Source organism: Squalius cephalus (assembly GCF_949319135.1).
Source record: "Squalius cephalus genome assembly, chromosome: 17".
Classification (NCBI taxonomy): domain Eukaryota; kingdom Metazoa; phylum Chordata; class Actinopteri; order Cypriniformes; family Leuciscidae; genus Squalius; species Squalius cephalus.
The window spans coordinates 34,631,741-34,689,967 of NC_137138.1; the positions used below are offsets into that span (position 1 = coordinate 34,631,741).

The window sequence follows — 58,227 nt, forward strand, 5'->3', positions numbered from 1 at the left end:
ACAGTAAATGTATGTGTGAGAAAATAAGGAAAAATATATAGCTCCAGACGTATGGGAAATGCACATACAGTTATCATCTTCTTCATCCTCATCATCTTCATCATCATCATCCACTGAAACAGCTCAACTCAGTCAGGAACGAGAGAGCTCAGATTGTCCCTGAGAAACTCAACATGAACACTAATAATACAGGAGAGATGCTGGAAATGCTCTTCATGAACGTTGTTGTTTATTTGTTGGCTGACTGTAGATCTTTGAACATTGTCAGACTGTTAAGCCAGAATTAAAGCACATCAACCTCATTTATACAGGACACTCAGATCTGCTGTAACTGCTCAATCTTTTCATATCTTTTCATCATGTCTTTATGTTTTGGGCCAAATTATGGAGAGTATCATGGATTAAATCATTATTAAACTATAACAATGAATCATGATGAGACTTACTTTTTCAAAAAGAAATTTAATCATTGGTTACCCTCTTCATTCACTGATTATATTGTTTAATTTATGAATTGATGTGTTCAGTTTTCTGTACTCATGACTTGGAAATACTGTACATGGTTAAAGAATCTGTAATGTTCAAATGGCTGTGTAACACTGAATAAATGCTGATTAATAAACGAATGCGGTGTGTTTTTGGACATAAAAACAATACAATTCCCTATAACGCTAGCATTAGAGGGTTTATTTTTTACAGCAGAGAATAAAATCCTAAATTCAATCTGTTCATCATATAAAGCAATCGAGTCTCTTCAGGAGATTTGAACTAAACCGCTCGATTTAAATGGATTATAGTTTAACAATCTCTTTAACTCTGTTGCATCTAACTTCTGTCAGACTTCATTTTAAATATCTTCATTTGTGTTCCAAAGACGATCGAAAGTCTCACGCGTTTGGACCGACATGAGTGATTAAATGATGACTTTTTTGTTTTAAATGTGTTCGCGGCGATCGATCTCGCGCCCCAGAGCAGCCGCTGACGTCACAGGCATCGCGAGCTCCATATGACGTCACAGGCAGAGTTGTTCAGGCTAGTGCAGCGATTACCAGACTCAGAGTTATTAGTCAAACAGTGTAGAAATTCAGAGTCAGAGTTAGTCAAACAGTGATAAAGTCTAGGATCTGCAGAGAGCACGATGTCTGAACACTTCCCAGTGGATGAGGAGATCTGCAGTGCAGTGTTGGAGGAGCCGCTGAGTGGCGCTGTTGAGGAGAGAAACACAGCAGAGGAGTGTGGAGCTCCTGCTCCCCCTAGAGTCGCGTGGGGGAACAACACCTCAGGTGCTTTCACACACACACACACACACACACTCCAGGGCTGCCAACTGACACGCAATTGACACTTTTCACACGCTCTCACGCCACACATCCAGACAAGACAGAGCTGGTAACTTTTGATATGAAACAAATATGAACCTCTCAAATTCTGTCAATTTTATTGAGAAATTCACACAATAAATACTGTTTTGGCGCTTGTAAAAGTGAGGTGACAGATCGCTGGCGCACGTGAACCGATCATCTCTTACTCTTACTACTAGGCTACTAGTTAATAGTAAATAAACACGAATGAACGATTGGTATGTTGAAAGATACAGTAGGCTACAACTTACCGAGATGTTTATGCCTCATACAGAATATCGATCATTCAGTGTTTTTCACCCGTGGAAATGGTCAATAAAACAGCTGGAGAATACGTTTACCCCAGGAAAGCCATTTAATGACCATTGCACGTTAACATTGCTATAGAGAGGAGTATTTTCTGTGACTATGTACATTTCTGAAATGCATAACTTAGACCGTTTCCTCTAATAACAGATTACTCTAAATTGTAATATGGACTGCAAATATGCAAATTAGATACAGTGTATTGATACATTTTACTGAATGGGAATGACATTTATGGCCATTTTACCCTCATATTGCATTAAGTAAATGGCATATCAATTCATTCCGTTATATCTTCCATAACATAGTTGAGAATCATCTTTATACAAAGTTTGGTAAAAAATAAAATACTGAAACCTAAAAATTTATTGGTGCATGAAAAATAAATGAATCCTAAAAAAAATCATTCCTGGCGTCCACTACAGAGGACTTAGCATAACATGAATAAAACATTCACAAATGTTTTCCCCCATTTGTTTTGAACTAGCAACATAAAGCAGCTGTACATGAGGACAATCATTCAGCTGTAATCTGTGCTAATAAAACTAATCAATGTTTCTAATCAATATTGTTGTTTGCAGAAAAGCAATCAAGATGGATGAGTTTCCGTGCTGGCGTCTTGAGAGAGTGGAATGCTGGGAAACGGCTCTTCCAAACCAAAGAAACCCAAGTGTGTGCTTTTGTGCCGTCGCAGGAGCTTCCACACACACCCAGTGTCGAGCCGACAGACCCGCTCGAGTCCAGGCCGACAGACCCGCTCGAGTCCAGGCCGACAGACCCGCTCGTGACCAGGCCGACAGACCCGCTCGAGACCAGGCCGACAGACCCGCTCGAGACCAGGCCGACAGACCCGCTCGAGTCCAGGGCGACAGACCCACTCGAGACCAGGCCGACAGACCCGCCCCACTCGAGTCCAGGCCGACAGACCCGCTCGAGTCCAGGCCGACAGACCCCCTCGAGTCCAAGGCGACAGACCCGCTCGAGACCAGGCCGACAGACCCGCTCGAGACCAGGCCGACAGACCCGCTCGAAACCAGGCCGACAGACCCGCTCGAGACCAGGCCGACAGACCCGCCCCACTCGAGTCCAGGCCAACAGACCCGCTCGAGACCAGGCCGACAGACCCGCTCGAGTCCAGGGCGACAGACCCACTCGAGACCAGGCCGACAGACCCGCTCGAGTCCAGGCCGACAGACCCGCTCGAGTCCAGGCCGACAGACCCCCTCGAGTCCAGGGCGACAGACCCGCTCGAGTCCAGGCCGACAGACCCGCTCGAGACCAGGCCGACAGACCCGCTCGAGTACAGGCCGACAGACCCGCTCGAGTCCAGGCCGACAGACCCGCTCGAGACCAGGCCGACAGACCCGCTCGAGTCCAGGCCGACAGACCCCCTCGAGACCAGGCCGACAGACCCGCTCGAGTCCAGGCCGACAGACCCGCTCGAGTACAGGCCGACAGACCCGCTCGAGTCCAGGCCGACAGACCCGCTCGAGTCCAGGCCGACAGACCCACTCGAGACCAGGCCGACAGACCCGCCCCGCTCGAGACCAGGCCGACAGACCCGCTCGAGTCCAGGCCGACAGACCCGCTCGAGTCCAGGCCGACAGACCCGCCCCGCTCGAGTCCAGGTCGACAGACCCCCCCCGCTCGAGTCCTAGTCCAGGCCGACAGATCCATAGTCCCGCTCGACTTCATACGGAGAGACAGTGAGTGTTTATTATCACTCTGATTCATCTCCATTTCAGCCTGATGCTTCTGGCTTTAGTTTAATCTCTACTCCTGTCGGTTCCTCACCTGATCTCAGGTGTGTTTGCTGCTGGAGTTCAGTCTCATGCTGTATATTAACATGCTAACGTGTGTTTTTCAGTATATTTTAAAGCTCTTTATGAAGTGGGACGGAAACTGAAATCCAGAGGCGATCGCTGGGATTATATGGGATTTCGAATCTCGGATGACAAACGAGTATGTTGCTCAAACTTTTCCCCTCTTGTTTCCTTCTATCTTTAGTCTTTCAGTCCTGACATAAACATCAGTGTTTACAGTTTTGATCAGAAATGTAAAGATTGTAGATTACCATGCACACAAACAAAAATGGATCAGATTACTTACGTTTGCAACAATTTTCTTCATTTTTTAGATGATCATCCGTTGTATTAAGAAGAGGCTGCCTAAGAAGCTGGTGGAATTGGTAAGTTGACAACTTTATTCTTCATGAAATTCTCCAAGAACCGTTTTATTAAATTGTAATTTGGTAATTGATACACCTGTATGTACAGTATAAGATATAGTTGAAAGCCTAGAAACATCAGTTGTAAAGTACATTGCTTTCATTTTTAATTAACTCTTTAAGCCCAAAGTATGTTGTTTAGCCCCCCCCCCCCCCCCCATTCCCAAATATATTTAAGTAATTAAATTAATATAAACATGCGATTAATCAACTAATGGCTTGAATGAATGACTACTCTTTAGTCAGGGCAGCCCAAGAGTTTACTTTGAAAAGCTCACAAGATGGAAAATGAAGTATCCTGGGCCTTTAGTCAACTAAACTTCTGACAATCTCTTTTCTTTAGCCTGAGTGTCCCTTTCCTATGAGTCGAGAGGCAGCTGCAATGTTGATGCTACAAAAGTCTCCAACTAGCACACATATCATACAGTTATATGGCATGTATATTCTGAAAGATGAAGACGTCCTGGTTCTGGAAGATCCATATCACAGAATGACCTTGTATGAGTTCTACCAACAAAACCGAGGTTCCCTGACGGAACACGCAGTGAAATACATCGTTCGGCAGCTCGTTGTGGCGCTGCAGCACTGCCTGGATCATGGTGTTTATCACAAAACACACATGATGAACGTTCTCATCAACCCAAACACCCTGAAAGTCAAGCTGACGAACTTCGGAGGCACACTGTTCTTCGAAGAAAGACGTGAGTCAGCTTCTCGACACCGTTCACTGTTGATGTGTTTGATGATGTTTTACTAAACACTGGAAATGTATTCTTACAGGTGATGATGAACCCATACTCTACACAGCGATCAGAGAGTACGCTAAGTGGGTCCCGTTTGACGACACACGCATACTGTTTGATCACCTGGTCACAAGAATAGGCCATTGGTTTTGGCAAAGGTCACGTCTGTCCAAAGGTGAGACCAACAACAAGAACGAAATGGAAATAGCATTGCTTAAAAAACATATAGAGCTCAGTAAAATTATTAGTGTCAATGATGAGCAAAGTGTAAAACACAGCGGACTGACAATGAATGTTTAGCAATGAATAAATGTTCATGGGCATCCAGAGAATATCATAGTAACAGCAATAAATGCTGTGTATTTAATGGTAACATGACCTTACATGAACTACATTTCTCAAAATCTGTTTATGAGTGTCTATAAGGACAAACGTGACTAATCAACTGTCTTTTGAAAACTTTGACAGAATGCCTGGATCTTCTTGAGAAAGTTAATGAAAAAAAGTCACGGATCACCTTAGATAACATTTTACACCATGACTGGTTTAAAAACCCTTCAAAGAGATGAAGATGTTGTCCTTCCACGTTTTCCAGCGTCCCCTGATGGATTGCCGTGATTAAAGCTTCTGCCTGCCCGATTGCCTCCGTACTAATTTGTCTCTGAAAATTTCTATATCTCAAAGGCCTTGGGCCATTCTGTGTGATTGTGTTTGTGGATGTTCTGCAAAGCCTCTTCTATCAGGGTTTCATAGAAATCTATCAGGGGTTCGATTGCTCCTGTCTGATCGATTGCTCCTATCTGCCTCATTGCTGCTGCTGAGTTGGCTTGCGTCTGTAAGCTTCGTATATCTTTCTGTTTTGAATCATTATTTACTATCATTCCTTGTTGTTTATACTGCTAAATATAGCTTACTCAACATCACACTGAAAACTCAACAAGCTACTGAAGGAGATGCTTCCAGAGGTCATAGATCCTCTTCTTAATATCATTAATTCATCTTTGTCATTAGGATACGTACCAAAAACTGGCTATGATTAAACCGCTTGTTAAAAAAACGCAACTTGATCGTACAGAATTAGTCAATTTGTAACGATGAGGTAGGAACAGGGCAGAGAGAGAATCCACATGCAACACTGACTTTAATAAAACAAACAGGTAATCCAGGGCAAATAACAGAACAACGGAACTCAGGACAGGAACAGGAAACAGTTACAACGACCGACAAACAACAACTGAAGCACAGAGGTTTAAATACAAAGGCAAACAAGCTAGACAAGATATAAAGGGGGCATGGTAAATAAGAAACACCTGGGAAGACTAATCAACATAACGGGGAACTGCTAAACATGATAAGACAGGGGAACATAGACATGAATCGTGACATAGCCCCCCCTTTAAGGAGCGGATTCCAGACGCTCAGGAAAACAGTCCAGGAGGGTGGTGGAGCAGAGGCGGACACGGGGGCGGGATGGGGGGCCAGGCCCATGGAGTGGAAGAGGAGCAGGCAGTGCAGGCGGCCAGGGAGGAGACGACCCTTCAGGCGGCCATGGCACAGGAACAGACATCGGCTCAGGAACAGGAACAGACACCGGCTCAGGAACAAGAACAGACGCCGGCTCAGGAACAGGAACAGACACCGGCTCAGGAACAGGAGCAGACACCGGCTCAGGAACAGACACCGTGGCAGCGGCCATCTTTGCTGAGGGCTCAGGTTCAGGCGTGTCGGCGGCCATCTCTGCTGAGGGCTCAGGCGACGTGGTGGTGGTCATCTTGTCCGGAGACACTGGCTCGGCAGACGTGACGTGAACAGTCTCTGGCTCGGCAGACGTGACGTGAACAGTCTCTGGCTCGGCAGACGTGACGTGAACAGTCTCTGGCTCGGCAGACGTGACGGGACGAGGCTGTGGAATGAGGGCTTATGTGGGAGTACCACGTTTCTCCTCTGTGATCCCCACAGCATAGACAGAACCACTCAGTTGCAGGGCCAAGTAAATATAAAATCCTAAAGTCCAATGGGGATTGTGCAGTGGCATGGCTGACCCGAGTGGCTCTGATAGTCCCCCTCTAAAAAAAATCATGAGGCACAGAGAGTCCATAGAAGTTACATTTGCCAGATCGATAAAGTCTCTTACGTATTCCTCGATGGGTCGATGTCCTTGACGGAGACACATAATCTGTGCTGCTGGATTCATGGTTGGTCGGTCGTTCTGTAACGATGACGTAGGAACAAGGCAGAGAGAGAATTCACATGCAACACTGACTTTAATAAAACAAACAGGTAATCCAGGGCAAATAACAGAACAACGGAACTCAGGACAGGAACAGGAAACAGCTACAACGACCGACAAACAACAACTGAAGCACTGAGGTTTAAATACAAAGGCAAACAAGCTAGACAAGATAACAAGGGGGCGTGGTAAATAAGAAACACCTGGGAAGACTAATCAACATAACGGGGAACTGCTAAACATGATAAGACAGGGGAACATAGACATGAATCGTGACACAATTACAGGCCGATCTCGAATCTACCTTTTCTGTCAAAGATACTAGAAAAGGCGGTATCCTCACAACTATGTTTCTTTTAAGAAAGAAGTGATATCTGCGAGGATTTCCAGTCAGGATTTAGACCGTACCATAGTACTGAGACTGCTCTCATTAGAGTTACAAATTATTTGCTCCTATCATCTGATCGTGGTTGTATCTCGCTATTAGTGTTACTCGATCTTAGTGCTGCATTTGACACTATTGACCACAACATTCTTTTAAATAGACCCGAAAATTATGTTGGCATTAGTGGAATTGCATTAGCATGGTTTAAATCATACTTATCTGACCGTTATCAGTTTGTAGCAGTAAACGAAGAGATGTCTTATCGATCACAAGTTCAGTATGGCGTACCACAAGGCTCAGTACTAGGACCGTTGCTGTTCACTCTGTACATTAGGAAGCATGGCATTAGTTTTCACTGTTATGCCGATGATACTCAGCTCTATATTTCTTCACGCCCTAACGAAACTTACCAATTCACAAAATTAACGGAATGCATAGCTGATATAAAAAATTGGACTAGTAATTTCCTACAACTTAATTCTGAAAAAACAGAGATTCTAATTATTGGACAAAAAACTACCTCACGTAATAACCTAGAATACTGTCCAACACTTGATGGCTGCTGTGTCAAGTCTTTGTCGTCGGTTAGGAACCTGGGTGTACTCTTTGATACCATCCTTTCATTTGAAAGTCACGTGTCTAGTATCTGTAAAACCACATTTTTCCATCTTGAAAATATATCTAAATTACATTACATCATATGCTCTCATTGACAAATGCGGAACAATTAGTTCATGTGTTCATAACATCAAGACTAGATTATTGTAATGCTCTAATGCAGTGGTTCTCAATCCTGGTCCTAGGGACCCACAGCTCTGCACATTTTATGTGTCTCCTTTATCTGACACACCCAGTTCAGTTCATAGAGCTCTTTCCTAACGAGATGATGATCTGAATCAGGTGTGTTAAATGAGGGAGACATACAAACTATGCAGAGCTGTGGGTCCCCAGGACCAGGATTGGGAACCACTGCTCTAGTGGGTGGTTGCCCTGCACGCTTAATAAACAAACTACAGCTGGACCAAAACGCAGCATCTCGAGTTCTTACCAGAACCAGGAAGTATAACCATATTAGCCCGGTTCTGTCAACAGTGCATTGGCTCCCTATTAAACATTGTATACATTTTAAAATATTGCTGATTACTTACAAAGCACTAAATGGTTTAGCTCTGCAGTACTTGAGCGAGCTCTTAACGCATTATAGTCCTTCACGTCTATTGCGATCTCAAAATTTCGGCCAGTTAATAATACCTAGAATATCAAAATCGACTGCTGGTGGTAGATCCTTTTCCTATTTAGCACCAAAACTTTGGAACAGTCTTCCTACCATTGTCCGGGAAGCAGACACACTCTGTCAGTTCAAAGCTAGACTAAAAACACATCTCTTTGACCTAGCATACACATAAAACATTATTAGACTTCTATAATTCCATATTAGGCTGCATAGATTAGGTCAGCCGGAACCGGGAACACTTCCCATAAATCCTGATGTACTCGTTACATCATAAGAAGAATGGCGTCTATGCTAATATTAGTCTCTCTGTTTATACCGAGGTTTACCGCAGTCTGCCGGATCCAGGCCGTATCCAGATCAGATGTAGGACCTGCGCCTGGACGCGACGACAACGCAGTCCTGAAGTGTCAACTAGTCTCTCCTCTTCCGCCGGATCCAGGCCGTATCCAGATCCGATGAAGGACCTGCGCCTGGACTCGACGACAGCGCAGTACTGAAGTGTCAACCAGTCTCTCCGTTTACTGAAGTGAGGTGGACCCCGACCGTATCCAGATCAGATGGTGGATCTGCATCTGGACCCAACCATGACCTATCCCTGAAGTGCCAGCCTCATCAGCCCGGTGAAGGCCTCATCGACACGACCAATCTGACTTCTGACCTGTAACGCTGCCTGGATCATAATCATACACTGTTCACTCGTTGGCCAGAGGAGAACTGGCCCCTGACTGAGCCTGGGTTCTCCCAAGGTTTTTTTCTCCATTCTGTCACTGATGGAGTTTTGGTTCCTTGCCACTGTTGCCTTGGCTTTTGGCTTGCTTAGTTGGGGACATTTAATATTCAACAATATTATTGATCTGCCTTATTTAGGGTGGACGATGATGCAATTTTCTTCTAGAAACAAACTTTGTTGTATTATTTTCATGTTATCAATGTGAAGCTGCTTTGATACAATCTGTATTGTAAAAAGCGCTATATAAATAAAGGTGACCTGACTTGACTTGACTATTTGATTGTCCTCACTCAATGGCTGGTTGTTAAGTGGTGTCCGCAAAATAATATAGAATTCATAGACAATTGGAAAAGTTTTTGGGGCAGACCTGACCTGTTAAAAAGAGATGGTATTCATCCCTCCTGGGATGGTGCTGCTCTTCTCTCTAGTAATATGGCACATAGTCTTAGACCTCAAACATGAATTGGGGCTCAGGTCAGGAAGCAGACAGACTGGCTAAACCGACCGTCTGCCAGCCGTCTCACGTCACCAAGGTCAGATAAATCCCATCACATAGAGCCTCTTTCACCTAGATATCATCATATAGAGACTGTGTCTGTTCCAAGAATTAGAGTCACAAATGATTTGCTCTTATCATCCAATCGTGGTTGTATCTCACTATTAGTGTTACTCGATCTTAGTGCTGCATTTGACACTATTGACCACAACATTCTTTTAAATAGACTCGAAAATGTTGGCATTAGTGGAATTGCATTAGCATGGTTTAAATCATACTTATCTGACCGTTAATCAGTTTGTAGCAGTAAATGAAGAGATGTCTCATCGATCACAAGTTCAGTATGGCGTACCACAAGGCTCAGTACTAGGACCGTTGCTGTTCACTCTGTACATGCTACCATTAGGAGATATCATTAGGAAGCATGGCATTAGCTTTCACTGTTATGCCGACGATACTCAGCTCTATATTTCCTCATGCCCTAACGAAACTTACCAATTCACAAAATTAACGGAATGCATAGGTGATATAAAAAAACTGGATGACTAGTAATTTCCTACTACTTAATTCTGAAAAAACAGAGATTCTAATTATTGGACAAAAAACTTCCTCACGTAATAACTTAGAATACTGTCTAACACTTGATGGCTGCTGTGTCAAGTCTTTGTCGTCGGTTAGGAACCTGGGTGTGCTCTTTGATACCAATCTTTCATTTGAAAATTACGTGTCTAGTATCTGTAAAACCGCATTTTTCCATCTTAAAAACATATCTAAATTACGTCATATGCTCTCATTGACAAATGTGGAACAATTAGTTCATGCGTTCATGACCTCAAGGCTAGATTATTGTAATGCTATTATGGGTGGTTGCCCTGCACGCTTAATAAACAAATTACAGCTGGTTCAAAACACAGCAGCTCGAGTTCTTACCAGAACCAGGAAGTATGACCATATTAGCCCAGTTCTGTCAACACTGCATTGGCTCCCTATTAAACATTGTATAAATTTTAAAATATTGCTGATTACTTACAAAGCACTAAATGGTTTAGCTCTGCATTACTTGAGCGAGCTCTTAACGCATTATAGTCCTTCACGTCTGTCACCACTAGGGCCGAGGACAACCACCACTCCGGAGGAGCTACACCAAGACACACCAAAAGCCAGACAACAACGTTATGTAAAAACTTGATTCTTTTTATTGAATATAAAAACACTTTAAAGGAATGTCACTGCCCCAGAACTCTTCATAAGGGCCACTCATCGGAACGGGGCTTCAGTGGAGGAAGGCTCAGGTCAGCCGCCAGTTGATCATCTCCTTGCACGGATTGGTACAGGGGGAAGGGGAAGGGACAAGGGACGGATGCCTTCGATTAAGCAACAGCAGGGACTGAGAAACTCTGCTCACAGGACCACAATAGAAGAGGGAGGGGAAAAAGGGACGAGGGACAGATTGGTCCAAAGGCCAGGACCTTCAGATGGCAGACAGCAGGCCAACGTAAGTAATGAGTAGGACACAGGAGGCTACAGGTAAGGATCGACAGACGGTGAATTTTCTCTTCTCACAGGACAGCATCAGATAACAGTGTCAGCTCTCTTTCACAGGACAACAGGGATTGGACGGAGGACCAGGACCTTTTTGGTGGGGAGCAACGAGCAGTATATAATAGGCAGAAGGCAATAACCGTCCGATCAAATGCAGTAGTCAGCAGTAGGTGACGGGCAGGGTACAAGGGACTACAGGTGGGTGGCAACAGACAGTGGGCTTTCTCTTTTCACAGGACAGCATCAGCTAACTGGGTGTCACCTTCCTTTCACAGGCCAGTGGCAGTTGGAGTGCAGCGACGGATAATAGGATCCCTCACAGGACAGCGATGGCAGCATGCGATGGCGGATAGCAGTTTCTCTATGTTCACAGAACAGCAGTGGTGAGTACAGAATCCAGCAGTTAACAACTGAGTCTTCTTACCACAGGACAGCGATGGCATCATGCAGCGGCGGATAGCAGTTTCTCTATGTTCACAGAACAGCAGTGGTGAGTACAGAATCCAGCAGTTAACAACTGAGTCTTCTTACCACAGGACAGCGATGGCAGCATGCAGCGGCGGATAGCAGTTTCTCTATGTTCACAGAACAGCAGTGGTGAGTACAGAATCCAGCAGTTAACAACTGAGTCTTCTTACCACAGGACAGCGATGGCAGCATGCAGCGGCGGATAGCAGTTTCTCTATGTTCACAGGACAACAGTGGTGAGTACAGAATCCAGCAGTTAACAACTGAGTCTTCTTACCACAGGACAGCGATGGCAGCATGCAGCGGCGGATAGCAGTTTCTCTATGTTCACAGGACAACAGTGGTGAGTACAGAATCCAGCAGTTAACAACTGAGTCTTCTTACCACAGGACAGCGATGGCAGCATGCAGCGGCGGATAGCAGTTTCTCTATGTTCACAGAACAACAGTGGTGAGTACAGAATCCAGCAGTTAACAACTGAGTCTTCTTACCACAGGACAGCGATGGCAGCATGCAGCGGCGGATAGCAGTTTCTCTATGTTCACAGAACAACAGTGGTGAGTACAGAATCCAGCAGTTAACAACTGAGTCTTCTTACCACAGGGCAACGATGGCAGCATGCAGTGACGGACAACAGTTTCTCTATGTTCACAGAACAACAATGGTGAGTACAGAATCCAGCAGTTAACAACTGAGTCTTCTTACCACAGGACAGCGATGGCAGCATGCAGCGGCGGATAGCAGTTTCTCTATGTTCACAGAACAGCAGTGGTGAGTACAGAATCCAGCAGTTAACAACTGAGTCTTCTTACCACAGGACAGCGATGGCAGCATGCAGCGGCGGATAGCAGTTTCTCTATGTTCACAGGACAACAGTGGTGAGTACAGAATCCAGCAGTTAACAACTGAGTCTTCTTACCACAGGGCAACGATGGCAGCATGCAGTGACGGACAACAGGTTCTATATGTTCACAGAACAACAGTGGTGAGTACAGAATCCAGCAGTTAACCTCTCTTCAAACCGCCACGCACGCTCACTCGTTCCCAACACACGCTCAAATAGTCACTTGATTATCCACCGCAGCTGTTGCTCATCAACATGACAGGCCGCCGGAACCGGCCTGGTGTTACACCGGAACTGTTTCCCCAAGGGAACTCGTTCCGTTCATCGTAGTTCCTATTCGTCACCCGGTGACACGTCTATTGCAATCTTAAAATTCCGGCCAGTTGATAATACCTAGAATATCAAAATCGACTGCTGGCGGTAGATCCTTTTCCTATTTAGCACCAAAACTTTGGAACAGTCTTCCTAACATTGTCCGGGAAACAGACACACTCTGTCAGTTCAATGCTAGACTAAAGACACATCTCTTTGACCTAGCTTTCACATAATACATTATAGACTTCTATAATTCAATGTTAGGCTGCATAGATTAGGTCCGCCGGAACCGGGAACACTAACGGGTACTCGTTACATCATAAGAAGAATGGTGTCTATGCTAATACTAGTCTCTCTGTTTATCCCGAGGTATACCGCAGTCCGCCGGATCCAGGCCGTATCCAGATCTGATGAAGGACCTGCGCCTGTCGCGACGACAACCCAGTCCTGAAGTGTCAACTAGTCTCTCCCCTGTGAAGGCCTCCCTCCCCTCCCTTTACCTCTCTACAGATAAAGCGTTGTCGGGATAATTCCGGTTCGCGTGGCTACGCGGAAGCGATAATAATTCTGTATTATAAATTTTAAGGCCAGACAAGTAGTTTGTTGAGGGTTGGTTTGTAGGGAAGGACTACACGCCTGCGCACATTTATTCAAATGCGCATACCTATAGATTGAACTCGTAATACGCATGTGCACGCCATCAGCGTTCTCGCGGGTTCGCGTTTTTGAAGTTTACGCAGAAAGAACTTTTCCTGTTAAACAGTTTTCTGTTAAAACGTGTTAGTGGCCCCTAAGTTAATAACTAATGATCGTTGCGACGAAAGTAAATTAATCAAAACTAACTTTAGCTGGACAATAACTTTATTCTAGAGCTGCTATAGACCTTATGTAGCCCCGGCCCTTTTCAGCGCTCCGCTCGTTGTCTTTTGACTTCCGGTCTGTATTTTCACAGCGATTTTCACAGCGATGGTCGACTGACATTTGTTAAGTCATCTGCTTTAAACATCACAGTCCTCATGATAACTTTCGTTAACTTTAAGTAAATCCACTTCAAAAGCTAATTACTCCTGGACAGCAATGCCATAGAAATATACAGAGCAACTGCACAAACGGAAGTTAAAAGACAATATTCTAAAGATGGCGGCGCCCCCGTTTCTCTGGCGCATAAGGTCTATAAAGCCAAAACAATCTCTGTTACTTTAATTTCCTATTATCAATGTAAAGCTGCTTTGGAACAATCTACATTGTTAAAAGCACTATATAAATGAAGATGACTTGACTTGATATACATTATTGTCCATGAGGCAGATTCTGTCCATTATGGCTGGCATTAGCAAACATCCCTATTTAACAAATTAATGGAGGACAGAACCCATATTAATCACATCTAGAGTGCATTCACCTCTAGCAACTACTGTAGGAAGGATGAATAAGAACCTGGAGGTCACTGTAAAGGACTGTAAATTGCTCCTGTCTGCCTCGTTGCTTCTGCTGCTGTTGCGTCGGTTTGCGTCTGTAAGCTTCGTATATCTTTCTTTTTTGAATCATTATTTACTAATATCATTCCTTGTTGTTTATACTGCTAATGCTAAATATAATTTACTCAACATCTCACATTAACCTGACATCGCTAGCTTCAATCTAAATCGTTATTGTTAGCACAACAGGCTTGTAATTCGCTAGCCTGTTAGCGTGCCATCCGTCCGCTCTTTATTTTTTTTATTTTATTTTTTTTCTCGCGCGCACTCGCACCTTTTACGAGTTCATCAAACATCTTAGGTGAGTAGGATCAGTCAACAAACACGGTGAGTCATGTCATCTTCTCCTCTTATTGTTACTTGCACCTCATGTAACATGTTTAGCATAGCCTTTTCTGTCAGCACAGGATTTACATGTGATAAATGCAGGGAGATAGTCAAGCTGATGGGGAAGATTTCAGAACTAGAGACACGCATCCAAACTTTAATCAAGGATAGTAATCATGCAAGGGCTTTAGATACTGCTTTGGATGCGACTAGCTTAGTGAACTCTGTACATTGTACGGTTCCGGCTGAAGTAGAGCCCATACAGCAGGGCAGTTGGGTGACGGTGAGGTGCTGTAGTCACAGGACAAAACACCGCTCTTCCATTCCGTTTACAACTTCAAATAGATTCTCCCCACTCAGTGAAACACCCACTGAGAATCCTGTTGAATGTGCCCTAGTTATTGGCGATTCTATTACACGGAACGTGAAAATAGAGACACCAGCCACCATAGTCACATGTTTGCCGGGAGCCAGAGCGCCTGACATCAAAGCAAATTTAAAAGTGCTGGCTAATGCTAATCGTAAATTCTCTACGATTATTATTCACGTCGGCACTAATGGTGTTCGACTCTGCCAGTCTGAGATCACAAAAATTAATGATAAAGAGGTGTGTGAACTCGCAAGTACGATGTCAGGCACTGTAATTTGCTCTGGTCCCCTTCCTGTTTGCAGGAGTGATGAAATACTTAGTGTCAGGTTTAGAGATGAGTCAGACAGGTGAGTAGAATAAACAGTAGTTTTATTTGGAACAGAAGCACGGAACCATCAGATGAGTTGATAAATGAACTTAGCTGGAGAAATAACAGAATGCTTTTGCAGATGAAGGTAGACCAGGCTGGTAAACGGAGGATGAAGGAGATCAGCGGTGATAACAGATAGTAAACAGGTACACAGACTGAAGATGAGTATCACAGGTAAGTTGAACAGGTAAGTCCTGAGAGTGAGTCTTGCATGTCTTGGTATAGATGAGACCAGAGAGTGAACTGAAGGTGAAGTGGTGTTATATAGGATACTGATGATGATGAGGTGTAGGTGAGGTGAATCAGTAATCAGGGGAGAGTGAACGAGTGGATGGAGTGTGCAGATCTGGTGAAACCCTGACACTTAGTAGATTGTCCTCACTCAATGGCTGACTGTCTAAGTGGTGTCCGCAAAATAACATAGAAATCATAGACAATTGGAAAAGTTTTTGGGGCAGACCTGAAATGTTGAAAAGAGATGGTATTCATCCCTCCTGGGATGGTGCTGCTCTTCTCTCTAGTAATATGGCACACTATGGCAGCTGCGGACGGTGAGATAATATATACATGCTATCTTCCTAACTTCTAAGTTTTCTAACTTCCTAAGAAAACAAATAAAATATTGCATAAGTGGCTCACATGCGTGTTTATGTTTTGTGTGCTAGAATCGTCATCCCAGAGTGCTTTATTTGACTCAGAAGTGGAGCAGGGACCGTCTACTACACTTCCACTGCTAACGTCGACACCCGGTATGCAAAAAAATATACAAAATACACCACAGAAGTATTAAATATTTTGTTAGTTTCTTGTCAGTATGTAATTATGTCTTAATATATGTTTATTACAGAGAGACATGACGGCCCTGGAGATCTGACCATAATAAGAGGAGGATCACATCACATTCCACAAAGGACTAGACCAGGTATTTTTGCGTTTAATGTACCTGCTAAATATATGTAACAAACTTTACAGTTTGGCATACTGTATGTGCTATACCACAATCTATAATCTATCAGAAGACATCCCAAATATCCTGCTTATTTTTGTGTCTGCTTTTACAGAGAGTCGCAAACGCAAAGCTGCAAATTTGGCATCAAGGGAGTGTATGCGGGACATAACACAGCAACAGATGGAAGAAGAGCGGGAGCTGAGAAGAGAAGAAATGAAGAAAGAAATGATGATGAGACGAGAGGAATTGGACTATGATGCACAACTCAGATGGGAGGAGATGTCACAAAAGACAGAAAGAATCTGAGTCTTTTGCATCAGTCTTCAGTAATTTGACCGCAGCCCTTCTCCAGAGGAAGTAGATGGACAAAACATCCATCTTTCTGTTTGCCTTAATGCCTTAAAAGTTTTTTGTGTAAATAGTAGGCTACTTCTTAAAATCACCTGCCGTTTCGTTTGTGTGCACATTTGTAATAGTACTTCTCAAAAGCACCTGTTTTTGTTTCATGTGTATGTATGCACATTGTATAAGCACCTTTGTATTTTTGCACTCTGATGTGAACTTAATATATAAATAAAGTAATAGCTGTGCTATTTTCATGCTTATTAAGGGGCACATTATCAAGAGCAAAATACACATTATTATAGTAAAATATTATACACATATATTATAAGACATATATGTAAAATGAATGTTACTTAAATACATTATTAGTAATTCATTGTTGGTTCATGTTAGTTCACACTGCATATATTTTATCAAAAAAAAAAACTTTAGATTTAAATAATTAGTAATGTTTGGCATTTACATTAACTAAGATTAATACATGCTGTGGAATAAATGTTCACTTTTTGTTCATATTATATAATGTATTTAAAATGACAACACAACAATCTCTGCTAGGTATCACTTACATGAGTGTGAGTGATGTCTATTTTGATAGACATGACATGGAAAAGCTTAGTAAATACAAATCTTTATTAAATCCATACAAACATACCAAAAAATATTGAACAAATAACATAAAAAATCGGAAAGTTTTTCGAGAGCATGTGAGAAGGACAGTTGTGACAAGGATCAAGTTGCATATAAGAGCACTGCACTTTTCTGTAGGTTTTATGACAGAGCTGGAGTGAGTGTGTGCGCGTCTGAAAGTATCAAGCAGTCTCCCAGCTTGGAGGCCGTACCATGAAGGTAGATGAACAAACTCGGGGTTACAGGATTCGTTTTGAGTTGACAAAACCAAACCGATGCAATCAGGCTTTATTGGTTGGTACCATGATGCAGCTCATCAACTTTCTCTGTCAACTCAGGCTTTTATCCTTAAAGCTACACTGTGTGATTTTTCCCCCATCTAGCGGTGAAATTGTATATGACTACCCAGTGAATATTAGTTTCTGTTCCTTTCAATTCCGAGGGCGTTTTAACTCCTACGGTGGCCGTATTATTCCAAGATTAACATGGCTTCCAGTTATCGACTTCGTCCATGACAATAAACAATAATATGTCTAAAATGAATAAAACTACAGGACAGATCGTCAGGAGGTAAACTTCACCCTTGGAATCGGCTATCCCAGCATAATCAGTTTAGGCTAACGTTACAATGTGTACAAAGTAAAAGCAATTAAAAATAACTCAAATTTACAGTGTCCTTTTTTTATATAGCTTAAATTGCGCCTTTAAAACTATTCATCACCTGTGATCCGTCGCAGCACAGATTTATGTACCTGTCGAGAAGAAAGCAGGCAACTTCGGCGTCCGTTTTAAAATCTTTGCTCCTCATGAGCTCTTTCCATCTGGGAAAAGTTACTCCAATATCGACTTTTGGTCTTGCTGATTGGCCTGTCGCGTTGACGTTTTAATTCTCTCTTTCAAATGTGAGTGAACACGCACACACACACACCACACTATCTTTCAAATCTGCCGGCAGTCCAGCAGTCGCGACTCGCGAGTAATCTCCCCCTTGCATTCGTCATGGTGTCACTGAGTGAAAAACGCAAAAGGCGAAGCTTGAATTTACAGATATGTCCCTCTTTGGCTAATGTAGTTTCAAGATGGAGGGGCAACATGGCGACCGGCATTCGAACCCCTCACCCGTATGTACTGTCAATGGCAGATTTTAAACTTACGAGAATACTTTATTACTTGAAAGAAGTAAATATACATTAATGAGCACATATATTTTTGAAAGAACTAAGTGTTTTTTGCTAAGAATCAACTAAAAAAATTACACAGTGTAGCTTTAAGCTATGATTAGCCTACTCCACGAGTGCGTACACATAACAAAGTGACGTTGGCACCGAACAACCAATCGCGTTCGATATGGATGGAGCAAGAGCGATATATTTTTCCATGGAGGAGCAAGGGATAATCATTCAGAACTACGAAGAATTTAAACATGTATTTTAAGCTCGAAGCAATACGGTCTCTGCTGCCAAAGCAAGAGAAGACTGTTGGAGAAAGACTTCGTTAATGTGTAATTTAAAGTGTAACTAAACCCTAAACCAACTTTTTTTAGTTAATGATCTGTAAGAATGGGGCTTTATTAATGCTGTTCATTGATTCGAGTAACTTTTTTGACAAATGGGTATAAAGTGTTTTAATTCTACAATATATTGTGTAAAAACATCTGAGTGCTGCCCTCTTCAGGTTGAACGGTGGCTACTGCAGTTGAAATTTCCTATTGGATGTTTGCGGTACTGCGTGACGTAAGCAGGTTCCAGCTCACCACGCCCTTGGTACGAGCTACCACGCATAGTATAGAGCTGGTAAGTCTCGCCCATCCGTAAAACCCCAAGTGGACCTCTAGGTTGAAAAATCGTCAATGCAAGTGAATGGGAGAAACTAATTATTTTCTGGTCCCGTTTGAATTGTGCCATGAATGTGAACATATGTTGTCTGTGAATTTTTTATATAATTTTTTCATGTTACGAGTTTGACAGTATATTGTACGATTCTTTGGCTAGCAGTTGTGGAAAAGACATAACGAGAAAGACTACATGTCGCCTATGTGACGTCACCCCATAACACATTTCCCTCCACTTGTCAAATCACGGTGCTAATGCTGCGATAATATATGGAGACAGATCGAGATGCCTGTGTGTTTTGTACCCAAATGTCACCATTCAAACCAAATCGGCTGTTCTTTCTTCAGATTCGCGTCGAAAGCAGCGAAGAGTTGTAGTCCACAAAGTGCTCTCACACAAAGTCTAACCGTATCAAACTTCTACCCGCTAAATTGTAGCATTCTTTACACGAAAAATTATATAAAAAATTCACAGACAACATATGTTCACATTCATGGCAAAATTCAAACGGGACCAGAAAATAATTATTTTCTCCCATTCACTTGCATTGACGATTTTTCAACCTAGAGGTCCAGTGGGGTTAGCGGAAGGGGCGGAAGAAATACAAACAAGGGCAATGTGCCAAATCATACCCAGGCCACCGGGATTTCACTTTTCCCGGCTGCTCCCGATGGCCGGTCCGAGACTGCCTTATAATTTAGCACAGACTATTAATAATAAAAATGATGGCACTTCGGGTGAAAAATGTCGTCCTGTGTTCCGTCTTTTAAACTTCTCCTCAAACGTGCATGCAGTGTAAATGAAGCAGTTAGCCTACATCAATGAAATGATAGTAAAGTTAGTCCACGGCCACACCCCCGTGCTAATGGTACCGCCCCCGGCACAAATTACAAGACGAAAAATGGAAAAATAGAACATCGGTTAGATTTCATTTATTCGAATGTTTGTTTCTGAAGTCACAATTTAGCAAAAGTAAAATTGAAAAAGGGGAGAAAAAGGCAAATATCCATTGATAATGTAACTGGAAAAACAAGAAAAATGAATGTCTGGTTTCAATTTTTCATTTTTGCATTTGCAATGTATGGTCTGAAAACTGAATTGTGAAGCGTTACACGGACCTTACGGTTTCGAATGATGTCATATTATCTGTATGACTATAAATAACAGAGTATTAAGTTATTTCCCAGCAGTGGAACAAATCCAAGTGATGGCGCTGGCGCATCGCGCGCTCTCACACAACATAGTATCAGTTCTGGCGTTGCTTCATATCACAGACTGCTCATTATCAAAATAAAACACAGTCAACCAAACATATAAAAAGTTATTCTGACTAATTTAATTGGTCTGTTGTACAATATAAAGGGAAAGCTGTGCCGCACACAGTCCTACTTGTTATTCCAAACATTTCCCTTGCTGTGAAGATGCTGATTTAAATAGCCTACGTGTATATTGGTACTCGACTGAAGTATGAAGCCTTTTTATTTGTATTATAATATAATATATTAAAATACATAATCTTCTGAGTTTTATGATGTAGGCCTTACGTGTTTTATTTTAATTAAAATGTATTATAATTTACATCTCAAAAGGATGCGCTTTGTGCATTCTCTGACATTACATTTATTTATTTAATTAATATTGAGTATCAATTGATGTCAAACAAAACTGTGTGTTATTTTCTCTGGCAACTAAACTTCCAAAATAAATAATAATAATAAAAAAATAATAATAAAAAAAAAAAACTTCCCAAGCAAAGCCATTGTGCGTTCTCTCCGCGCTCCGCAGCTTTTCCACACAGATTTTGAGAACTGGCCAGCTAAAAAAAATAGGCCAAAGAAGTAGACTAACGGCTAGTGTCCGGGAAATGCGAGGTACATTCATATATGAAATAAACATAACTGATTTTGTCTACACCTAAATACATTTCCAAGGATCCCCTAATAATAACAGTGATTAAGCCCAAATGTGGGTGGGGGTAATGAACACAATATGTTTGTTTGTTTTTTTGCCCAAATGGTCTCCACTCTATGCATTTTGTAATAATACAGCAACATTTTTTAACTGACTGTATTTGCCAGAAAATAAGTCGCATGCACCTGAGTGCAAGTCACACCGGATCATGTTGAGAGAGAAACGCGCGCACGTCACATCGACATTAAAAAAAAAAAAAACACATTTTAATATTATAGCCTATTCAGCAATAGTGTATAAGACCTGTAAATAAAATACAACATTTACATGATAAACACTATTAACATGTAGGCTATGTGTTGCCTATTTTACTTTCCCTTACTGTATGACAAATCCTTAAATGAATGCAGAAAACAACAAGAATGAAAAATAAGTAGCCATGTATAATAAAATAATATACAGTATAGGCAACATAGCCTATAAAAATAGCCCATATTGTGCCCTTTATTACAAACAACATTTAGCCTATAAACACTAAGCCTAAACAAATTTATTTAAATCGAAACGGTCGCGCATCTCTCATTCAGTCAAAAGTTTTCATATTTACAATGTGGATGCTAACTATTAATATAAAGAAGGCTTCAAATCAGTCGAGTCCCAAAATACACATATAGGCTAAATCAGCGTCTTCACAGCAAGGGAAATGTTTGGAATAACAAGTAGGACTGTGTGCGGCACAGCTTGCCCTTTATATTGTACAACAGACCAATTAAATTAGGCAGAATAACTTTATATGTTTGGTTGACTGTGTTTCATTTTGATAATGAGCAGTCTGCGATGCGCGAAAACTACTGCAGTGCAGCCAAAATGCTCTGTTCGACTTATCTGAGATCCTTTACTCTTCCCTGTGGATGACCTGTGACCTACTTTCTGTAAGATCTGAATTTTTGAGACTGAATTTTAGAAAACTGAATTTGAAGTTCCGAATTTCTTCATCTTGAAAACTTGAATCTGTATTTTTTTAAACTGAATATTTGCAGTATAAGAATTCAGAACAATAAAACTAGCTGTTTGAAAATACATGTCTATAAAATTCAGCCATAAAAACATTTCAATTTGTTAAATTTCAAATGTTCAATATTCGTTTAAAAAAAATAAAATTCAGACCTATTTAAACTACCACCTAAATTAAATTTTATTAGATTTCACTTGTAAATAATTCAAATTTACACAATTCAAATTCAAATCAAATTGTCATATTTTAAGCTCCATACCGTCACAGGCAGCGCGAGCTCCATATGACGTCACAGGCCGAGTTGTTCAGGTCAGTGCAGCGATTACCAGACTCAGAGTTATTAGTCAAACAGTGTAGAAATTCAGACTCAGAGTACAGTGATACAGTCCAGGATCTGCAGAGAGCACGATGTCTGAACACTTCCCAGTGGATGAGGAGATCTGCAGTGCAGTGTTGGAGGAGCCGCTGAGTGGCGCTGTTGAGGAGAGAAACACAGCAGAGGAGTGTGGAGCTCCTGCTCCCCCTAGAGTCGCGTGGGGGAACAACACCTCAGGTGCTTTCACACACACACACACACACACACACACACACACCAGGGCCCGGTTTTTCAAAAGGTTTAATCCGGATAAAATTGATCCGGATTTAGTAATCCTTTTTTTTGCGATCCGTGATCACGTAATCCAGCTTACTTTTGAGCCAGTTTTTCAAAGCAACATCGGATTGGATCAATCTGATCCGGATAGGAACTTTTCAGGATCACCAAATCCTGTTTACTAGAGCCTTAAATGGAACCAACAGTGTAGCCTACTGGCTTAGCAAAGAACAACAGTTGGCAAAACCGGTGGCCACAAATAACCATTGTTTATTTTAATTTTAAGAAACAGAAACACTGTAATAAACAGAAACATTTTACTTTCCTTATTTTGTTATAATGTTAAATTGTAGATTTTGTTGTTTTACCATATCTCATTAGATGTGACATGCTTCATATATGCTTCAAATATGAGGAAATGTATATATCATCAGTAAACATTGATTTTGTGATCATTCACTTAAAAAAAAAAACTCTCTGGTTTTATTTGGTTCGAAAAATCACAACTGAATCCACCCTTCTGATGGGATCAGGATAATCCTGTTTTTTTGGATCAAATAGATCCCAAACCGAGTTCAAAGTTCTGAAAAACCCAAAGGGCAGGTTTGATCCAGATCAAATTTAAGATCGGATTACATGATCTGATCTTAGTTCAGAATCCCTCTTTTGCTTTTGAAAAACCCATTTCCAAGATTTGATCCAATCCGTGATCCAAAATCCCACTGGATTACTTTTGAAAAACTGGGCCCAGGGGTCTCATTTATAAAGCGTGCGTACGCACAAAACGGGGCTGGAAACGTACGTACGCCAGTTCCCACGCAAAGGTTGTGATCTATAAAAAACAAACTTGACGGGAGAATGGCCCTCATTTATCAAAAGTGCGTACACCAAATTTCCAGCGTACACCTGGCGTACACCCAAAACCACGGTGACTTTGAGATTTATCAATATGGACGTTGGCGTACGGCACGCTCAAATCCTACACCAGCTCAGGAGGTGGTGTACGCACGTTTTGAGTGCGGGAATGCGCAGAAAAACAATTCCTAACACCACAAAACGCACTGACAAACTAAAAGATATAATATATTATGACCCACTGTAAAAAAAACAACAACATAGTAATTATAAACTTAAGTGTTTATTTTTGTGCAACATGGACTTCAATGTTTAATTTGTGTGAATTTACCAAAGCATTTGATTTGTAGGCATATGTATTCCTTAAGTTGCGAGCCTGTGCGCTTTACCTGAAGTTTCAAGCCTTGTTTATACTTTCGCCTGGCTCCGCAGCGCGAGTCTCCGCAGACTGCGCGCGCACCTCCCCAAACGGACGAGGTGTTTATACTCGACGCGCTCGCCGTTACTATTCTTTGAAACGATGGTTAGGCCAGGGTTAGGCCCGGCAGGTGTGCACGGACTGGGTTTAGTAATGAAAGGCTTTCAATGACCAAAAAAATAATTCAGACTGACAAAATAATAAAAATGTCATTCTTCTTATTTTAAATAATAATAATAATAATAATACAAATAATAATAATAACGACATTCTTCTTCTAAATAACAATAAGCGTCATTAATAATAAAAATCTAGAAATCAATTTTGTTTCTTTCCACTTCCCTTTCGCTTTCTCTTTCTCAAAGAAGTTTCTCTTCTTTGCCGTCTTCCGTGTGTCCATGGCGTAAAATGAGGGCGTGGGGGAAGCGGAGACTTGAATATATAGGGGCGTGTTATTCTAATGACGATCGATTTCAGCCGCGGCATTTATCAAGGGCAGGTATTGCGTACACCAGAATTTCAAAGGTACGCACAGCTTCATAAATCAGGCGATGAGAGGAGTGTAAGCATAATCTTACGCCAATATATACGCCCGTTTCTACGCAAGAATGATAAATGAGGGCCAATGTGCGCACCTTTAAGCAAACTTTGAGCCGTGCGTACGCACATTCTGGAGACAAAGGGAATTGGCGACACCGATGGTGAGCTGGAGTTAAGTGTCTTTTTGGTCACTTTTAGACAGAAAATCTAAAGAAAATTAAACATATACAGAAAGATAATACAAATATATAATACAAATATAATTTCACTCACCAAGCCTGTCACTTGAAGCAAATATCCATCCCTTCTTAAATGTCCGCGCCAGCGAGCGCGTTGGGCCGTTTAGTGAAACTGACGCAAATAACAGTTTAAATAAATAAAATAATGATTTAAACTATGTTTTACTTCTGATATAAACATTTAGATTAAATATGCCATTCAAATTAATGGAGTTAAGCACTTAAACATGAAATCATTACTGAGAAGTTACACCATTTTTATATTCAAATTCAGTCAATAGAAATATTTGTTGTGGATGCGATGTTTTTGAACATTTTTCCTCTGGCATGCTGTGTTTTAATGTTTTAACCACAGAGATAATTGCTTATCATGATAATACCAGATTGTCTGAGAAAATAGTTTCGTGCAAATAATGCCCAAGGCCTATCTGTTTCCATTAAAAATATAAATCAATTAAAAATACAATTCGGCCAGTGGAAAAGATTGAGAAAAACTTTCTCTGAAATGTATTTTACACTATTTGATTAAACAAGGCAAGGATAGGCAACTACTTGATTTTTATTAATGGAATGTGTCTTGTACCGTTAAACGTTATCACGTGGATGAATAATCATATGCAAATGATGATCTGCATAGTAAAACTAGGCGTTGTAAGCTCCATATATGGTTAATTCGGGGAGGAGACACATGTGCACACAATCTTCCGCTGACTGGGATTTATAAAGTGAATTCTGCGCAGGTTCTGGCGTACGAACGGTTTTATAAATCTGAATATTTTTTTGCGTACGCCATTTTTGGCTTTCGGGCGCACGTACACTTTTAGTAAGGTTCCTACGCACAGTTTTATAAATGAGACCCCAGGGCTGCCAACTGACACGCAATTGACACTTTTCACACGCTCTCACGCCACACATCCATCTTCTCACTTTTGATATGAAACAAATATGAACCGCTCATATTCTGACAGTTTTATTGAGAAATTCACACAATAAATACTGTTTTGGCGCTTGTAAATGTGACGTGACAGATCGCTGGCGCACGTGAACCGATCATCTCTTACTCTTACTACTACTAGTTAATAGTAAATAAACACGAATGAACGATAGGTATGTTGAAAGATACAGTAGGCTACAACTTACCGGAATGTTTACAATGTTTACAAAATCATTACATGTTGCCCTAATTTGCCAAACCAGATTCCTCAGCAAATATGAAGATCCTGTCAGACCATTGGCATGCTCAGTTTAATGAGTTCGAGAGATTACCATCCGGTCTGAGATTTTGGATGACAGTATTTATTTATTTTTTAATTCGGGGGGAAATAAATCCATGGGATAATAAAAGTCAACAAGAACACATAAATATGCAAATTAGATACAGTATATTGATACATTTTATTGAATGGGAATGACATTTATGGTCATTTTACCCGAATATGAATAAAATATCCTTTTTCAAAAAAAAAATTCCCCCATTTGTTTTGAACTAGTGTAACCTCTGCGTAATGTCTTCTGCCTGAAATAATCTCTCGGATCCCGTCAGGTTTGTGGTAACAGCAGGTTTATTCCACATCTGCATTAATGACAAAGGACAACATTGTAGAATAGTCATCTCATGTGGACAAACAGCGCATACTCTGTCTCATGGAAAATCCTCCGTTGCTTTTAGGATTACTGTATGTACTTTACTTTTGTGTAGAGTAGTACATACAGTAATCCTAAAAGCAACGGAGGATTTTCCATGAGACAGAGTATGCGCTGTTTGTCCACATGAGATGACTATTCTACAATGTTGTCCTTTGTCATTAATGCAGATGTGGAATAAACCTGCTGTTACCACAAACCTGACGGGATCCGAGAGATTATTTCAGGCAGAAGACATTACGCAGAGGTTACATTGGTGCCGTGACCCGGATTCGAGACCCGCACGGAGCAGGGTGTGAAGGACCCGGTGAGAGGGGTTACATTGGTGCCGTGACCTGGATGGGAGTTAGGTTTAGGGGGGTGAGTGTAACGGAGGCCAGCTAGTAGTCGCTGTGCGAGTAAACCTCACTCCTCTGATCTCAATAGGTGCTCTAGCGACAGACGCTAGAGGCTGCAGTCTTTAGCCTCCTTGTTAGAGCGCCTGACTCTCATGCCGGAGACCGGGGTTCGAGACCCGCACGGAGCGGGGTGTGAAGGACCCGGTGAGAGGGGTTACACTAGCAACATAAAACATGTAATCTGTGCTAATAAAAAACGTTTCTAATCAATTTTGTTGTTTGCAGAAAACCACTCAAAATGGATGATTTTCCATGCTGATGTCTTGAGAGTGTGGAAGGCTGGGAAACGGCTCTTCCAAACCAACGAAACCCAAGTGTGTGCTTTTGTGCCGTCGCAGGAGCTTCCACACACACCCAGTGTCGAGCCGACAGACCCGTTCGAGTCCAGGCCGACAGACCCACTCGAGACCAGGCCGACAGACCCGCTCGAGTCCAGGCCGACAGACCCGCTCGAGACCAGGCCGACAGACCCGCCCCACTCGAGTCCAGGCCGACAGACCCACTCGAGTCCAGGGCGACGGACCCGCTCGAGACCAGGCCGACGGACCCGCTCGTGTCCAGGCCGACAGACCCGCTCGTGTCCAGGCCGACAGACCCGCCCCGCTCGAACCCAGGCCTCTCTCAAGTCCAGGCCGACAGACAGTGAGTGTTTATTATTATCACTCTGATTCATCTCCATTTCAGCCTGATGCTTCTGGCTTTAGTTTAATCTCTACTCCTGTCGGTTCCTCACCTGATCTCAGGTGTGTTTGCTGCTGGAGTTCAGTCTCATGCTGTATATTAACATGCTAACGTGTGTTTTTCAGGATCGGTTGAACCTCTTTATGAAGTGGTAAAGAAACTGAAATCCAGAGGCGATCGCAGTGATTATTTGGGATTTCGAAACCCGGATATCAAACGAGTATGTTGCTCAAACTTTTCTCCTCTTGTTTTCTTCTATCTTTAGTCTTTCAGTCCTGACATTAACATCAGTGTACAGTTGTCATGTAAAGAAATGTAAAGATTGTAGATTACCATGCACACAAACAAAAATGGATCAGATTACTTACGTTTGCAACAATTTTCTTCATTTTTTAGGTGATCATCAGTTATATTAAGAAGAGGCTGCCTGAGAAGCTGGTGGAATTGGTAAGTTGACAACTTTATTCTTCTTGAAATTCTCCAAGAATCGTTTTATTAAATTCTAATTTGGTAATTGATACACCTGTATGTAGACAGTATAAGAAATAGTTGAAAGCCTAGAAACATCAGTTGTAAAGTACATTGCTTTCATTTTTAATTAACTCCATTGCTTTCATTTTTAATTAACTCTTTAAGCCCAAAGTATGTGGTTTAGCACCCCCCATCCCCAAATATATTTAAGTAATTAAATTAACTAGTGCAAAATGCCCGTGCAAAATCAGTTTTTGTGTGTGTTTTTAGTAATTGTTGGCTTGGTGTGTTTGAGTGCTCATTGTTACAATTACACAGCAAAAGTTCAGTGACATTTTTATTTGTGCATGGTAGAAAGCACACAGTGAACTCTGAGAAAACGCTACGCTTGAGCAAACAGTTTGTGAATAGGCTACTACAAATGATGCCCGTGAAAGAGACTGTGAACGCATTGAATATGATATGTTTAGTTGGTGAATAGCATAGGCTACTATTACACAGTTAGCGATAACGTGAAGCGCACCAGAATGAAATATAATATTCAGAAATAAACAGTGTAGCTGACTTACAGATTCAGTTAACATCCACAAATTAATAAGCGACGATTCAGGGGGCAGGCTACACAGTGAACTCAGAGAAAATGCTACGCTTGAGCAAACAGTTTGTGAATAGGTTACTACAAATGATGGCAGTGAATAAAATATAATATTCAGAAGTAAACAGTGTAGCTGACTTAATGACAGAGTGTTTATGTCAAAATGTTTATTTTTAAACCACAACCTTCTTGGGGCTTCTTTTACCGATATATTTAACGATATCTTTTGCATTTCTAATCCAAACAACGTCAAACTTGGCACTGCACTTTCTCCTGCCCGTAGTGAGACACCTGTCAAGTTTGAAATCCATCGGATTTACGGTTCGAGATATATGTGAATAAGTCAGACAGACAGACAGACAGACGTTTCTGTAATTTATAGATAGATATAAACATGCAATTAATCAACTAATGGCTTGAATGAATGACTACTCTTTAGTCAGGGCAGCCCAAGAGTTTACTTTGAAAGGCTCACGAGATGGAAAATGAAGTATCCCGGGCCTTTAGTTAGGAGATTAGAGATTAGTTAGGAGTCAACTAACCTTCTGTCAATCTCTTTTCTTTAGCCTGAGTGTCCCTTTCCTATGAGTCGAGAGGCAGCTGCAATGTTGATGCTACAAAAGCATCCAACTAGCACACATATCATACAGTTATATGACATATTTTTCATGGAAGATCAAGACGTACTGGTTCTGGAATATCCACATCACAGAATGACCTTGTTTGAGTTCGTCCAACAAAACCGAGGTTCCCTGACGGAACACGCAGTGAAACACATCGTTCAGCAGCTCGTTGTGGCGCTGCAGCACTGCCTGGATCATGGTGTTTATCATGACACACACATGATGAACGTTCTCATCAACCCAAACACCCTGAAAGTCAAGCTGACAGACTTCGGAGACGCACTGATTCTTGGAGAAATACGTGAGTCAGCTTCTCGACACCATTCACTGTTGATGTGTTTGATGATGTTTTACTAAACACTGGAAATGTATTCTTACAGGTGCTGATGAACCCATATTAAACTCAGCGGTCAGAGAGTACGCTGAGCGGGCCGTGACTGACATACGCAAACTGCTGGATGCACTGGTCCCAAGAAAAGGCCATTGGTTTTGGCAAAGGTCACATCTGTCCAAAGGTGAGACCAACAACAAGAACGAAATGAAAATAACATTGCTTGAAAAACATATAGAGCTCAGTAAAATGATTAGTGTCAATGATGAGCAAAGTGTAAAACACAAGCGGATTGACAATAGGCACGTTTCCATTACAGATTTGCGCAAAACTTTTGTGATTTTTTTTTTCTCTAAATGTCGACAAAAAACTATTGCGAAATGACGGCGTTTCCATTAACCAATGTTATGTAACTTCATTTTTTCCTCTCGCGATGAGTAAAATCATTTCAAAAACCAAGGCAACGGACGTTGGTAGGTTTATGTACTATATCCCAGCCACTGCACTGGACATTATTATTAATAGAAGGAGATGTATGTGTGTTTTCCAAGAATTAAAGCTACACTGTGTAATTTTTTAAGTTGATTCTTAGCAAAAAACACTTTGTTCTTTCAAAATGAGCTCATTATGTGCTCATTAATGTGTAATTACTTCTACCAACTAATCAAGTATTCTCGTAAGCGTAGAATCTGCCATTTAGAATACATATGAGCGAGTCGCTCGAATGGCGGCAGCCATGTTGCGCCTCCATCTTGAAAATACATCAGCCAAAGAGGGACATACCTGGAAATTCAAGCTTCGCCTTTCGCGTTTTGACACTCAGTGGCGCCGTGACGAATGCGAGGGGGAGATTACTCGCGACTGCCGGCAGATCTGAAATAATACGGCCACCGTAGGAGTTAAAACGCCCTTGGAATGGGAGGGGCTAGAAACTAATATTCAGTTGGTAGTCATAAACAATTTCACCACTAGATGGGAGAAAATCCTACACAGTGTAGCTTTAATGGTAAGGAACGACCCTTATTATACTTGTGAGCGGCACATATGAGGTGTTTCTGGGTGTTTCTCCCTCAGATCTGCTTCGAGGTCTTTGATTGTGGCATTTATTTGAGGTTTAGAATCCATTATTCCTGTAATTATTTTGTCTTATATTAATTTAATAAAGAACTCTGTCTCGTATTCTGTCCAAACACACCCCGTCATCTACGTCAGCTGACCTGTTAATGCGCAAAAAACGCTTCCATTGCAGTTTTGCGAAATATTTATTTTTCGAATTGCCTGAAAAACCCCCTCATGTGAGCGTAAAACTTTTTTGCGATAAATGGGAAATTGACGTGAAATTCCATTGGTCGTATTTTCAATTTGCAATTTTAATTTGCGCAATTAGAAGTGTAATGGAAACGCGGCTAATGAATGTTTAGCAATGAATAAATGTTCATGGGCATCTAGAGAATATCATAGTAACAGGAAAAAATGCTGTGTATTTCATGGTAACACATGACCTTACATGAACTACATTTCTCAAAATCTGTTTATGAGTGTCTATAAGGACAAACGTGACTAATCAACTGTCTTCTGAAAACTCTGACAGAATGCCTGCATCTTCTTGAGAAACTTAATGACAGTGGGTCACGGATTACCTTAGATGCCATTTTACACCATGACTGGTTTAAAACCCCTTCAAAGAGATGAAGATGTTGTCCTTCCACGTTTTCCAGCGTCCCTGATGGATTGCCGTGATTAAAGCTTCTGCCTGCTCGATTGCCTCCGTACTAATTTGTCTCTGAAAATTTCTATATCTCAAAGGCCTTGGGCCATTCTGTGTGATTGTGTTTGTGGATGTTCTGCAAAGCCTCTTCTATCAGGGTTTCATAGAAATCTATCAGGGGTTCGATTGCTCCTGTCTGATCGATTGCTCCTATCTGCCTCATTGCTGCTGCTGAGTTGGCTTGCGTCTGTAAGCTTCGTATATCTTTCTGTTTTGAATCATTATTTACTATCAATCCTTGTTGTTTATACTGCTAAATTTTCCAGCGTCACTGATGGATTGTTGTGGCAGCTGCAAGATGTTCCTCCCAACCAGTGATGTCAGTAACACGTTACTTAGTAACAAACTTTGTTGCAAACCTTTTAAGTCTAGGGAGAATAAGGCGTGCAATATCAAAACACTGAACGTGTACTGGAAAAAATCTCACACAAACCAGTCTAATTTAGGTAAAGTGATAATTTATTACAGTGAAAAACGAGATGAAAAGAATACCCCAAGATACATATTTACATAAATGTACAACTTATATACAAATCATAACCAAGGAAAAGGTTCACAAAAGAAAGAGGTAAAGAGAAAAGAACTAGACTGTGCCAAATCAAAGAATGAAAAAAAAACAAAAAAACAATCTTACTAGATAAACAAAAACAATTTATAATTTAACTAAATTAACATTCATCAAAAACAAAAACAAAAACAAAAAGATCTTCAGTGCCAAAGACTCCCTAAATAAACTACTCTTACTACAAACCGGAAAATACAAAGAATGGTATGTGTCGCTAAACTAGTGTTTTATACACAATTTACCATATTTGGGGTAAATCACTAGCCTAGAAATCTAGACGCACTTTAGCGGCAGCAAAATTTATTTTGCAGCCAGGGTAGTCTAGCAACTCTCCGTTGACTTTCGAGCCGGAAAAACCAAACTCTAGTCAGGCCAATCACATCGTGTATAGAGTCGGTGGGCGGGCTTAACATAATGACGACAGAGTCAAGTCAAGTCATCTTCATTTATATAGCGCTTTTAACAATGTAGATTGTTTCAAAGTGGCTTTACAGTAACAAATGGATAATTTAAGGTAACAGAGATTGTTTTGGTTTTATAGCGGTTCTTGAATAAAGATATTTTCCAGCTAAAGTTAGTTTTGATTGATTCACTTCCGCTGCAAGGATCATTAGTTATTAAATTAGAGGCCGCTGAGACAACATCGTTCTCTCTACACAGACTTTAAACACGAACCTGTGAGAAACGCTGATGGCGCTCACGTGCGCATCAAGAATTAATTCTATAATTATGCGCATTTGAATATATGTGCGCAGGTTTGTAATTCCCTACAAACCAAGCCTTAAACTACTTGTCTGGCCTTAACATTTTGATACAGAATTTTATCACTTCGGGGTAGATATGCGAAACCGAAATTATCCCGACAACGCTTTATCTGTAGAGTGGTAAAGGGATCCTCCATAGGGAGAGACTAGTTGGCACTTCAGCACAGCATTGTCATCGGGTCCAGGCGAAGGTCCTTCGTCAGATCTGGATACGGCCTGGATCCGGCAGGCTGCGGGAAAACCTCGGGATAAACAAAAACACTAAAATTAGCGTAGATGCCATTCTTCTTATGATGTAACAAGTACATGAGGATTTATGGGAAGTGTTCCCGGTTCTGGCTGACCTAATCTATGCAGCCTAACACTGAATTATAGAAGTCTAATAATGTATTATGTGTATGCTAGGTCAGAGAGATGTGTTTTTAGTCTAGCTTTGAACTGACAGAGTGTGTCTGCTTCCCGGACAATGGTAGGAAGACTGTTCCAAAGTTTTGGTGCTAAATAGGAAAAGGATCTACTGCCAGCAGTCGATTTTGATATTCTAGCTATTATCAACTGGCCGGAATTTTGAGACATGAAGGACTATAATGCGTTAAGAGCTCAAGTACTGCGGAGCTAAACCATTTAGTGCTTTGTAAGTAATCAGCAATATTTAAAAATGTATACGATGTTTAATAGGGAGCCAGTGCAGTTTTGACAGAACTGGGCTAATATGGTCATACTTCCTGGTTCTGGTAAGAACTCGAGCTGCTGCGTTTTGAACCAGCTGTAGTTTGTTTATTAAGCGTGCAGGGCAACCACCCAGTAGAGAATTACAATAATCTAGCCTTGAGGTCATGAACACATGAACTAATTGTTCCGCATTTGTCAATGAGAGCATATGACGTAATTTAGATATATTTTTAAGATGGAAAAATGTGGTTTTACAGATACTAGACACGTAACTTTCAAATGAAAGATTGGTATCAAAGAGCACACCCAGGTTCCTAACCGATGACGAAGACTTGACAGAGCAGCCATCAAGTGTTAGACAGTATTCTAGATTATTACGTGAGGAAGTTTTTTGTCCAATAATTAGAATCGCTGTTTTTTCAGAATTTAGTAGTAGGAAATTACCAGTCATCCAGTTTTTTATATCAGCTATGCATTCTGTTAATTTTGTGAATTGGTAAGTTTCGTTTGGTTTTGAAGAAATATAGAGCTGAGTATCATCGTCATAACAGTGAAAACTAATTCCATGCTTCCTAATGATATCGAGTACAGAGTGAACAGCAACGGTCCTAGTACTGAGCCTTGTGGTACGCCATACTGAACTTGTGATGATAAGACATCTCTTCATTTACTGCTACAAACTGATTAACGGTCAGATAAGTATGATTTAAACCATGCTAATGCAATTCCACTAATGCCAACATCATTTTCGAGTCTATTTAAAAGAATGTTGTGGTCAATAGTGTCAAATGCAGCACTAAGATCGAGTAACAAACACTAATAGAGAGATACAAATGATTTGCTCTTATCATCCGATCGTGGTTGTGACTCTAATGAGAGCAGTCTCGGTACTATGGTACGGTCTAAATCCTGACTGGAAATCCTCACAGATATCATTTCTTTCTAAAAAGGAACATAGTTGTGAAGATACTGCCTTTTCTAGTATCTTTGACAGAAAAGGTAGATTCGAGATCGGCCTGTAATTGACTAATTTTGTACGATCAGGTTGTGTTTTTTTAACAAGCGGTTTAATCATAGCCAGCTTAAAGGTTTTTGGTAAGTATCCTAGAGACAAAGACGAATTAATGATATTAAGAAGAGGATCTATGACCTCTGGAAGCCGGTATAGGGTCTAACATGTTGTCGGTTTAGATGATTTAATGAGTTTAGCGAATTCTTCCTCTTCTATAGCAATAAATGCTATTTATTCTCTTTCCATGAAATGCGAAATACCTCTATTTTTGTTTTCTTCCAGTTGCGCTCCATTTTTCTGGCTGCTCTCTTAAGGGCCCGAGTGTGCTCGTTGTACTACGGCGTTGGACTATTTTCTTTAATCTTCTTTAAGCGCAACGGAGGAACTGTGTCTAAAGTGCTGAAAAAGAGAGAGTTAAAAGTTTCTGCTGCAATATCAAGTTCTTCTAAGCCATCTGGGATGCTGAGATGATGAAACGATTATTGATAAAGCAATCTTTAGTGGCAGAAGTGATAGGTCTAACATATTTGTAACACGGAGTCGGCTTTGCAGCCTTGGCTAAATGTAATTTACACAATACTAGATAATGATCTGAGATGCCATCGCTCTGCTGCAGAATTTCAGGGGCATCAACATATATTCCGTGTGATAATATTAGATCTAGAGTATGATTACGACATTGAGTAGGTCCTGACACGTGTTGTCTAACTCCAATAGAGTTCAGAATGTCTTTAAATGCTAATCCCAATGCATCTTTTTCATTATCTATATGTATATTAAAATCACCAACAATTAGGACTTTATTCTACAGCCAATACTAACTCAGCAAGTCAGCAAATTCTGACCTGACCTATGGTGCCCTGGTGGCCTGTATACAGTAACCAGCACAAATCTCAAACGTGATTTGTCATTTACACTATATATTTTTACATTAAGCACCAACACTTCAAAAGAAATATATTTAAAACTAGATTTCTTAGTGATTTTGAAAATATTGCTATAAATTACAGCGACACCTCCCCCTTTGCGTTTCAGACGAGGTTCATGTTTATAACAGTAATCTTGCGGGGTGGACTCATTTAAAGTAATGTAATCGTTTGGTTTTAGCCAGGTTTCTGTCGTCGAGATAATTTAGCACGCACACTCCCTGATGCCTCAGAGAAGAGAGCGCTGCATCCATGCACTTCATAAATGTACAGGGTGCTAGGGACAGACCGAACGGCAGAACGGTGTACTGATAAGCCTGCCCCTCTAAGGCGAATCTCAAGAAATGGCCTGTGACGAGGGGTTATCTGAATGTGAAAGTATGCATCTTTCAGATCCACCGTAAAAAAACAATCCCACGGGCAAACTTGCGCAAGGATATGTTTGGTAGTCAACATTTTGAAAGGCCGTCACATGAGAGCCTTGTTCAAATGTCTCAAATCTAGTATGGGTCTGAGACCGCCGTCTTTTTTCGGGACTAGAAAATAGCGGCTGTAAAACCCTGAATGTTTTAGCGCAGGGGGGACTAATACTATCGCCCCTTTTGCTAACAGATTCTGTATTTCGGAGCGAAGCACGTGACCCTTGTTGCTTCTCACCGAAGTCTCGATAACCGCCTGAAACTTTGGGGGTCTGCGAGCAAATTGGAGCGAGTAGCCTCGCTTTATTGTGTTTATAACCCAACTCGACACACCGGGGATGGCTTGCCAGGCCAATGCCCGTGTGGCTAAGGTTTGACTCATATTTTGGGACGGGCCGCCTAACACAGGGGGACCTGATACCCTTACATTGTGATTTGTGCACATACTGAGTGTTGGACTGACTGTACAGGCTTTTGCCTGGGGGAAAGTCAGTGTAACAACTGGGAGGGGGCCACCTAATGAAGGGGGACCGTGAACCCGTGTGTTGTGTTTGTGAAACATACTCTTTTTGTGCTTTATGTGGGTCGCCGTGAAAACGGCGTTAGTTTGTAGAGGCGCGCGCAGTGCAGCGGGCCTGTTGACAATAATAAAATCTCCAGCCGTCTGAGCTAAACAGGGAGCTGTGAGAAGTGTCATGGGTTTTTGAGCAGTGACTATCTGTGGTGGCGCACGCTTTCTCAGCGGGCGCACTGACTGCAGTGATAGTGTGCGGTATGAGTGGCGCACGCTTGTAACGGGCCTAATGACTGATTTGAGAACTTTCCCAGCCACCTGTGAGCGGGGGCTGTGGGGGAACATTTATTTCTCACTCTGTTTGAGCTGCTGTGAGAACAGCGATAGTTTGCAGCGGTGCACGGTTTACAGCGGGCCCCTTGACTGCAGCTATAGCTCTGTTAGAATCGTGATTTAACATGACTAGCTGGCCATGCTTCGTCCAATTGCACTCGTGCTGGGTTTAGATGGGGGGCGGGGTCAAACATTGAGCCCAACCAACCCCTTTTCCGGTTGCCAAATAGGGTGAGTCACTCGGGGGCGGGGGCGGCGTGAGCTTGTTCGCTTTGGTGAAAAGATTCAGAGCAGCCAAGATTCAAACTCGGGTCTCTGGCGCGAGAGTCTTAGAATATACCACTGAGCCACAGGGGGGATTGACAGTTAAGAGCTCTTATAGTACTTAGAATGGCGGCTTGTTCTCGCAGTGAGAGAGAAGTTTCAGCGTAGCTGATTCCAGGCATGAAAACTGCGCTGTTGTGTCTGAATCACGGAGAAGGTTCTGTGTGATGAACATAACGTAAGGGAGCGGTAGCTCTCTTGTGTCGTAAAGAGAGATAGCCGCGTCCACATCTGAACGCACGCTTCTTCCGTCGCTGCTCAGTGAGGGAAGGAAGCATAGACAGTATAAGAAATGGACACAGCGACCCCATTGGATTCAACGGAGAAAAGTGAAGTCAATTAGAAGCTCTCACTTCCTGATGGCTGAGCGTCTCCGCAGACTCAAACTGAGCTTGATGGCGTAGATGTGACGTGAGCAACCTGTCTGTCTTCTAGTAGCTGTGCCAAGAGAAATCTCAATCATTCCCTTCCAAAACTTGCAGAGGCGGAGAGTGTGAGTAGGAGCTGTCCGTGAGCTTGGAGCAGGAGCAACTTTTGCTAAGTATTCTGATTAATAATTTTGTCATTTTGCCTCCATGTCCCCCCGATTGCCCGCAAGCTTCTCCTCCTGTCCATACGGTAATCTCTCTACTGTGCGACAGAGTCGCGTGGTTATGACGCAATCGTTAGCCTATTTTTACAAAAACTGCTTCTACGAGGCCATAACATAAGATACAAGGTAATGGAGCCTTTTATACATTTTCATGTTTCTTTAGAAATAAATAATGGACAAATAGAGTCTTTAAATGTCTAAGATGTAAAGTTATTCGCTGTCAAAGTGACGCCAAAATGAATGGGAGTCAATGGAATGCTAACAGCAGGTGATGGTCTGCTAATCAATGGCGGCGCCCAGGGAAGCTTCGATTTTTTCTGAAAGATTACCCCCTTGGAAGGAAGCGGGCTCTTTCCAGCCAAGGGGGCGTGGCCTTAGCCTATATTAGTCCCCGAAAACGCTATTTTAGCAGATTTTACTCCTTCAGCGAGATCTTCACGTCTCTGAATCCTCTGCAAGCCTTCGCCATCGAATCAAGCATCACATGGTTAGAGCGCGCCATTGGATATGCAGTTGCCACAGCACAGCCAATGAATGAGCCAGACACTCGCTGTGCAGCTGCAAATGCGTTTTACATTTTAGGCTTCAGTAAATCGAGGAAAAGGAGTTTTCCCACTGCGTATAGCTACGCAATACGAAGTGACCGTTCTCGACAGGGAACTGCATGCTCTCCCTTTCCATTCCCGTATCGCTCCGTAGACTACAATACCTGTAAAAATAAAAGTCCCTCCTTAGTAAGACAGATAATGCATTTCTTAAACCTATTTAAACTCAAAGAAATATCAAAAATGTATACAAAAACTAATTTGAAGATTTATCACAGCAAAGTCTGTTACATTGTGTGTTTATTGTCTGTATTTTTGTATTGTATTGTTGTATCTGTGCACCATGTCGGAAAACCACTCAAGTGTCTTTGAAGATCCCAGTGAGGTCAGGGGTCATATGGCTGCTGAAATAAGCAAGGCTCTTCTCCGTGAGGCCAGGGTGAGACAAATTTTGATCAACTTACACCCATGTCTATGAAAATCACTATTGGTATTACATATTGTTTGTTTGTTGTAGTTGCTGTTGAGGTATGATGTTTTATTGCACATTGGTAGTGTAGTATTTTATATTTTGTAGTTTTTGATTTGTGTTTTTTATTGTTTGTTACTTTGGGAAAAAAGCGTCCATCAAGTAAACATAACCATAAGTTAGTCTGATATTCTATCAGAAAACATTAGTATTTTTATTTTCATATAGGCTGCGATGGAAAGCCAAGTTCCCTCAAAAAAGAAAGAGGACTAAGAGAAAGAAAGCAGTCGCAAGCACAGCGGCCACAAGTCACAGATGTGAGAAACATCAAAAAGCAGAACGCTGTGCATTAGGTTTGTTATTTATAGCACTGTTGTCATAGTTTAATAACGATAATTCTCTAAATGTTGGTGGGTGTAAAGATGGTTTGAGCGCACTTTCCAGATGTATGATGGAATTTTGTGAATTTTCTAGACTAAAATATATGATGCTTTAAGACCCTGACAGAATAGATAACCAAATGTATTGGCCTCTACAGCTTCCGAAGTTCGATTGAACACAGTGTCTGAGGAAGTCCCTCAGATAGAAGAAGAGCTGACTGCAAGTCTTGGTGAGTATGTCTGTATTATCCCTATGACTACATTTCCTATTCCTCCATATCAACAACTTTTCTAATGACCTTGCTAAACTTTTCCTTGATTCATTGTGGTTGATGTCTCACACTTCTTCTCCACGTAACCTACATTAAAAGTGGTTTGTGTTTGTATTTTGTTGTTGTAGACAGAACATGTGCATTATATTCAGATTTTTGACAATTCTGCACTCAGTGCTTTGCTTTTGCAGAGTAGTTAATTCTTGCCTAGTTTGGAAGTGATAGACACTCCAGACTCTTCATTTCAAACTTGTCTATTATCGGAAGCATATTACTTGGTTTGTGATACAATGGTTTGTGATACCATGAGAAAGTCCAAATACATTACACCAACATTGAATGGACACTGTAGTGTGTGGCATGGTCAAAGTCAGATTTGAAGTCATAATTATTGTCGTTCCATTCAGTAGTAAGTATTTTTTATCTATTGTGCCTTCACTCAATCGAAGGGTTGTTTAACAGTTTTTCTTTTCAGAAACACGTCTTCAAGAGTTGAGGGACACTCTTGACTCAGTTGAGGTTAATGTGGCAGCAGAAAAAACAGCATGGGCACAGCGGCAGCTACATGCTGATACGAGGGCAAAAGCAGCAAGGCCAGTGCTACTCGATGCTGAACTGTCCGCTGAAAGAGACGTCAACCAAAAATGGCACAGGTGAGGTGCTGGAGAGGCAGTAGAACAGCATGGAGTTTCTATGTAGAGGATGCGACATGGAGGCTCACGAACAGAATGTGTTCCACATAGGGCTGTCACTTTTGTGAAAAAATCCTGTTCGATTTTTGAGACTTAAGTGTTCAATGAGATCGCTTTTCCATGTCTAAACACGTTTCCATTTTAAACGCCAAATATAGGCAAATCCACGGACAACTAACAGGTATTAGGACGAACGTAAAGAGGGCGCTTGAGACGCACACAAGTCAGCAAATATTCCTGTTGATTAAGTGGCGTGAAGTTTCGTGCACAATGACAAACAGGCGTGCAACATTCTCGAAAAACAATAAGCTGAGTGGACTGCCATAACATCAATGAAAAACATTACTGCAGTCTTCAGCATGGCTGTGTTTACCATTAGAAATGTCAAACAAATTTCGCCTACATAGGCAATTGTAGACCGTATCCCGAATCTATATCTGTATGCATGAGACTGTCTGAATACCGGCAGAATTCACAGTTTTGTAGTAAAAAGAGACACATTATGCAGAAGTATAATTTGCTGTTATGTGTGTTTGTCAGAGTTGCTGTGTGACGTGCGTTCGCTGCGGGCGTATCGTGACGAGCTGGACGCGCTCCGAGAGAAGACCATTAAAATCGATTCCCTATTTTCGTTTTCGAAACTTGTGCAATCGATTTTCGAACGTAAAGTGACAGCCCTAGTTCCACGACAGGGAGGCACTATTCCATGGCTACCTGGAGCCTATTCCCCCCACAAAGGCTGTGGTGATGGGTGAACATGGCCAGCCTCACTTTTGTGAGCAGGGTATGTTCATTCAACAATTTCTGTTGACTAGTAAAGAGTAATTCCACAAATATTCTTTGTTGATAGACTTTGTCAATGGAAAAGGTTTAAACTCTTAATTTAAATCACTCTTTGACTGAAGAAATTGTTTTTGTTTGTCTTTTGACTATGAAACGTGCTATTAGTAAGAAAACAGTGATAATGACATATGATAGAGTGGTCTATTTTGTAGATGTTGGTTTTGAATCACTAGTATGAGTATGTATACTAGTAATCACTAGTATAGTATGAGTAAGTATAGACATACCTTCTCGATTGAGGAAAAATGTAACAGTATGTCAGTTGCCCTTGCCCGCACGTAGGGCAATATGTGAGTGCACCCATGAGATTGAGGTCACCTCTGGCAAGCATATTTCTGTGGTCACCATGAATGGTAAGTTTGGAAAGTCCTGCTTTTTGTTTTGTTGTACCACAGAAGTTAACAACTGCAATCAAGGCAAAGCTTTTCTCTTGACCAAATGTTTATACCATATCAGATGGTATATCAATGAATGAATAATGGACAGTTGAGTTGGAAAAAGTTGATTCTGTGAAACACGTTTAATGTGTCTCTTTTTTCACAGGATGATATGATGTCTGTTTGCCCCGTAAAGTTTGTCCTGCCTGCTTTGTGGAATGGACGCCTGGGGTGAAAGAGCTTCTTAAGTACCGTTACTGGCCAAGCACAACAAACCGCCAGACGCTATTGTCTCTGTTTCTGCCTGTTTGTCATTGTGTGTGTGTGTGTGTGTGTGTGTCAGGATGATTGCCAATCACCGTAATTAACAGCGCCAGCTGTTGCCTATCAGCCGTGCCTATATATGTTCATTGCTTGGTGTCTTGTGTTGTCAGATCGTTGTGAGAATTCCCGGTGTCCTGTTCTCCTTGCCTGTGTTGGTTTCTCGTTCCTGTTGCTCTGCGTTCTGCCCTGGGATTACTGTTCATCCAGGCCCGGGGTGGGTAATCGGGAGAATCGGGAGAATTCCCGGTGGGCCGCTTCACTTTTGGGACGGTCGAGGATTTTTTTTATTTTTTTTTCACATTTGTCACGTTAGTTACATAGGCTACACACGTTCTGCATTCTGACGCCGCAGCGCGCAACCTCTGAATGGGTTGTACCATGTGGTGAGGGAGTTCTCCCCTCCCCTCCTATAGAGTTGGTTGGGTCCATAGCCCGTCTTTTCCAAAACGTTTTCTCAGGAGTAACGTTAGGCTACCGCGGCACCGCCGGCGCCTACCGATAGCTGGGCCGGCCCTACCGTAGCGGTACGCGTCAGGGAGGATGGATGGGAGGAAGAGGCCAGGAGGTATGGAAGCTTGTTTCCGCCACAAAATAAAACATTTTAAAAGATAATTGCGACTTTTTATCTCACATTGCGAGTTTACATCTCTTTACATGACTTTATTTCTCAGAATTGCCATAGTATATATTTTTTTCCTACTATGGAAGTCAATGACACCAGAAACTGTCTGGTTACCGACATTCTTCTAAATATCTTCCTTTCTGTTCAGCAGAAAAAAGAAATTCATACAGGTTTGAAACAACATGAGGGTGAGTATATGATGACAGAATTTTCATTTTAAAGTGGAGAATCCCTTTAATACAAACTACACAATAGTAAGAGCTGAACTGTTGCTTCATTTATCCAATTTGGAAAAAGTGCTAATTTGGAATTCCACCATGGAAAAAGTGGGCCGGTCTTGGGCCTGAAACTCCCGGGCTGAAAAGTGGCCCCACTCCGGCCCTGTGTTCATCTGGAGTTTGTTGCTGCATGCTGGATTTCCCCTGGATTCTCTCTGCACTTCTGACATCACCGAGCGGGTTGCCTGTCGGACTTTGCACTACACTTCATTTATAAATAAACTGTTGTACTTGCATCTTGTATCCTCCATTTATTATCATGACAGAACGATCTGACCACAGTATGGATGCAGCGAGTTCAACAAGTCTGAGTGAATTCATTTCGCGTAGTATTGCACACATGGATCAACAGGAAGAACACATTTCGAGCACGGGTCATGATGTGCAAGCTCTGGTGACGCAGGTGTCCGAGCTCACCCAACAGCTCCAGCAACTCAAGAGTCCCGCTGCGCCGCCCACACCGCCCGTTCAGCCCACTTCCAGAGATCCGAGTCGTCAGCCGGAGCCACGCTTACCTGCCCCGCAGGGTTATTCAGGTGAACCCAGTTATTGCAGAGCATTCTTAAAGCCATTCCATTTTGAGTGTTGTGTTACTGTGGTTTACAAATATTAGGCTACACAGTGAAACCACAGTTTCTGTGGTAAAAGCATGGTAAATGTTGTTACTGTGTTTTAACTACAACTGTACACAATAAAACAGTTTCTGTGGTAAAAGCATGGTAAGTGCTGTAACTGTGTTTTAACTGCAAATTCCACATTACAACTACAGTAACTGATGTAAAAGCATGGTAAGTGTTGTGTTACTGCTTTAAAATAGTACACAATAAAACACAGTTACTGTGGCAAAAGCATGGTAAATGTTGTTACTGTGTTTTAACTACAATATTACATAATAAAACAGTTACTGTGGAAAAAGCATGGTAAGTGTTGTGTTACTGTGCTTTAACTACAATAGTACACAATAAAAACACAGTTACTGTGGTAAAAGCATGGTAAGTGTTGTGGTTACAGTGGAAGAAGCATGGTATGGGATGCGGTTACTGTGCTTTTACTATGACATGGTGGATCGACAGTTACTATGGTAAAACATAGTAAATGTGTGGACTTTTTGCATGATTCCTTTCCCACTACAGGCGTATTTCAAATGTAATATCACAATGAAAACTAACTTTATAATGCTGGCGTCCGTTTGAATGATTTGAACGTCTCAAAGCTTGAAATACATGCTGATTTGAAACATGACAATTTCATTCATAAACACGGGACTATACGAGACGGATGGCAACCCTACCTGTATGTGTGATGAAGTCATCAAAAATCCATATCTTTTTATAGCAATAAACCACTTCTAATAGTTGGGAGAGTTTGACGTAAACTAGCAGGTAAATAAAATAAAGAACATAATGCATTGAGGTGAAACTTTGTTGTATTTCTCCATATCTCCAGCTGGGGGCGCCAATAGGGAACACTCATATGTGTCGTATTTGAAGGTATTGACAAACGACCTAAAATGGTCGTATGGGTTGGAGGACTTGTTGCAAAAACCATCATTAACAATTGCATTAAAGTAAAAAATGTGCAGTCAATAGTTTTTATACATTTCCGAAAAACAATTAAGCTTACTGACCACCTGGATAAGAATGAGGAAGACAATACAGAATAATTATCAGACCATGTTTATCTATGCAATGACATGGCTGAGGAAAGCAATTAACTGAATTACTGCTTGTTGTAGAGCCTGAGGATGACAGCAGTGGTGGACCAGAGAAAACAGGACAAAAGGGGGGAAAAAGCCAATGGACATCAGCAACACCTGGTAAAAAGCAATTCAAAAGTCACACAAATAGTCTAGACTGGAGGAAAATAGCGCCTAAAGGAGGAGAACTAAAACTACCAGAGAGTTAGATGTCCTCACAGTCGAAAACACGGACCATATAGGAAGATAAAGGCAGTGTGCACATTCTCTGATTGCCAGGCCAAATATGTGTTTACCTGTAATGAGCCAGTACAACACAACAGAAAATCGGCGTCACCCACTTTGGCCGTGTTAGACATGCAAAAGCAGAACTACAATTTCAGAGGGCAAGTTACACTCGCAAGGCAAAATTGCATTGCAAAGGCAATAAAATATGGAATTTCAAATACATAAAACTGCAGAGCTCATAGCGGGAAACATTTCTAAATACCTCACAAGGACTGTTCTCAAAACTATTCAAAAGGAGTCTCCGGTTTTGGACAATGTTGTACTCAAAAAAAAAATACTCCGAGAGTGTGACACGGGATTTTTCAACAGCCCTTGGGTACGTGCAGAATTTGCAAGTCGATCCTTTTGCAGTTTAAATGTACATCGGACAGGGAATGGGAATCCTTGTGTCACACCTCCAGGAAAACCACAACACATCCCTCTATCTTGGTGCAACTGGAGGAATAGTGAGCAAGATACCCAATCAAGATAAGAGAGTACTGTACTACACTCTTGTTCTCCCAGAGATTGTTTATTAAACTAACCTCCGCTTCCAGTTTCTGAGCTGTTGTCAAATTAGCACAATGTCTGCAAGTTGACCTCAGATTGCATCACATCGAGACAGATTTTAATTGGGCCTTGGGCTAGAGTTGTCTGCTATCATTCAACAAAGAAAATGTTGACCCTTACAAAGGGCACACACAATCTGAAAAATACAGACTCCAGAAGGACCTATTGAGGTTCACAGTGGTGCATGTCTGTGCAGTCAGCAAAGTGACAAAGGACAAAGGATTGCACAATTTTGCTGTGTTCTGCTTTACACTTTTGCAAAGTAGTGGCAGTCTTGAGCAAGCTAAAGCAATCTCTCTGCAGATGTGCTTTGTCATTTTGGGTGAAAAATATACACCAACTGTAGCTGACAATGAAGTAAAACAGCAGCTCAGGGCAAGGGACATAGCCTTTAAATCAGGAGATCTCTGCTTACAGAACTGGCAGAGCTAATCTCAAGAGAGGCAAAACTAAAGTACAAACAGCGGATTGAAGAGGATTTTGGCAGTAACTCCGATCCATGGCGATGAGGCAAGACATCCGATCAATAACGGATTATAAAAAGAAGAATGTCTTACAGCATATGCCAACCAACAATAATGCTAATCTTGCAGAAGAACTTAACAGCTTCTTTGCTCAGTTTGATAAAGACAATAATCAATCTCCAGTTCTCTTTAAATTGACCGCCCACTTTGGTACGACTGTCATTGGGTTCATATTAAACAACAATGAAGCTGCATATAGGAAGGAGGTTCAAAGCCTGGCAGTGTGGTGTGACATCAACAATCTGGTTTTAAACATTAAAAAGACCAAAGAAATGATTGTGAAATTTAGGAGCACTAAAAAGATCACCCAAAGTCCAGTCACCATTAAAGGAGAGGTCATACGTTCCTGGGAGTTCACAGAGGATCTCTCCTGGGGTGACAACACTGCAGGTATAATAAGCTATGTTGGCAACGTTGTTCAATACGTGCAATAATAATTAATGCTGCTGTACATTTGTGCAATAATAATTGTGTTGGTTACTCGTGCATTTAACACTGTATATGACATTTTGCCAATATTCTGAACAACTTTAAACATTTTGTATGATGATTTCTGTTTCCTTAGCTTTCATATTGCATTTATGTATTGTATTGTTATGATAATTATTTGTATATATTAACTATTTTATCTTTAACTATTGCATGTTAGTATATGTATTGTCAACTACTTGTACTTTGCCTTAAATTGTATTTATATTTTAACATTTTTCTCTCTGGATTTGAAATGCACATTTGGGGTTGTCACAAGAGTCATTTTAGTTGTGCTACACAATGACAGTAAAGTGCTTGAATCTTGATCTTTTATCATGCCTGTGCCAAAAAAATAAATAAATAAATAAAACACAGACACAAAAGGAGACAAAATGTCATTTCTGTTAGAAATGGCACAAACTGACACAGATGTCCAAGCCTCTACAAAAGCAATTCAAACAAAGGTATTTGATGCCTGGATGATTTGAGCAGCTGAAGACGTGGTCTGGAATAGCTGCAATCAAAGTCAAAGTCAATCCTCAAGGTAATCTTCTTTTCCTTTTATGCTGTTGAAGTGCCTTAAGAAAAAATAACATGCAAACAAAAATCTTCGTGTAGATTCGTGCTCTCTGGGAGACAGACGCTGAAGAAGCTGTCATTGCTGCTCTGCCCTTAAATCAAGAAGACACAAATGCTATGGTTTTGATAGACAAGTCAAGCCATATAAGCCACATAAACAGGAAACAAATATTCAATGATGCAAACTGTTCTAAAAAGAAAATGGTGTCGTTGGTCAGGTAAGGTCACTTCAGTGTTCATTCAGTTTAGTCAGATTGTGGATAGATATCATTCAGAATGATTCATCTGGTTCCTTCTGCTTAAGGATTGGGATGCATCTCACCGGGATGTGGTGGGGAGGAGACGAAGCTGGCCATATGGGTTTGTGCAGGAGACTTGTTCAAGATCAAGTTCGGTGTATTTCTAAAGCAAATTTAAAAACAGCCACAGGCCGACCAAAGTGCTGTACAATGAAAGCATAAGGGTACACAATAAATTAAAAACATACAATTAGAATCACCATAAGAACCAGACAGAAATACACATTAAAAGCCAAGGAAAAAAGATGAGCCAACCCCTTCATAAGCTCTATTTACTCTGGTCTTTAGGTGGGCTCGAGGGATCTGGACGAGGAATTTACCCTTCGATCTTAGACCTCTTGCGGGAGTGTAGGGCTGGAGTAAGTTTTCCAAATAGGTAGCAGCAAGATTATTTAATGATTTGTAGATCAAGACTCCTTCTTGCAGCCATATCACCCTGTAGCCCAGGACTGGTTGCCCACTGAAGCTAAGCAGGGCTGAGCCTGGTCAGTACCTGGATGGGAGACTCCTGGGAAAACTAGGTTGCTGCTGGAAGAGGTGTTAGTGAGGCCAGTAGGGGGCGCTCACCCTGTGGCCTTTGTGGGTCCTAACGCCCCAGTATAGTGAAGGGGACACTATACTGTTAAACTTCGGATGAGACGTTAAACGAGGTCCTGACTCTCTGTGGTCATTAAAAATCCCAGGATGTCCTTTGGAAAAAGAGTAGGGGTGTAACCCCGGCATCCTGGCCAAATTTGCCCATTGGCCTCTGTCCATCACGGCCTCCTAATCATCCCCATACACTGATTGGCTTCATCACTGTCTCCTCTCCACCAGTAAGCTGGTGTGTGGTGGGCGTTCTGGCGCAGTATGGCTGCCGTCGCATCATCCAGGTGATGCTGCACATTGGTGGTGGTTGAGGAGATTCCCCCCTGCCCCCTTCTATGTAAAGCGCTTTGAGTACCCAGAAAAGCATATAATATAAATGTAACAAATTATTATTATTATTATTTTTAGATGAGTAACAGGATCTTAAACTCGATTCTGTAGTGAATCGGCAGCTGATGTAGGGATTTCAGGAGGGAAGTGGCATGATTTTTTGTACGTCCCTTCAGAAATCTAGCTGCTGCATTTTGAACTACTTGTAGGCGGGAGATTTGAGTCTTTGATATGCTGTAATAGAAGGAGTTGCAGTAATCCAGCCAAGACGTGATGATAGCATGGATTGCAAACTCCAGAGACCTCTCCAAAAGAAAGGGTTTGATTTTTGAAAGTGAGTGGAGTTTAAAAAAACAAAAAAACTCGAATCTATGACAGAACTGATTTGTTTGTCAAATTTCAGACAGCTGTCAAACTCCACACCTAAATTCCGCACTTGTGGAGAAATGAAGGTAAATTTCTTGCCCTAGAGTCTGAGGAGCCGAAAACAATAACTTCCGTCTTATCTGTGTTCAAAAAGAGACAATTTTGGGAGAGCCATGATTTGATGCCATCAAGACACGCTAATACAGTTTTAAGAACACAGTTATTGTTTCTAATCACAGACAAGTAAATGTGCATATCATCGGCGTAACAATGGAAGTAAACGCCATGTTTCCTAAAAATAGAGCCCAGGGGAAGTAAATAAAGAGAAAAAAGAGCAGGGGCCGGTTTCACAAAGATAGACTTTGACTATGGCTTAGATATAGTAGATAGTCAGACTTCAGATAGACATCTAAATCAGACACTTAAGACTCTGACTATCTTAAGTAGCTATTCTCAGCGCAGAAGAAGAAGTGGCGAAGGACGATTTCAAGCGAAATCAAACGAGAGAAAAGAGAGATCAGTGGAGAAACAAGCAGTCGAGTGTCAAGACAGCTTTCGAAACTGACAAAGAGGCATATTTTAACACTCAACTAGAAGCTCTCGAACTGGCAAACCAAAAACACGAGCATCGCAAAATGTGGAGTCTAATCGATAAAATCTCAGATAAGCCGCAAAATGCTGCTGCAAGCAAAGTCCAAATGCTCGATGGCTCTCAACCAAACTCGAAGACCGAGCTCATCAGCGATTGGGGCAAGTACTTCTGCAAACTCTTCAACAACAAGAGTGCGAAGGTGGAAACAGTCAACTTTCCAGAACCAAGCCCAGACATCGCTATTTCATTTTTTTTTTTTTTTTTTTTTGGGCATCGCTATTTCAATAACGATTCCAACGCGAGAGGAAGTGGTGAAAGCGATCAAACAGCTTAAGCGGAACAAGTCAGCAGGACCCGATTATGCAATGACGGCAGAAGTCCTGAAAGACGGTGGCAAATTCATAGTAAATGAATTGCACAAACTCTGCAAGCTTGTTTTTAAGCATTGCTGTGCACCGAAACAATGGACGTCGAGCCTGATCATCCCACTGCCAAAGAAGGGCAACCTGCAGCTGATGAAAAACTTCAGAGGAATCAGCTTGACGTCCATCGCAGCAAAAACGTATAATCACATTCTCCTCAACCGCATCCAGAATCCCATCGACAAGCTGCTCAGAAACAATCAGGCAGGCTTCAGGAGCGGGCGCAGCTGCGCACAGCAGATCCACATCCTGCGAAGAGTCATCGAAGGAGCAAGAGCACAATTACTACCCTTGTACATCACTTTCATCGATTTCAAGAAGGCATTTGACTCGATAGATAGGCCTATGATGTTCGCAATCCTGCGACACTACGGCATCCCACAAAAGATCGTTGATGCTATCCGAGTCTTGTACGACGAATCGACGAGCCAGGTGTATTTGGAGGGCCAGCTCTCAGAGCCTTTCGCTGTCACAACTGGAGTATTACAAGGCGATGTTTAGCTCCGTTACTATTCATCATAGTAATAGACTACGTCTCCAGGCAATCTGCTGGAAGCTTTGGATACCTTACACATAAAGGTCCTCCGCCCAGGAGTAATACGAGACCGCAACGTGGTACAGCAATAGCCAAAGAATCTAGAACCGAACGCAAGCTTAACGATTTAGCATTTGCCGACGATATTTCACTCCTGGAAAATGATCTCAGCAGGGCACAACAACAGCTCACCCAGCTACAACAAAAAGCTGGTGCAGTCGGACTAGAATTAAACGAGGAGAAGACGGTCCAAGTCCAAATGAATGCTTCCAGCGACAATGAACAACATCTACTAATTAACGGAAAGGACATTGAAATCGTAGACGAATTCAAGTATCTTGGATCCTACATCATATCGACGGAGAAAGATGTCAAAAATCGTATCTCTCTTGCATGGGTTGCCTTTACTAAGTTAAAGAAGCTGCTCACCGCTCCACCACCCAAGCCAAATATAGAATTCAGGACTCGGCTCTTTAATGTAACTTGTCTATCTGTGTTGCTTTATGGCTGCGAGACATGGGTTCTAACAAAGGCTCTAGAGGAAGAACTGGATGTGTTTGCGAGAAAGTGCTACCGAACCATGCTGGGAATTAGTCAAGCAGACGCCCATATGACAAACGAGGAACTCTACAGACTGACTAAACAACATCCAGTCAGCGCGACCATCCGCAAGCGACAGCTAGAGTTCGTAGGCCACTGTCTTCGCATGGAAGAAAATGAACCAGCTCACATCTACGCCATCTATCACTCAGAAGTCAGTGATAAGAACAAGCGAGGAGCACCTCGCCTAACCTTCAGACACAAAATCCGAAGATAATTATTATTATTTTTTAATAATTTTGTATTTATTTTAAAAAAATGACCGGGTCTTTTAATCTATCCTTCGGAATCAATCATGTATTAAAGACGATTAAAATGTGTTCAAGCAGATCAAAGTTACTATGGTTACTATGGTTACAGCTTGTATTTAGAGTGCGCGCCTGAGGAGAGAGCCTAAAAGAGTGGTGGTAGCTATTATGGACATTAGACACTTTTTAAAAAGTAAAATAAGGAGGCAAGAAGAGTTATCTACTGGCGCCGTTCCCTCATCATTAAGCTCAGGTCGGTGAAGGCTCTTTAGCAAACCCTGGTCTAACTTACCTAGCCCTGTACTCACTGTGGTATTAATGCAGAACATGTAGTCTACTGTATATATAAAGTACGTGGGACCTTACTATTTCGCCTATAGCTAATCCATTTTGTGAGCCATAATCCGTTTCTCGTGAAGAATGTAGATGAAGTAGCCTATACATCTGATTTGGCGTTTGAAACACGATGTGTAAATTAACGTTATTCCCCTCAGATGGATAGCTAGCTAGATACCAGGGGCCGTATTACAGGAAGAGTCTAAGATAGGATTTTCCCCAATTGGTATTACCGAAGCAAATACTAAATAACTTTAGGAATCATATCTTGCTTCATCCTATATTATTTCAGGTTAGGAAATCCTAACATCGCTAGCATCAACTTTTCTGTCTGATACCTATAGCAACCTATGTCACTTTTCTCATCTCGGCTTTTAATCGCTGTTTTGCCTCCGTTTTTTTAATGAAACATACAGTGAAAATGGAGAATTAACAACAACTCATTCATTGTTTCATTCCTATCATTGAACTTTAAGTCAGGTGACTATGGTGCGTTCACACCGGACGCGAATAGCGCGTCAGGCGCGAGTGATTTTTATGTTAAGTCAATGAATGCACAGGAGCCTGCTTGCTGCTGTCACGTGGTGAAGTGACACAGTTTATAATGTTATATTATGTTTGGCCTCAATAAATTATTTTGTAATATGACTAAAATGCCTGGTGTGGTTCTAATGCACAACAAAGCAAATCTTTCACATAAAAACTCGATTTTAATATATGAGAGATACTCATTTTGTATTGAATGCTATTTATTCCATATATATTCTAGATTATATGAAACATTATTATTTGAATGTAAAGACAACAAACACTTAATGTATAAGAACAAAAAAAATCACAGGACAGGTTTCACTTTTGGAGGCTGGCTCCATTTATTATCAAAACAAAAATAAATGACAGATTAGGTGGGTGCGGGCGAGGGTGAAAGAGCAGCCATGTAAACGAGTTATTAAACACTATCTGGTGGAAAAGTAAAAATTAGGACAGCTTAACAGTTCTTAAAGTTAAGAGAGTTTATTTAAGATTTTACAAAGTTAGGAAGCTTCTGTAATACACTTTTCCTATCTTAAGTTAGGAAAATATCTTTAATGGCCTTATTCCTAAATCAGTTCCTAACCCTTATTACCATGGTTACCAAGCAGTTAAGATTGCCCCAGTCTACCATACTTTACTTTTAATAATAAGAAGAAATGTCAAGCGAGCAACAAGTCTTTGATTTCTAGCAGCAAGGTGGGCTGCTGCTTATAATAATTTTAAGAACGACAACTGCTCCTGGCAGTTATAATATAATTTAAGGGTAAAATTCAAATACAGAACAAAAAGTACTCAGACAATATGTAAATAGTAAACATGGCCGTGTAAGAAAGGACATTCAGTTGCATTAATATTTACAGGATTCTAGGTTATAATGGTGATATTGCCTTTTGAAATTTAGATTTTATACTAGTAGGCAAGAATGGAAATTGTATCTAGCAGTGGTAATAATAATCAAAATACATTTTTGTATATAGGAGGATTTAATTAGACACATGGCATAACAAGTACAAAATAAATAATTGTAAACTAATATAGGACAATAAAACAGAAGAAGTTGCTTTACTGTTGCTTTACGGACGAGCCAGGGAGGAGAGATGAGGGAAAGACAGGAGAGAGCTCTAAAGAGACAGATTTAGGAAGCCCAGACACAGGTCCAAAGCAAGTTAACGATGTCCAGTTTCCTTCCAACCATTTTGGACTTCAGAAGAGGTCCTTTCAGAAGAGCTGGTACAACACTTTTAAATGGCTTGAATATTCAGTGAGCCAAAATTCCGCCTTCTGTTTCTGCTGCAGATTGTTCAGCAAGCAGGAAGGTAGGCTCAACAAAGACGGTCTGGCCTCTAATGGCTACACCAACTGGAAGAGGGCTTTAGATTCGTTTAGGGACCATGAGAAGACTGTGTTACACAAGGCCTCCATGGTGGCATGGATGAGCTACAAAGCAAGCAAGATTCATGGTGACGTTGCTGAGCAGTTACAAGCTGCTAGTGTCGCTGAGGTTAGCGAAAGAAGGGAGTATCTCCGCCGCATTGTTTCAGTTACCGCCTTTCTAGGCAAACAGGGCATTCCCTTTCGTGGCCACAGTGAAACGGATGACAGCCCTAACAAAGGGAACTTCCTTGAATGTATGCAGCTGCTGCAAAAGTTTGACCCTTTCCTGCAGGGATACAAAGCTCCTGCCAATACTACATACCTGTCACCTTCTTCTCAAAATGAATTCATTGGATGCTGCTCTATGGAGGTCACAGCACAAATAATTAAAGAAGTAAAGGAATCCAAGATGTATGCGGTAATGGCAGACGAAGCTAAGGATGGGCACACAGAACAACTTGCTGTTTGTGTGCGATACGTTTCACTGGAAGGTGACATCAAGGAGAGATTTCTTTGCTTGCAGAAACTGGATGGCTATGGTGCAGAAGCAATCACAAATGCTGTCGAGCAAGTTCTTGTCTCAAACGACATTGCTGAACTGAAAGTGGTGGCCCAAACATATGACGGTGGAGCAGTGATGAGTGGATCTGTTCGAGGAGTGCAAGCTCGTTTCCGGGAAAAGCATCCAGAGGCTGTTTATGTGCATTGCTATGCACATGACCTAAACCTGGTCCTTTGCCATACTTGCAAGGCCATTCCTGAAGCCAGTGATTTTTTTGATCTGCTTGAGAACCTCTACTCTTTTTACAGTGTGTCTATAGTCAACCATGATCAGTTTGCTGCCATTCAGAAAGAGCTCCACATTGAGCAGGGAGAGCTTGCACAAATATCTAACACCCGATGGTCATGTCAGTTGCGCTCTGTTAATGCACTCCTGAAGAATTTTCCTGCCGTCATGAAATCCCTCCAGATGATCAAAACACCAACAGCGCTGGGTCTGCTTTCAAAAATATCTAAACTCCCTGTGGTCTACCTGTTGGTTGTGTTCAAAAAGTTGCTTGGCATCACTGAAGGGTTTCAAAAGGTTCTTCAGAAAGAAACCATTGACTTGGCACAGGCAGTGCACTACAAAAATGCTGTCCATGACACCCTGGTCAGCCAGCAAACTACACAAGTGGCTGAAGACATCTATGCCATGACAAAGACAACATGTGAGGAGAACAACATCCAGGAGCCCTCTTTCGATCCAAGAAGGAAACAGAAGAGGATGGAAGACTTTGTTGTGGAAGTCTCCTGTGGATCCAGCTCAGACCTGCTCAGTAATTCAGAACATCTCAAGCAGAGGCTTTTCTATCCTTGCATCGATCGGATGACATATGAGCTGGAAAATCGTTTTTCCAGTGTTGGGAAAGAGGTCATGATTGGCATTCAAGCATGTCACCCAGCCTCTGATACCTTCCTGTGCATGCAGTCTCTAGAGAAACTGGCCTCACATTACAACATCCAACTAGTCCCAGAAGAGGTCTTGGTGGCAAAAAGCTTTTTGAGCAGGAAAGGGCCAGAAGCCATCCCAGACATTCTGAGTGTGTTCAAGATCCTTGATCCCATGATGTTCCCATCATTGAAGGTGATCTTACAGGTGGCCATTACCATTCCAGTCAGTAGCTGCAGCTGTGAGAGATCGTTTAGTGCTCTTCGCCGACTACATACTTGGTTGAGGCGCACCATGGACCAGCAGAGAATCAATGATCTGGCAGTGTTGTCCATTGAGAGAGAGTTGATTGGAGGCCTTGATGATGACAAAGTGATTGACACATTCGCCAAACTGAAATCAAGACGCCACACCCTTATACTTCCTCCCCAGAAAAAATAGAAGTGCCCCCCCCAACACACACACACATCCAGAGGAATGGACGCTCCCCGAAACCGACGCTGGACACATTGCACCTCTCCCCGAAACCCAAGCTCCCACCCCCTGAGGAATGGACGCTGGACACAGTGCCCCGCTCACCCACCCCCTGAGGAATGGACCCTGGACACAGTGCCCCTCTCCCCGAAACCCCAGTTCCCTACTCCCAGAGGAATGGACGCTGGATACAGTGCCCCTCTCCCTGAAACCCCAGCTCCCACCCCCTGAGGAATGGACGCTGGACATAGTGCCCCGCTCACCCACCCCCTGAGGAATGAACGCTGGACATAGTGCCCCTCTCACCCACCCCCTGAGGAATGAACGCTGGACATAGTGCCCCTCTCACCCACCCCCTGAGGAATGGACGCTGGACACAGTGCCCCTCTCCCCGAAACCCCAGCTCCCCCAACCCCTGAGGAATGGACCCTGGACACAGTGCCGCTCTCCTCAAAACCCCAGTTCCCTACTCCCAGAGGAATGGACGCTGGATACAGTGCCCCTCTTCCCTATTATTTATGTGTATAGCTATGTTATTTAAATGTATATAGTTCTCTTTACAAACTTAAACCTATACAGAGTGCCTGTGTTTACTGTCTGTTGAATGGCCTCTTTACTGGACCTGCACTGTCTATAGTTCCTTTTCCAGACTTATACAAGCAGACTGTTGGAGTGATTTATGTGTGTGTGTGTGTGTGTGTGTGTGTGTGTGTATAGATAGATAGATAAATGGATATAGATAAATATAGAAAGATAAATATCTATATACACAGTATATATATATAGTTGTATATTCATTTTTTAAAATATTATTTAATATTCATGTATTATTTATTTGTGTTTCTGTAAATAGCTGTTACAGTTCTACAAATAAAGCATTCTATCTTTTTACCTATCATTTAAAATGCTACAAAAAATGCACCTGAATGCAGGAAAAGAAGTGTTTAATGCCCAACGTTTCCTGGGGGAGGTCCCCCAGACCCCCCATTTATATTATTATTGCTTATTATTATGTGCCTATGCTATGAGTAGAAGTAGTTACCAAAAGCGGGGGTGGGGGGGGTCTGGGCTAAGCCCCCAATGTATCAAGACCCTAGCAACGCCCCTGGGAATCAGTAGCCATTAAAGGGTTAGTTCACCCAAAAATGAAAATTCTGTCAGTAATTACTCTCCCTCATGTTGTTCCAACCCCGTAAGACCTTCGTTCATCTTCAGAACACAAATTAAGATATTTTTGATGAAATCTGAGAGCTGTCTCACTCCTCCACAGGCTTCTCTGTAATTTCATTCTGCCGGCCCAGAAAAGTTAGTAAAGACATTGTTAAAATAGGCCAAGTGACTACAGTGGCTCAACCTTAAGTTTATCAAGCGACGAGAATACTTTTTGTGCACAAAAATGAATAAAAAAAAAAGAATTTATTTAACTATTCATTTTCTTCTGTGTGGGCCTCTGATGTGAGCTCACGAAAGCCACGACGCATGCGTGAGAACTGAAGAAGAGTAGTGGGTCCAAAATTCTAGGATGAGCAAGCCAACCTTTGATATGTTGTGTCAAAGTTTGTCCACATTCCTCTCTTACGATGACACAATGTTTCGTCAGGCCATCCGTCCTTTTGCGGTGAACGTGATTTCACCAAGTACCACATGTTCCTGGATCAACACCTTTGTTGATCCTGGAACAACTTTCCAATCAACCAATCAGATTTGAGGGACAAGTTTACAGTTTATGTCAAGTTTCCCCTAAACGCATCATGACTTGAGTAGAGCCTCTCCCGCCTCCCACCCTATGACATGTGCAGTCCAGCCAAGCAGTCTTTCAACTTTTCTCGACAAGTTTCAAGTGAGGATCACGTGGACACACACGACAACACGCTTTTATACATCATATTTTCAAAAATGGCTTACATGCAACTCTATCAGAAGGGTCGATAATGTTACAATGGGACAGCCCGCCTCGCTAATGTTGAACCAAAAAAGTATTCTTGTTTTTAATGCGAATGCAGTGAATCCAAATGGCGGACAGCGGTGGCAGTGCTTTCGGTAGTTTCGAAGAAGGAAAGGCATGGGAAGACTAAACTGTTTGACTAAACTGTGTCAGTTATTTGACCCTGCTTGCCTGCAAAGTACAGACCGCAAAGTACCGGGTTTAAGCAGGGACCAACATGAGTTTTAGTTGGTTAACAGCTAAGTTTTCGGAGCAGTCATTGTGACACTTGTGTGCCATCTCTCCTGGCTATGGGTAATGACGACGATTAAAGTCCTTCCCCATCAGTGTCAGTCTCTTCCCTCTCCCTCGTTCTATTAAAGTGTTAAGTTGCTCCCATACCCAACTTTATCCTAATTCGATCAGTTGCATCATGATAGGAAAAAAATGAGAATATCATGACGGCGTCATCATTTTATTTTCCTTTTAATTGCAGTACGTTTAGTAAGGCATTATTTCAATCTCAGTGTGGTACTTTACTGTCATATAAATAAAATGTATATCGTTCAATCATTTAAAAAAAAAAAAAAAAACGTAATTATTGACACTTAAGATGTGTTCATGTATCAAAACGAAACAGATCTTAAATCAAATGCATGCATAAATATGTCCAGTATGTCAAACATTATTGTTTACTTGACCCCACAATACTGTTTAATGGCAAAGACTAAGTGTTTCTCTTTCTCTTTTCTTTTTGTATAGATGATGATGACCTAATGAATGGGAGAGGAGAGGGTTGGTCCTGAAAAGCAGGAAAAATAGGCCCCAGAGTATAGTCCATCAGGTATATCCCAGACCAGAGCGTGCGCATATGAAATGGCTCCAACATCTAATACACCAAGTCTCTCTTCCCAGAGAACATTTTAGACAATTTACTCAGAGCTAGGTTAGCCAAAAGAACCATGCCACCTCACCAAACACACTTTTCAAAATGGCCGCCCCCCTTTTTCCTTTATCCCTCAGCTCATCCTAATAAGAGTCCTTAGAGCCAAACAAAAGTCCCCCTCAAAAATAAGCATAGACAAATGCTCAAAATCAACATACATGCCGAAAAATAAATAAACAATAAACATATTGGCATGGCACATACATACAGATATCTCACATGTTTTTTTTTTTTTTTTTTTTACTTAAGTGAGCATATTGCAGGGCTTAACTGTGGCAGTGTCACAAGTTCACATGCCAAATCTGAGAACCACCTAAATGCATTGTGTGCATGGGCAGAGAACAAAAAAAAGACAAGTAACACTTCACTTGTTGCAATAATGGACGAAAAAAATAAGAAACAACTGACTGAAAACCAAAACTTTGTGAAAGCATTAGCTGAAATTTTAATCGTGACTGCAACTGAAAACACTGCTCAGCGTGGCCATAGGGAAACTACAGACTCTGAGAGAAAAGGTATGTTCCTGTCAATGTTGGAATTACTTGCCAAACATGACCCAATGATCAGAAAGAGATTACAAAACCAGCCAAAAAATGCAATGTACACAAGTAAAACGATACAAAATCAAATACTTCAATGCTTAGCAGGAATGGTAAAAGACAATATTATCAAAGAGGTTAAAGAAAGTCAACAATTCTCCATGATTGTTGATGAGACAAAAGCTATTCAGAAAAAGGAACAGATTTATTTGTTCTGAGATACTTTTATGAGGGTGCTGTTCACGAAAGCTTTATTGCATTTTCTGAGGCAGATCAACTAGATGCAGGTGCTCTCTCTGAAAAGATCATTTGTTTTTTTGAAAAACATAGGTTGGAGTACAAAAATAATCTGGTTGGTCAGGGTTACGATGGTGCCGCTGTCATGAGTGGAGTAC

The 58,227-nt window shown here is 41.6% G+C and overlaps 2 protein-coding genes and 1 long non-coding RNA gene across 3 annotated transcripts; all 3 read left to right on the forward strand.

Moving 5' to 3' along the window:
- Positions 1-3,248: 3,248 nt before the first annotated feature.
- On the forward strand, positions 3,249-31,242 carry LOC307144632 (serine/threonine-protein kinase pim-1-like). Its single transcript, XM_079847179.1, has 6 exons — positions 3,249-3,373; positions 3,535-3,629; positions 3,805-3,855; positions 4,238-4,595; positions 29,545-29,679; positions 31,087-31,242. Exons 2-6 carry the CDS (start codon positions 3,600-3,602, stop codon positions 31,185-31,187), a joined length of 675 nt encoding a protein of 224 aa, XP_079703305.1. The 5' UTR covers positions 3,249-3,373; positions 3,535-3,599; the 3' UTR covers positions 31,188-31,242.
- LOC307144341 lies at positions 16,131-16,801 on the forward strand. The gene is made up of 3 exons (XR_013818727.1): positions 16,131-16,175; positions 16,274-16,348; positions 16,488-16,801. It is a non-coding gene; the product is annotated as an uncharacterized lncRNA (long non-coding RNA).
- Positions 31,243-51,959: 20,717 nt separating the features above from the next.
- On the forward strand, positions 51,960-54,390 carry LOC307174519 (zinc finger MYM-type protein 1-like; the record flags this gene model as incomplete). The annotated part of the gene is made up of 2 exons (XM_079898383.1): positions 51,960-51,967; positions 52,440-54,390. 2 exons carry the CDS (start codon positions 51,960-51,962, stop codon positions 54,388-54,390), a joined length of 1,959 nt encoding a protein of 652 aa, XP_079754509.1.
- Positions 54,391-58,227: the final 3,837 nt, after the last annotated feature.

Bases quoted from the DNA above. Each gene is read 5' to 3' on its own strand.
- LOC307144632 (XM_079847179.1), top strand. From the start codon at position 3,600: ATGGGATTTCGAATCTCGGATGACAAACGA. The intron at 3,630-3,804 runs GTATGTTGCTCA...TTCATTTTTTAG, and splicing joins GAATCTCGGATGACAAACGA to ATGATCATCCGTTGTATTAA. The intron at 29,680-31,086 runs GTGAGACCAACA...AAACTCTGACAG, and splicing joins AAGGTCACATCTGTCCAAAG to AATGCCTGCATCTTCTTGAG.